The sequence below is a fragment of the Neofelis nebulosa genome, chromosome 2 (assembly GCF_028018385.1).
Source record: "Neofelis nebulosa isolate mNeoNeb1 chromosome 2, mNeoNeb1.pri, whole genome shotgun sequence".
Lineage (NCBI taxonomy): Eukaryota > Metazoa > Chordata > Mammalia > Carnivora > Felidae > Neofelis > Neofelis nebulosa.
The window spans coordinates 155,293,859-155,365,947 of record NC_080783.1 but is presented as its reverse complement, the minus strand read 5'-3'; positions in this window follow the sequence as shown (position 1 = coordinate 155,365,947).

Genomic DNA, 72,089 nt, shown 5'->3' with positions numbered 1-72,089 from the left:
TCTTGTCTTTAGAATAATGGTTCTCCATCTTCTCTCTGGATCTCCACCTCTAAAACAATAAAGTGAACCTATTCCTGCCTCAGTAAATCCCAGTATATTTCTCTTTATTTATATTATTTTTTAAAGTGTGGATTTTTTTTTTTTTTTTTTTCTATGCATAGGCAGTCTGTAAATCCAAAGATACTCGGGGCATATTGATGGCCACGTCAAGCTCCCTCTTGGAGCTTTTCTTACCTCCTGTTTTCTTTTCTTTTCTTTTTTTTTTTCCTTTAGAACAGCGTTTGGGATGTGGGTTTTTCAGCACTAAAATGTACATGGCTCTCTTATAATCAGATTTCTTGGAATGTTGAACCCTGGACAGAAATATATTTTCTAAGTCAAGCTGTTTTTCCTTCCTTCAATCTGCTCAAGTCAGATTATTTCGTTTGTAAGAATTTACTTAAGATCAGATATAATAATTAGCCAACTGACTTAAATATCCTTATTTTATATACATCCCAACCTACATAAACACATGGCCTGAGTTGCAGTATCCAACAATTTACCATGGGAGAAAGGTTGACCCTTTATAACCTGAGGTATACCATGTACTATCTCAGTGTCTATAATGTCATATTTTACCAAATGTCATTTGCAAAAACCTGCATTCTTAATTTTTGTATTACTATATATCAGTGTTTCTATTGGACCAATTTTTCTAATCCTAACAAATTTGAAACTGAGATTTATTGTGCACTTAATGTTAAACTGACAACTTTTATGTTTTTCTTTCCTGGCTAGCACATAAAATACTGTAATATTATTCCTTACAAGTGATGTCATTTAAACATGGATAGTATTTAGTAATCAAAACCCCCTTACAAGTGACAAAAAACAACTAAGTATTAACTGGATAAGGGGATGTATTGCCAACATACTAAAAACCATGTGGGAAACACTTGTTTCCAAAGACTCGAGTTATACCACTGGGGATCTTTCAAAATTCAGTTCTCAGCTCTACTTTCATTGGTTGGTTTCATTGACAGTCAATTTTTTTTTTTTAATTTGTAGTACAGATGTCCATCTTCTTCTGTCTTTATTACCTAACCTAAAAGATATGAATCTCTTTGGCTTGCTTTAGGTCATGGACCCCTCACTGTGTCCCTCCTCTGCATACATACAATTAGATGAAATATATTGGATGGCCAGATCTGATATATGGTTCCCATCTATGTTGCTGGACGATGATATATATCTCATTCAAACCCTTCGGCTGAAATCAGGAGGGATCTACCAAAAGTAAATAGCAAGGATAGACAATTGTCTAGTATTGACTACACTATTTTTTTTTCTCAAAAATAAAAAAAAATTACATTAACAGCACAAGTTTAAAAAAAGAATAACACCCAACTCCTTTTAGTGTATGAAAGTAATTAGGACAGTGATTACATTATGTCTTGTAATTACTGAATAACTGAAATGAAAAGCAATTGATTCAATTGATAAAAGCATGTTTGGCTAAGAAAAACAAATGGCTACATAAATGCATGTTACATTAGGACAGGAACAACAAAATTGACATCATAAATTTTCTTTCACAAAAGTATATTTCTTTGTGGATTAAAGTCAGTTACATTTTTTAAATACGCACCCATTCCTTCTACCACATCACTCACTCAAATCTGGGGGTATCTTGTTACAAAGACTTAATGTTGGTTTCACAACATTAGACAGGAACACCTCCTTCCCTCCGCTCCCCCCCCCCCATTTTTGGTATTGACTACGTTCCCTAACCAACTGAGATTAACTGACTAGCTTTATTAAAAATAGGTTAGCATTCACTAATGTCAGGAAAGAGTTTAAAGTAAGATAAATATACTCTTAAGCATAAAACAGTTAATTCTACATGGGAAAATGTTTGACAAAGTGCAGCATAGTATTTAAGCATTTTAAACAGTGTAAAAATACAGATTAGGAAATTGCTTTTGAAGTGTCTTATAATGGTCGAATTAGTTCAGGAAGAGCACTCTGCTATTAGCTGCAGTGGTTTTTGACCTCAATAGTCTGTTCTTTTAATAAAGAACCATGTAGGTCAATGTTAAAATGAATTTAAGGCATAGGGTTTCACAAATATATAACTTATGCTAGTGGTTTTCAACCCTGTTGCATATTTGAATCTCCTGGGCTCAAGCCCAACACAGGGGGATTTCTATTCAAGTAGTCTGGGGTATTTAAAGCTTCTCTGGTAATTCTAACACTCAGACAGAGTTAAATACACCGATTTTGGTGAACATGCTTAAGAAATTCACATTTGCTAACGGCAATGCATCATCTTAAGATTAGAGAGGGTAGAACTTCTGAGTAAATGAGCAATGTGTTTATTACCCATGTGCAAACTTATTTTATATGACTTTCATTAAAACACACAAGAAGATTTTCTGGTAATACATTGCTGAATGGTTATATCATTATTTTCATAATCAAATTATTTTTAGTTGGAAATACCACTTTCTTTCCAAAGGAAAAGGAACTTGAATTCAAAGACTTCAATAAATCAGTCCCCTTTAAATTTACTGAGAACTGGGTAGCTATGGTTTATAGACATTAATTTAAAAATCAGAGATACAGTGGGAATCTGAAATTAATTGCTTTGCTTTGGGGATCACTGAGAAAAAAAGTTCTAATACATTCAGTACTTAGAAAAGACTAAGAGAGAAGTAGCATGTGAGATTAATGAAATATACATAAAGGTGAACCCAAAGATTATTTGAAATAAAAAGAGAGACTTATCTATATAGATACAAAATGTATCAGATGATAACAGGAGAAAATTGTGAGCAATGTTAGCCAGTATATCTTAAAATGTAGACAAACTGGAGAAATTCTTAGTAAAATGTAGATCATTCAACTTACTAAAGTAAGTCAAAATTTGAATAGTCTGAAACTATTGCAAGAATTAAATTCATAATTATAAATATATTCCCAGACACCAAAGCCAGTTAAGCAAAACAAAACCAATAAATCCCCACTAGTCTCAGTTCATTTAAAAGGCAGACAAAAGAAAATGTTCATGAAAATGGAAAATTTATAGGCCAATCTCACTTATGAGCTTGGATGCAAAAATTAAAAACATTAAGATATAGAATCACCAATGTATAAAAATAGGTATATATAATGGTGAAGGTGGGTTTACACCAGAAATGCTACTATAATTTAAGATTAGATAATCTATAAAGGTTATTCATTACGTTAGGACACTAACAACGAAAAATATTATAGTAATAGATTCAACAATAAAGAAAGCATTCAATAAGATCATCCGTATATGTTTTAAAAAACACTGCTATGGCACTCTAAGTTCATCTCCAAAACCTGAAGAGATGACTTCAACAAAAATGTATATGAAAATAATGTAACTATTACTACTTCTTTTGAAATGGTATTGGAGGTCATGGTCAGAAAAATAAGACAAATAATAAAAACACAAAATATCAAGCTTTTTTTTAAGGAAAAACTTATCTACATTAAATTTCAAAATAATTTATATAAATTACTAGACTTATTTGAGACTATATTGACATGGCTGAGTAAAATGCCAAAACCCAAGGACAACTGTGTTTATACACACTGATAAAAACGAGTAATTTTAATTCAGGAAAAGATGGCAGTTGCTAAAGCAATAAGAAATAATATAAAGACCCAGTAGTAAACACAAATGTGCTTTACTTTCACGGAGAAAATTATAAAACTCTACAGTAAGAGGTTAAGACAGACATTAATGGAGAGATATACCACACTCGTGGATAAAATATCATGATCATGAAGATGTCAATTCACATACTCAATGCCCAACTAAACAAAATCCCGTGTGTGTGTGTGTGCGTGTGTGTGTGTGTGTGTGTGTGTGTGCACAAAGTCATAAGTCATCAAGAAGCTCCTGATGAAAAAATCCAGTGGTTTAATATGAATTATAGTATTATAGATTATTATAGAGTTATTTTAAGGCAGCAGGAAACCATATTAGATAACTAAGTATCAAGCAATGAAATAATAATAAAAATCTTTTTAAAAATTTATGCATATGCATAAATTTGGCATATAAGAGATGCATCATTGAAGATTACTGGACTGATGAGCTAATGAATTACGTTTTCTGGAACAACTGGTTATCTTTATGGAAGGAAAATGGATCCTTACTTAGCACTCATGTAAAAATAATTTCATGGTGATAAAAGATGCTAAAAATAAAAACCTGAAATCCTTAGAATAAAGAAGCATAATGTATTTTCATGTTATCAAAGAAGTGTTTTCAAAACAAGGTAAAAAATTCTTTCCCTAACCCTATCTCGAACCCTAATCCTAGATGTGAGGGAGAAAAAGAAAAAAAAAGGTAGAAGTGGTATACATATAGAATGGAATATTATTCAGCCATTAAAAGAATGAAATCTTGCCATTTGCAACAACATGGATGGAGCTAGAGTGTATTATGCTAAGTGAAATAAGCCAGTTGGAGAAACACATATACATATGATTTCACTCATCTGTGGAATTTAAGAAGTAATACTAATGGGTAAAGGGATTAAAATATGTTGAGCACCGGGTGTTGTATGAAAGTGTTAAATCATACATTGTAAAAATGAAACTAATGCTACACTGTATGATAACTGGAATAAAAGTAAAACCTTAAAAACAATTCTGCAAACCATAAGAGAAGGAGATGATGAGTTCAACTCTATTGAAAAAAAAAAAAAAAAAAAACCTCCAATGAATCAAAAGACATTGTAAAAAGGACAAAAAGACAAGCTATACACTGGATATAATATTGGCCACACATTTAACCAAGAAATGATAAGCATAGAGATCTATCATAATTCAAATTAAAGAAGAAAAAAAGCCAACAACAATTTAAAAAAAAATCCTCCACCAAGAGAGACAATGAATCCAATTCTAAAATGGAATTTATAAGAAGTTCATAGAATAGGAAGTACAAATATCTTATAAAATTAGAAAAATACGTACAACTACCATTTAAATTATGGAAAAGCAAATTAAATTCACAATGAGACAATATTTTACACTCACTACATTGGCAAAATTTTTGAAAAATCAGACAATTCCAGGTGTTTTGAAAAATTGGAACAATGGGAGCTCATTTAAGTGTTAGTAAAACTGGGAATTGGTGTAAGCATTTTAGAAAAATATGCAGGATTATCTGATAAGCTTGAAGATTTACAATACATGACCCAGTAATTCTTTTCCTTCACGTATAGTCTATACCAGTGTTTTTGCAACTGATGTGCATCAGATTCACCCACACAGATTGCTTAGACTGCTGGGTCCCACTGCCACCCAGAATTTCTAATTTTGCAGGTATGTAGTAGGGATGCAGAATTTGCATATCTAACAAGTTCCAAGATGATGTTGCTGGTTAGGCAGGATAACACATTTTGAGAACCAAGACTATAAAATACATTTGTATTTGTACAAATAGAGTCATACACAAAACTGGAAACACATTTCCACCAGAAGAGTGGGTATAGAAAATACACCAGAATACAGTACTGTAGTGATTGTGTTAGATGAATGGATGAATCTCTGAGCTAAAACAGCAAGTAGCAGAGGAGTATATATAATATATGTACAGGGGCACCTGGGTGGCTCAGTCAGTTAAGCTCCAACTTCATCTCAGGTCATGATCTCACAGTTCGTGGGTTTGAGCACCCACCCGCCCCGACCCCCCCCCCCACCCCCGCCCCATCAGGCTCTGTGCTGACAGCTCAAAGCCTGGGTTCTGCTTCAGATTCTGTCTCCCTCTCTCTCTCTGCCCCTCCCCCACTCATGCTCTGTGTGTGTGTCTCTCTCTCTCAAAAATAAACATTAAAAAAGTATAATATATGTATAAAATATATACACAAAAATGAATTTGTATAGATATCAAAGCATGCAAAACACATACAGACCTGTTGGTAAAACTATACATAAAACCAAGGGGAAGTTACATATTAAATTAAGAATAGTGATTATTTCTCCTGGGGAATGGGGGATATAAATGAAACTGAGCATACAGTAGTTTAAATGTATGTTTTAGGTTGGATAGCATGGAAATGAGCTATTCCTTTTTTTTTTTTTTTGTAATTCTTTTCAATTCACTTGCATTTTGAACTCCAATGTACTAAGTATTCATTAATAAGAAAAAACAATCCCTAATTGCTATTAACCTTAATTCAGGCTGCTAATCTCTACTTTCATTGTCCTTCATAACTGCTTTTTTTTTTCTTTTAAGACTGTCTACTTAGTGAAATTTCCTAAAACAATTTCTAGAGAGAGAGGTTTTTTTTCTTATCTCATAAACCTCCAAAGAGTCTGAGCTTTTCAGTCTTTAGGTCTACATTTCTTTGTGGAATGATCACAAATTCTTACTGCCAGCTAGACAGGCCATTTCTCTGTGACCTGCCTTGAAAACTACTCTTTCAACCAGATACTTCCAATATCCTGCTTCCTCAGCCATGAATAATTTTATAGAAATCCAAAGCCTTAATATTTTGAACTGGGATTCAAAGTTATCTAGTCTAACCATATACTTTTTGTGTGGATTTGTCTTGTAGTGACATCAGAAGATGTCATAATTGAATCATATTGAATCTCATATTGAATCATATTATTGTAGAAAATTCAATAATTAATAAAAACCATTTAAAATATATGTAATTTCAAAACCAAAAGTAAAAGTACACTATTTGGAGAAAAAAAAAAACATCCTTCATTATGGATCCCAGACTTCTATAACCTAAATACAACTTCTGGATAAAACTTTGGAAGTACACAGAGTAAGTCTGAACTAAAAATTATGTCAAAGTCTTTCAAGTATTTAAAATAGTTTTTACTTTCCTGTTAAGTATCCTTCCCTCTAATCTAGGTATTGCCACATCCTTTTTGTGTTAATTATTTCATCTTTGGACATACTCAAATTTATCAATACATCTCTCAACTTATGAAAGTCCCACCTATCATTATTATAAAATGAAATCTTAATTAATATATCCAATAATTTTAATTCATTTTAGTGAAAATATAACATTGTTAATGTGTGTTCAGGTTACCTGAAGTTCATGTCCATTAGTCTTTTGATAAAGCTTCCCAATAATTCTCTTTGTTTACATCTAAGCTTGATTCACAATGTATCTAAAAGCTTTTTTTTTAACATTAAGATTTAAGTTAACTTTTATTTCATCAGGTTTCTTTTATTAATCTACTATGTTAAGATACTTTTGAGATATTAGATACAATATATATCATTTTCCCCCAAACTTTCTATAACCCACACATATTACTAACTTATTTTCTGAATCCTCACCCAAAATGCTGAAAAAAGAATTTGAATTAGGATCAAGAATAAAACCTTAAACTCTTTCTTTCACATCAATATTGACCCCTTAATTAACATTTTTCTGATAAATTTATTTAAGAAATTACCATGAGTAAAATAGTTAAGTACAAATTTCATCATGTTATTCAGTAATTTGAAAGATTTTAAGCGCAGTGCATCTCTAAAGCCTTTTCACTTATCAATCTAGACATCCTAACAAAAATGTAAAAGAAGATAGTTTGATATGTCCACTTTTCATTTCAGAGAACATTTAATGACGTCTCTTAAATATTTATTTTTTAATGTCCACAAAACACTTGTAAGCCAATCTGTATAAGACCAGTAGCAACTTCATGTGTTTTTGGTGTCCAGAATCCCTCTCTTTCTATGGGATGGTTATTTGATTTCTGTATTAATTGAGTTGATACCTCTTTCATCATTTTTCTGGTAACAGAATCTTATTTTTTTTTTCACAATGGAATCCATAGTATGTGTTTTGAGAGGAATTTTCCAAGTCTCCCTTGTGACTAGCTAGTCTAACTAGCTCTTAGAATAGGCACACCACAAAAGCTGGATCAATGCTAGGACTTTAAAAAATGAAACCATTCTGTTTCTTTTGAGGTTCCTGAGATAAAAGCATGCATCTTTATTGGGGTGAGTAATTTGAGAGTGATGGAGGTTATCTTTTTCAGGAGGTGGAACTGTACTGTAGAAAGAAGATTATATTCAGAGATAAGCAGAACTGAGAGATACAGAAAGAGGTCTCTGATAACATTGCTTATGTCCCAGAATCTCTCAAATCAGCTGTATACTAATGTTTCCTTGTGATATGAAGCAACCAATTCTGAAAGTCTGAGTATGATATTATGTTCTTGAATTTATCCAAAACTTTTGGGTGCCTATAGCAACAGGTGGAGGGAGTCCTTATAAATAATAATATCACTGCTTTGGAAAATCAAGGGATTTGGCTATTCCTTTGCTTTATAGGCAAGTCTTCTGATTTCTAAATACCTCTTGTGTTTCTATGCTGGCTCAAAGGAGAAAGTGAAGAGTTGAGTAATGCCCTTACATAAGTCAACATTTTACTCATTTTGCATTTATTACTGTGCAATTCTCTCTTTCCTGCTTTCTGCTTTCCTATGCATTCACAAGAATTTGCGTATGAATTTTAGGCATATGTGCCAATAGTTTACTTTGAATTCCCTAATTTTTAAGGGAAATTTATCTAAAGTAGTTTTCAAAATACTATTTGCATTTTTAAAATAAACTATAGTAATATTCATGTAAAAACAATTACACACCAGCATATTTTTCTCTCCTACTATATAACAGCATTCAAATAAAATTGGCTTATTAGTTGTCACATGATCTGTAACCTGAAAACATACTTTAAGTCTGATTATTATTATAAACTTAGTTTCATAAAGCCTGTCAAACATTTGAAAGAACTGGTTTGAATAGGGCAGAACTTGCCTTCTTATTATTCTTTTATGTTTTTTAACTTGTATTCATGGAAAATTAATTTCTAAACTTTCACATTTGCTCTGCTAAATATTTAATATTATCAATTACAAGGATTTGGTTTTTATATATGGTCCTTTGATGTGTCTTTCTCCTATAAACACTGAGAAAACTCACTGCAGTTTGAAAGGCATAAGGTCTCCCTTTAGACTTTCTTCGATTAAGGCTGTTTTCTAAAGTATCCAAGACCTTTATTTAAAAAAAAAATGGACTTCTAGGCATTCTAAGTGAGAAAACCATTTGGAAAATGAACCAATGAACTATTGCAATTTAGAGGGTGTCATCAGTCTGTGACAGTGACACCGGGAGAGGTACAAAGTTCCCACATCCATCTCAATGGACTAATTATGGTCACTTAAGTGTCAGTGTTGTTAACTTGTTTCGCTGCAATGAAAAGAGCTCACTACTGTGCTTTTCTAGGGCAGTTGAACACCCACCCTAGCAGGAGATGGCATTCATTTGAAATAATGTGCAATAGGGAGAGCTTTTACGAACTAGATGTGCAGAAACTTGAATATTATTTTGATTAATTGGTTAATTGAGGTGCTGCTACTACTGTCCTTAAAATTAGAATTAAAGTAATGGTGGCCGTGTTGTCAGCTAAAAAGTGGCAGGACTCCAGCCGTGAAGTTTATAGGATTTTGTATTTTTTCTATAAAGTATCATCCACCGGCAGGGAAGACAGTTTACCTTAATAAGGTAATAAATATTTTTGCACATCTCTGTGTCTTACAGTACTACCTGATGTGAAAACCCAAAGAAGATCCAAATAAAGTAACAAGCAATGATGAATCCTTACTCCCTTTCAAAGGATATTTGCAAGTTTCATGTTTTAAATTGTGTTCATTACCATCTTCTCTAGGCTGATGTTAAGCCTTGGAGTACACACACTAAAGTGCCACCAGTAATTAGGGCAAAGAGACATTCTGAAACTAGCAGAAAATACTGAACTGCTCTTAATCAGTTGAACATTTCTATCTCAGTGCAAATACATCAAGGACCATCATCATCTGGGATATATGTCCTAATATGTTACATGTTGTAATTAAAACATGTCTCTTTACAAAATATGTATATTGTATACTATAACATATCACATTTATGGGATATGTTGTGATTAAACATATACTATATGTTGTCATTAAAAGAGAACACGACAACTTTAATTTGTTGATATGATGTGATTATTTTTAAACTTAAAAAGAAAAAGAAAGAAAGCTTTGTCACAAAACAAATTTCATTTTGATTTCAGGTTGACACGTTCCACCTACCAAAACCTTAAAATCAAACTATATGTTTACATTACCATAGAACAAAGCAAAACACTGTATACATCATATTTGGAAATGTGCATCCTATGTGCGAACCTCCCACTATAATTTTGTGCAAAATAGGATTACTTCTTTCAAAAGCATACTCAGTAAGGTGTTATGCTCTAATATCCTGTTAAACAAAGCACTTTATTCCCAATAATTATTTTTAAAGCAATTTTAATTAAATAAAGGAGAAGTCTGGGACCATAAAACAATCTTTGCTTTGTTACTCTAAATTACTGCCTCTGAGTTTCTAATTTAAAAATAGATTAGAAATATATGAATTCAATAGACTGCCTTTTTAATCATTCATCATTCATGAGTATAATGAAACAAATGTCTGTAATTATAATCAGTTAGGCCTTTAAAATCCTAAATCTTGACATCAAAAGAACAACACTTCAAGGAGAGTCTTTTATACAAAAAAAAGTTTCTTTTTGGCTATTTATTCTAGGCATGTTAAGGCTACTGGATTAGTTTTCTTTTCCAAATTTCAATACAGAGAATAGGCAGGAGATTGATGGCTTTTAGAGCTACACTCAGCAATTAATACAACTACTGTCAAAAAATCAATTGATCATAAGTCTGTGAATAAAATCTAAGAAATGTACTCATAGTAATATGGTAAATCTAAAAATTATGTGGAGACATATTCATATATAATATGCACTGTTTAGATACATATGCATATATAATGCCATTCTAAAGTTAAGCAGTAGAATGATAAACGCAAAATCCAGAATAGAGGAGAAATAAAGTTATTGGACAGGAGTAAATAAGGAGTTTCAATGGCTTTGGCAATGAATTATTTCTTAACTGGGGTAGTAAGTTCACTGATAGTGACATCTTATTTTATTTTTATATGTGTCAAATACTTTATATCAGAATGTAATTATAAAATAACTTGATTGGTGGGCTTAATTACTGTCAAATATTATACCTTTAAAAATCTTATAATTTCAAAGGCTAAAAGCAATTACATTTTATTTTTCTCACACCTGTGTCTGCTAATTCTAAACTATTCTCAATGTAGTTGGTAGAATCACAAAAGAACAGGTCAAAACAAGCAAGTTCAGTTCAAGTCTGCTTATTTCACATCTACTCACACTCCTTTGACTAAAGACAATTTCTATGTTAAACTGAAGTCGATGTGACTGTGTTATAAATCTTGCCTATTGTAGAGGCAGGCACTGCAAAACCACTTGACAAAGGACATGGATGTGTAATTTAATTATAGGGAGGGGGTGAAGGATTGGTAAAGATAATCCATCTGCTACACTATAAAAGAAAAGCCTGGGGGCGCCTGGGTGGCGCAGTCGGTTAAGCGTCCGACTTCAGCCAGGTCACGATCTCGCGGTCCGTGAGTTCGAGCCCCGCGTCAGGCTCTGGGCTGATGGCTCGGAGCCTGGAGCCTGTTTCCGATTCTGTGTCTCCCTCTCTCTCTGCCCCTCCCCCGTTCATGCTCTGTCTCTCTCTGTCCCAAAAATAAATAAAAAACGTTGAAAAAAAAAAAAAAAAAAAAAAAAAAGAAAAGCCTGGTGAGTTAAAAGACAAAGACTAGAAGTTATCAGGAAAGTTCCAGAAGTTATCAGGAAAGAACAAAAAGGGTGGCAGCATTAAGAGAAGAGTTCTGAAACAAGATTCAGATGATTCCATTATAACTTTAACTAACAGGGACATATGTCAGAATAATAAAAATAAAGTCAATAATTTAAAAACTGTAAGTTTTGCATATATAAATATATATGTGTATATATATATATACATATATATGTGTGTATATATATATATATATATATATACACATCAGCTTTAATATATATATCAGTTTTATAATTTAGGGGAAGTAATATAAGAAAAAGCATATAAACAATAACATACATAACAAATAACATGTATATTTCCTGTTTGTAATTAATTATATATTTGTTCAGGTTGCTTATGTCTTCATGATTAAATCACTGTGGATTTTCTGTTTCTAGTAATTTATACATTTCTTCTAGATGATTCAATTTGTTGGTATATAATTGCTCATAGTAGTCTCTTAGGATTCTTTTTATTTCTGGGACACAGATATAATCTCTCCCCTCACTTGTTCTGAGTCTTGTCTCCTTTTTCTTAGGCTACCTAAGGGTTTGTCTATTTTGTTTATCTTGTCAATAAACCAAGTCCTAGTTTTGTTGATGTTTTCTGTTACCTATTTCATTTATTTCTGCTCTAATTTTAACACTGCCTTCCTTCTTCAATACTTGTACTTCTACTTTGGGCTTATGTTGTTCTAGTTCCTTGAGGTATAAAGGTTGCTGATATGAGATCTTTCTTATAGGTGCTTCCTACTATAAACTTTTCTCTTAGTCCTATTTTTTCTGTATCTCATATGTTTTGGCATATTGTGTTTTCATTTTTATTTGACTCAAGATACTTTCTAATTTCTTTTCTGAGTTTCTCTTTGACCCTATCGTTGTTCAAGAGTGTGTTGTTTAATTTCCACATATTTGCAAATTTTTCACTTTTCCTTATCCATTGAATTCTAGTTTCACTCTATTTTGGTTGAAAAAGATACTTGATATGATTTCAATCTTTTTTAAATTTATTAAGACTTGTCTTGTGGCCTACCTTGTGATCTATTTTGGAGAATGTTTCTTGTAATTAACACTCTTAGTGTAAGCAAACACAAGAATATCTAAATGCAGGTCTGCTATATGTCAATTATAGTAGTTAGACAATAATCACCTGATTAAAACTAAAGATTGAGATAAAAAAGAACTAGTGAAGAGATGGACAGAAATTAATGAAATTTAAAACAATTTCAAAATATGGGAAATAATCAACATAATAAGTCAGAATACACTAGAAAGGGAGATCAATATAATTACGAAAAATAGTACAATTGGCTAACGCACAAGACAAGCACTTTTGAAACACTGTTGTCTTCAGAACACTAAATAGGAATAACATGGTAAATCAAAGATAAGATTCAGGCTTGTTTTTTTGTTTTTTTTTCCTTCACAGCCTCAACTGGAAATAGTATGCTTTATACTTTGATTTTAGTTTTGCCACTTATTAGGTTATTAACTACAGCAACAAGTTAGCTAATTAATCTCTCTGTGGCCTAATTTCTCATCTGCAAAATGGTATACATGTGTGTGTACATGCACATTTAACAAAGAGAGTGAGATAGTGACGGGGATGGGGGTAGGGAGAGAGTGAGAAAGATAATGGGGTTTGGTTTAATACCCCAAAGCATTTACAACTAAGCAAACATAGGTGCATAACAAATGTTGGCTCTTAGTTGCTTAATCCAGTGGAAGAAATATCAATCCTCTAACCAGATGAATGTGTTTGAGCCTCAGATCACCTAGGTGTAAGGTGTTGGCTTTGGCAAGCCTGTGAGACTTCTTTCATAATCCATAAAAGAGTAATGTCATTACCTACACTAGAGTTGTTTTAATGAGATAATGTGTGTGGGAGTGCTTAAAAAGAAATTATAATTCATAATCAAATTTATTCATCTTTAATCCTTCTTTAAGAATTATTTCTGACCTTTGTATGAAAATGAAATAAAACAGTTCTTGTAATGAGTCTTCATTTTTTGGAGGGGATATGAACATTGACATTATAAAAACTAATACTAGACAAGAAAAATAAATTAGTCAGGTAGATAAATTCTTTTGTATGATTTGTTACATTACAATTCACCATGTCATTTCCTTCTACTTAGAAAAATTACTTCAAAATAAAAATATGACATTAGAACAAAAACTGAATTATTAAAAAGAATAAAACAAGATTAATGCATAGTGCCATTGGTGACACAATTTGCTGAAACGTTAACTGTAATAATATCAAATGGATTGATTTGTAGTCCATAATCCAGTTATATAAGTAACAATCCATATCTTTGGAAATCGAGTTTTGTTTGCAAATAAAATAAGACTTAGGAAATAAAAATTTGATGATGTTGTACAAATTAGGTTAAACGTTTCATATACTTTAAAAAATATAAAAGGATTAGAAAAACAATTTGTTTATATGGCACAACTTCAGAATACAAGACATACAATGCTCTGGAGACTAGGGATTGGATTTCTTCAATATTAAAAATGTCACTAAAGAAATCTTAACCAGAGATTTCAGTTTTTTAAGAAGTGAAATAAAAATAAGACGTTTGATCTTGTTGCATAGGAACATATTTTAGTTTTACATGGAAATTGAATATATAAGTTTAGAAGTGGTGAATTTTTTAGGGAGGTACAAAGGTACACCAACATTGCAACTCTCCATTATTCTCTGGGGAACTCCATTTACTTTTGAACCATCTCAACAAATTCAACTGTGGATGTCTTCAAATAATATGAAATATTCCGGGTATATTAAGTAGAAATCAGAATAAAAACTGTTTTTCTTTTATTGTACTGTATATTTTAATGATTTTGAATGTGTGACTGGAGTTTTCACTTATATTACTAGACAAGGTAAGTCTATAATACCTTAAGACAGTTAAGTATTTTATATTCCAAGTTCTGCACATTTAGTAAAACTTATTATACTAACCATATTGACTCAGTTTAAATGATGAAATCTGTGATAGAATGCACCCTGCTTGTTTATATCTAGGTTAGAGTTTATCACCTTGTAACCTGAAATTTATTTTAACCTGAAAACTAATAGCAAAAACACTGTGATCGATTTATCTTACTCCTGATGAATGATGGCTACGTTGTTCTTGAGTCATAGAAACAAGTCAGCTGATTATTCAAAGGCACAAAAGAATTTAAGGATAATTCAGTTCTTTGTTCTATTAGAAACAGATTATTATGATAATTTTGTATAGTCTGTTAAATATCATTTCAAAGGACTTAAAAATAAAATATCTGTATTTATGAAAAGAAACTGAAGCACAAATTTACAAAAAAAAAAACCAAAAAAACCAAAAACCCATATTCCCCAGTAAATGAGCCATAGCTTTGCTTTCAAGGTCAGTGATTATTCTATCTCATTATGATTTTGTTTGGGTCAAGCAGTGTAGGTCTCCTTTATAGGTTATCCTCTCCATTCTTCACTTAAAAAAAAAAATCAACACCAACCACACAAACCAAACAAACCAAATCCCCTAGTAATTCTTATTTGATCAAATAAGAATTGATCAAATCCATTATTTGGATCTCATGTATATAGTTTCTGGTAGTTGTTGCATTTATAAATATGTATAAACATGTCTGATTTGTGTTTTTTATATCTACTCATAAACCAGCAGTCTTTCAATTCACATTATTTAAATAATTTTCTTTATTCAGCTTTATACTGTCGGCCCTGGTCATAGTCTCTGCTTAGACAATTGGTTGCCCTAAAGAGAAAGTAACAGTATGATCTGGAAGAGACATTTTGTGAAGTCATTATTAGCTATAAATTATTGTGTAGAAACTAACTTCTTAGATTACCCATCAAGCCAGAATTGGATACTGAATAATGTTCAGAGCCAAGTAGAACTGAATTTGTAGCCCAAATATGGCAAATGCCAGCTCTGTGGTTTGGCTGTTTGTCTTAATTTCAACGTCTATAATAGGGGAGAAAATTGTACCTATCTTTCAGGATTATTTTAAGGATTGGTAATAAAATATGTAAACTGATATGTTTGATGCTCAGTAAATGGCAACTTTAATTAAATGTTGAGTTAGAATTTCCTTGTTTCCGGGAGTCCAAGAGAGATCCTAGATATATTTAGGGAAAAGGTAATACAATGAGCCTAGGTGAAAACAAGATGGAGGGAGGGACTTCTAAAAGTCTTCTTTCCAAGGAGGATACTGAGTGAGACAGGCAGGAGACAAACACAGCCACGTGCAAATGCACACACACACACACACACACACACACAGAGAGTATAAAGTGTTATCATAGTCAGGTCCAGAATGAAGATGCCCAAGTCATTTGTGTGAAATTTCCTTTGCACATGACCGTCTGAGTACCTGCCAAACTTCACAAAGTCAAAGATTTTACCAATCTCAACTGTGGATTCCAAAGTCTGTCTAACCACAAAGCAAAATACATACATACATACATACATACATACAAACAGAAACAAACAAACAAAAAACAAATAAGCAAACACAAAGTAGAAGCAATAACAAGCTGATGAAAATAAAAGTGCTTATAGCTAGTGACCTTTTTGCTGAATGAGTTATGTAGCAAAACACTGAGTTTCAAGAAGATTTAAAGGATGTGTTTCTTTTTTATGTTTATTCTAGTAGGCACATGTTTTCATATTGCACAACCTTAACATTCAATTTCATTACTACATTACAAATTTGCTCCTATAAAGTTATCATATAAAAACTGCACAGTTTAGCCAAGTAATACAGAATGACTATTCAAGTTGAGATAAGAACACTTCATAGGTAGCTTCATAAATGACCTTTAATTATTTGGGAATCTATAACCAAACTTTTTTTTCCCCCACTACGTAGAGTCATTATCTTACCTCACACTAAAAATGCAGAAAATAGATTACTAAACTGTTCATAATATATCTCAATAATTCTGTTTAAAATATGCTTTTCTACTAAAATTTAATGTAGTCAATTAGAGATAATTTTAAAAGTATTTTTAAGTTCACTTATTTATTTTAAGAGAGAGAGAGTGAGACAGACCGCATAAGTGGGGGGAGGTACAGAGAGGGGGCGGGCAGAGAGTCCCCTAACAAGTTCCACACTGTCAGCGGGGAGCCCAATGCTGGGCTCAAACCTATGAATCATGAGATCATGACCTGAGCCAAAATCAAGTCTGACGTTTAACCGACGGAGCCACCCAGGCACCCCATTAGTGATAATTTTTAGATGTGTGATAGTTAATATGCACAGTAAGCCACTATGGAATTATTAATTTTCTTTAGAAATATGAATATTAAAAACAAATTTAACATATATATGCATTAATTTATATGAATATATACATATTCAGCATACACTTGAAATTAATAACCTAAGAATTTGGGTCATCAAGACAAGTTTGGAATAAGAAAATATGCCCCTGGTCAGTAACAAGAGATTTTCTTGAATTTATTCTGCCCAGAATATTTAATAGTATGTTGTATGCTGATAGTACAGCAACATGCACTCATAAAATACCTAATGTGATAAGATACACGGGATAAGAAAAATGAGCACAGATTAATAGTTGCCAAGAATAGTCAAAATGTGGTTTTTATCTTTTACATTTTATAACAATCAAAAATAATATTTGAAGTAAATTAAATAACAGCTTTTTATTAAGAACAAAACAAACAAAGGGGTGCCTGCGTGGTTCAGTCAGTTGAGAGTCAAGACCCTTGGTTTTGGCTCAGGTTGTGACTTCATTGTTTTTGAGTTCAAGCCCTGAATCAGGTTCCATGCTGAAAACACGGATCCTGCTTGGGATTCTCTCTCTCTCTCTGTTTCCCTCTCTCTCTCTCTCAAAATAAATAAATAAACTTAAAAAATACTTATTAAAAAAAGAGCAAAACAAACAAATGTCAAAATATGACCAAAAGAAAAGAGAAACAAAAATAAAAGAACAGATGATTATCAGTGTACTTTAAAATGGTGAATATGAATTTATACCCAGATTTTTAATCTTATAAATTCATGAGTTAAGAATTACACATTGTGTGATACCTAGCTTTTACAATTATGAGAGTTTTTTTTCACAATCAGCTCTATTATTATGCTTTTTAATTATAAAATATGGAACACTTTTTTTAAACACCTATTAGAATTTCCAGAAATATTTGATTATCCAGCAATAGAAATAGGAAAATAAATATATTAGTTGGATCAGTGCAAAGGAACCATAAATTAATAAATCAAGAACTCCATAAATATTTGACTATCTAAAACCTAGCCACTCCATATATACCATAGTTATTCTAAAGAAATATACTCTATGTGTATTTCAATCTCATTGTTGGTAAAATCAGTTATTTTATTATACTTCTTGTGCAAGTTTTTAACATTGTAGGAAGTCATATATACCATTTATCACAGCTCCCAGTAATATTAATTTCTCTAGAAATATTTTGATAATCATTTTTTATGGTTAATGTAAGCCCATTTGTAAGTTGGAAAAACACCTTCTTACCCATGCATTGGATATAAAATATAGAGATTTTCAGGCAAAGTAAATGCATGTATATAAAATCATGCAAAAGTTAAAGATAACTTTTACCTCAGTTAAAAATAAATAGAAGCATTCCCTTTTGAAGTCCCTTTATATTTTAAATTACTTGTTTATTTATACAATTATATAAGATATTGAATGGGTATAGATATAGGGAGTTGTGTAGAAATACTGTAAGTTAATGTTTATTAGCAATGGTTGATACTTCTTGAATACATAAGATATAGTTTTCATTGGGCTTGATCTTTGTATCTGTAATGTACAGAGGATTTTAGAGCAACTTCTCTCTATCTTGTGAACACAAAATGGAAATCTTAAATGATTTCAGCAAAACACCATTGAGAGATAAACTCAATGCAGCCATATTTTCATGTTCAAAAGTATGGAGAAGACATACTTCAAGCCTATCATGCTGCATCCAATGTTTACTACTAGCTTATTCCCATCAGCATGCAAACGCCTCCTAATTTTGACCATCTTAAATACATTAAATCCCATAAACATACCTGCTCTTGACCTCTCTCTCTTTTTTTCCTCTTATGGCTAAACTCCATGATAATCATATTTATTGTATTTGAGTCACATTGATTACAAGTTGCAGTTAGTGTATGTACTACTACAAAAGTAAAAATGCTAATTAAGCTATGATCAAAGCTTTCATATCACTTAGAATTTTTATTTTATGTATATTGAAAGAGCTTTTTAGTTTTTATGTACCAGTCTGAAATTTTAAACAACTGTGACAAAGCTTATGAATAAGCAGGCAGTGACAACCGCATCAGAATAGTTGCCTAGGTAGTAATAAGTATAAAATGTTATTAATTTTAAAATATACCCTAAATTCAGAGATTTAAAATGTGAAATAATATGTACCTTAGAACTGATGAAGTGTAGCAGGTGTCTATATTCTGGGTTTAGGCATTGTCTTCCCGATCTCTCTTAAACCTTCTCTAATTAGGCTTTCATCTATCTCTACTTGAAAATCTTGTTAACTTCACCAGTGATCTTGTGATAAAAATCCAATGGGAAATTTTTGGTTCTCTTTATTCCTGTTCTATCAGCAGTATTTGACACATAAGATGCCTTCTTTTGGCTTTTGGCATTCACTTGATGTCTTCAACCTCTCTTATTGCTACTAATTTCTTTGCTAGCTCCTTTCTCTCCACCTTTAAATATTGGAGCACTCCGAGATCAGTTCCTGGACCTCTTCTCTCATCTGCACTCACTCTTCTGGGGATATAACACTGCTGGGGCTTTAAAGAACTAGCTCCAACTGACAATTCCTACGTTTTTACTTTTCATTCAGACCTCTCCTCCAGAATTCCAGGATATCCACGTATGCACTTGGCACATCCATCTACATGTCTTCATGACATTTCAAAGTTAACTTGATAACTTCTCTAAATTCAACTTCTCTTTATTTAGTCTTATGTCAGGAAATATCTCTCTCATCCTTCCAGTAGCAGAAACCATCAAAGCCTTCATTTCACACTTCACTTCTCTCTTCTATACTCTCCGCTTAATGTGTGAGAAATCCTTATTGGACCTACTTAAAAATAGAGTCATTGTCTGACCATTTCTCATCATCTCCACCACTACCACCCTCCTCAAGCTGTGATCTTTGGTCACCTCAATTCTCATGCTAGCCACTAGCTGTTGTGCTTGTTGACATTCTTATCCCTTTAGAGTCTACTATTAACAAAATCCAGAATCATCTTTTGGAAACGAAGTCATAATCATGCTGTTCCTCATCTCAAAGCCCTCCAATGGCTTTCTACCCCATTCAGCATAAAACACTACAGGGGCCTCCAAGGCCCTTACAATCCTACCGTCACCACCATGCTATTCCTGCCTGTTTGTCTTCACCACTTTTCTTGATGTGCTTGTGTAGATTTCCTTGATCTGCTTTAAACACAGCATGTGAGCTCTGGCCTCAGGGCAGATGCATTTGGGGTTCTTCCCGTCTGCAACATTTCTGCCCCAGGAATCTGTATGGCTGTGTTTTTTTTTTTTTTTTTTTTTTTTTATCTTCTTTAAGTATTTATTCAAAGCCCACCTACTCAGTGAAGACCTCTGGGACCAGGCAAACCACCACCAAGATAGACTCTTCTGATACTTCTAACCTGCCTTATTTTTCTCCATCAAATTTATCAGTGTCTCATGAACAAGGTATGCTATTTTATTTTACATGTATCTCTTCTCATTGGATTGATCTTTTTATTTCCCTAGCCCTTTATTTATTGTATTTTATTTATTTATTTATGTATTTTATTTATTTATTTTTTATTTCCCTAGCCCTTTATTTATTGTATTTTACATCTATCTCTTCTCATTGGACAGATCTTTTTATTTCCCTAGCCCTTTATTTATTGTATCATCCCAGCACCAAAATTAATGCTTACATATTGCAGAAGCTCCATAAACATTCTTCAATAAATGAATGAAATATTTTAGTTCAATGTTAGAAATCTTAAAAAAGATAGTCTTGTTATTTATGTTTTTTAAATGTTTATTTATTTAGTTTGAGAGAGAAAGAGACAGCATGCACAGGGAGAGGAGGGGAAGAGAAAAAAAGGGAGAGAACGAATCCCAAGCAGGCTCCACACTGTCAGCACAGAGCCATCCTAGAGCTCAATCTCACATATGTGAGATCATGACCTGAGCCTAAATCAAATGTCAGACACTTAACCGACTGAGCCTCTCAGGTGTCACAAGTAGTCTTATTATTTAAAAAATAATAGAGAGCAATGACCCCAGGAAAGGGAAGAGAGAGGAAGTAGAAATGTGTCTATTAATCTGGAAGCATATATTTAACCTAAACCTCATGTTCAGACTAATTGGAATCGGCATTTGAAATCATAACCACCATATTTGAGGTTCATCAATCAATAGTGATGATAATTATCACCCCATTTTCTTTACTTGAGTACATCAATATGGTATGCAGTATTAGCAAACCAGCAGATTAGGATAAAAATATTTCCCCTAACTAATTATTGGTAGATTGCTATTACCTGGCATGACAGAATGCTAAATCATCCCAATAAATCAACACTCAATCTCATTGCTTCTGATACACTATGATTCAGATTATATTGAAAAGATACGCATTTGTTACTTCCTGTAGTGTGGTTTTAATACCATAAAGCATTCAAGTACCAAATGAAGTTAATTTTTAAAAGGTAACAATCAATTTAAAGTATATATTCAGAAGACAAAAGCAATTGGAATATCTCTGTTTCATATGTAATAAAACCAAAGTAATGAGAGTAAAACGGAAAATGAGTCCTATTCGTATTTACCAGCACCATCGCACATTATACTTTTTTTTTTTTCTGTTGGATTACTTAAGTGCTCTCACTCTGAATTTTTGGTGTTTCTATAATTACATTTTAGATAATTTTTAACTGTTTCATCAAAAGTAATTTGAGAAACAAATGCCCAAAAATGTATTTGACTTTATGTTCCATGAAATTTTAATCACAAAAAAATGCTGACTATGACAAGAATAATACATTATTTTTCTAAAACTTTAAATAAAAAAATGTTAAGATTGTGGAACTCCTTTGCTGAAGAGCATCGAGCTTCAGGCATACTTTTCCCTTGATCTCTACTAAGAATACAGTTAGATAGAAAGGCAAAGAAAGATACTTGAAACTAATTGTCGATATAATTTTCCTTAAATGTCCCTTATCATCACATATTACTCTCTTAATAATAACAATAATTAATAATAATAACAATAAAACTAGAAAATTAGCTTCCAGGTATCTACTACGAACTAGATGCTGTATGGACATTTATCTCAAACACTCCAACAAATAATAGTGAGGTGGCCCTCAAAGGGTTATATTATATTGTATATAGAATATTTTGCCTTCAAGGATCTACTATTATCCTCATTTTATAAGTGAAGAAACTGAGTCTCAGAATGAATGGCAAATTGCCTCATTATCTCCAGTTCCTTAATGTTTTCTGCATCCATGAACTTTGTCTTGTGGTAGTTTCTTTGAACAAAGTGGTGAAGTATATATATATATATATATATATATATATATATATATATAAAATTATTCGTGGGTGACTTGTTTTGGAAAACAGAATGTGTGAAATTTTGAGTCTAGGCTTTATAAAGGACTGGTGTGTTTCTACTTCTTGCACCATTGCCATTGCAAAATAAAGTACACATCTTAGTTTGCCTGCTAGTTCACAATTAATAAGAAAAAAAAAATGTGTCAGAGCTGCCCCAGCTGATACACAGACCTGCAGTGGGAAAAAGAGATGCCTAGCTATTACAGCTTGAAACAGGGATTTTCAGCTAAAGTCAGTCTAAATCAGATGAACTCTAGCTGGCCTGAAAATACATGAATTAACAATAGATGACTGTAGTTTTGAGGCGTGGCATTTGGAGCAAATTTGTCAAGAAAGAATAGCAAACCAATACGGTTTGCTACCAAGGTGGTTAATATCTGCTCGAAGTTTCACAGCTATTATGTCGTGGAACCAGGTTCTAAACCTAAGATGAACTTAATATATATTGTTTCAATTTTTTGAGCATTATGACTCTTCTCTTATTGCCAACACTTCCAACCATCAAGAGTTAGTAATGACAAACATGAATCTACTTTAGGACCATAATCCAAGCCAAATCAATGCTCAACAGGGTGATCATACGTTTATGTCTTCCTGACACAGATCCAGTTTTCTTCTCTTTTATCCTATCATAATTATTAATAGTGCCTCTTTGTACTCTGAAAAGTTCCATTTATTATATGTTTATCCTAGTGAACACTAATAAATCTAGTGACAAGTCACTGCATGTTGTCTTCATCCTGAGAGAGAAAGAGAAAGATCTGGTGGGAGAACAAAACTATGATTGATATCAAGGATCAACAAGAGGTGGACTAGAGACAATGTGACCCTCAACATCATCTTTCTATCAACTGTGATGGGAAATTAAACTAAGGGAAGATGATCAGTTTTATACTTATCGATTTTGAGGTACCCAAGGGGTCGGGTTATTCATATAAGGATATTTTAATTGGGGATATTTTAATTTTCCTGTAGGTTTTAGTAGAAGGAGGACCCATCTGAGAATCTAGAGTGTGAAGTAAGATTGAATTTCAGCGTTAGATTAATAAACCATATCATTTGGACCCTTCAGTTAGTCTTTATAAATCTTCATATTCCTCCATAAAAGTGGGAAGACAATACTACACTATCCAACTCATATGACAATTAAATGATACAGTGCTTATGGAAGTGTTATACAGTCGGTAATGTTAATTTTAGTTTTAAACACTATCTTATTGGAGTGATAAGAGCCATTGAAGTTTACTATTACAATTTATAATAATATATTTAATTCTGGTTATAGTTTGTATCACATAACCCCTTCTACTAAGGGCTATTTTAAAACTGGACAGCTTTCTTTAAAAATTGGAGAGCATTAGAGAACAACCAAGATAATCAGGACCTGAGAGGTTATTATCCTTTTTTTTTTTTTAATTTTTTTTTTCAACATTTTTTATTTATTTTTGGGACAGAGAGAGACAGAGCATGAACGGGGGAGGGGCAGAGAGAGAGGGAGACACAGAATCGGAAACAGGCTCCAGGCTCCGAGCCATCGGCCCAGAGCCCGACGCGGGGCTCGAACTCACGGACCGCGAGATCGTGACCTGGCTGAAGTCGGACACTTAACCGACTGCGCCACCCAGGCGCCCCGAGGTTATTATCCTTAAAAGGAAAGGAATACACAGAGGTGAGTCCAACTCTCTCTACCATTTTTCCAATTGGACAAATCTCTGTTTCCCAACTTGAAATACAGAAGCCATGCAAAAAGTGAAAGCTTACAGATTTTAGCAGCCTCACTGTGAATTCCTAAACTAGATGGTGGCCTGAGGCAAAGAAACAAAACAGAAAGTAACTGTTGAGGAGAATAAATGAACAAACAAAAACAAACAAAAAACTAAGCAGGCTCTTACAAAGGTTCCCAAATTGAAGGAAAGAGAAATTGGAATTCCCGGATTATTTTAGAAAGAAGCTCTGGTAAAAGCATCAGGTTTTTTTATTGTGACCCTTGACAGGTAATGATCTGGGAGTAACACCAAGCCAGACAAACAAACAACCTTCAGAAGTCTTACAATTCTACCATTTTTGTCCCTTTGACCAAGTCAACCTGACCTGCTTTTTTTTTTCCATATATATATATATATATATATATATATATATATATATAGTGGTAAAATACACATAACATAAAATTTACCATCTTAGCCACTTTTCAGTGTGCAGTTCAGTAATATTAAATGCATTCATACTGGTGGGCAGCTATCACCTCCATCCATCTCCATAACTCTTTTTATCTTATAAAACTGAAACTCTGCATCTATTTAACAATAACTCCCCACTCAACTTGATTTGGTTTGATTCACATTAAGGGACAAAAGAAGTTGAATCATGTCTGGCAGTAGATAATACTTTTCTCATCCTCTATAATATTACATACAAATTCTCAGCATTTAACTTACAAAATAAATAAGGCATACCACTTTGGAAAAATATTTTAGCAATACTCACTAAATTTCATATGTGCAATCCTATGGACAATAAATATCCAACAAAATTGTTTACATATGTGAGCCAGAATACATGTTCATAGATATTCAGAGTGGAATCATTAAAGCAGCCTCAACCAAACTGTAAACAACCCAAAAAATCATTAACAAAAGAATGGGTAAATAATTCTTACACATTCATATAATGGAATACTACAATGCAATGAAAATGAATGAGCTTTTTCTATATGCAACATGGATGAAACTCACAGACCTAACTCTAAGCAGCAGAAGGTAGACACAAAAGAATAGTTACTGGGTGACTCCAGTCCCATACTGCTCAGAAACAGACAAGGGTGATCTATGATAATAGAATCCAGACAGTGGAGCCACTGGGAGATTAAAGAGGGAGTACGAGGGAGGCATCTGAAATTATGTTCATGTTCTATTTCTTGCCAGGGTAGTGGTCCACAAATATTTTTACTTGGCATGTTTATCAAGCTGTATGTTAAAGATTTATAAATTTTTCTTTGTATGTGTTATGCTTCAAAAAATGATAGAAATATGCATAGGACAGCATTTTCACTCACCCATTTGATCTACTAGATATTATTGCATAAAAACCATCTGATATTTGCACATTAGATAAATGAAATGGAATGATGCATTTAAACACCTACAAGATGGACTTTATTGTAAAGGAGAATAAATGCTTCATAAATTCTTCATAGGAATTCAGGCATTTTTTTTTGTTGTTTATTTTTAGCATTCCCCCCATTTTTCACCTTTTATTTATGACTGAACCATAACGTATCATTACTTCTCTGTTTCAAATAATTTGAAACATCCAGGGCCACCTAGCTGGCTTAGTTGGTTAAGCATCTGACTCTCGATTTCAGTCCAGGTCAGTGTCTCCCGATCCATGAGATAGATCCCTGCATCCTTCTCCGTGCTGGCTGTGGAGCCTGCTTAAGATTCCCCCCCCCATCTCTTTTTCTTTCCTTCTCACACCCCTTTCGCCGCCCCCCCCCACATTTGAGCTCTCTCTCTCTCAAAAAAAATCCACACGGTGTTTACTCTGCGCTAGACGCCATTTTAAGCACTTTATCTATTATTTATTTATATTATTTGATTCAATCCTTATAGCAAATATTACGCATTAACATATATTTTAACAACATAATATATGTGTGTATATATAGTAATAGTATGTATGTGTATATATATTATGTAATATATATGTATCCATATATATTACATATATTTATATCTATATTAATATATTTGTCTCTCTAGATAATTGCCAACAGCACAATTGTAAACATTTGTAAAACCAATGATAATGAACTACGCATTTAGCCCTCAGGTAAAAGGTGATCGTGATTTGCAAATATTCTTGCATTTCTTTTAGATTATCCTTTAGATCCTAATTTAAATGTTTATTTTTGTAAAATCAGTTTATCTCTGTCAAATGACTCTCTTTAATATCACTAACATTATAGCAATTTAAATTATTTTTTATTATTTTTTAATGTTGATTTATTTATTTATTTATTTATTTATTTATTTAAAAAAATTTTTTTAAGTTTATTTTTCACAGAGAGAGAGAGAGAGAGAACGTGAACGGGGGAGGGTCAGAGAGAGGAGACACAGAATCCAAAGCAGGCTCCAGGCTCTGGCCCTCAGCACAGAGCCCGACATGGGGCTCAAACTCACAGACTGCGAGATCATGACCTGAGCGAAAGTCGGACACTCAACCAACTGAGCCACCCAGGTGCCCCAATGTTGATTTATTTTTAAAGGAGAGAGAGACAGAGCGTGAGTGGGGGAGGGGCAGAGAGAGAGAGGGAGACACAGGATCGGAAGCAGGCTCCAGGCTCTGAGCTGTCAGTACAGAGCCCGACGTGGGGCTCGAACTCACGGACTGTGAGATCATGACTTGAGCCGAAGTCGGACGCTTAACCGACTGAGCCACCCAGGCTCCCCACAATTTAAATTATTTTTATACTTTTATTTTATATACATATTTACTTATTTGTGTAATGTCCATCTCTTCCAAAAGGGCTGGGGCCTTAGTTGCCTTATTCAAGTCTGTACACCTAGAGTCGAGAATAGTTTTTTTGTTTTGGTTTGGTTTTGGTTTGGTTTTTGCATAAAGATGGTATTCAGAGTATTTATTGAATGAATTAATTGATTGGAAAAACATATAAAAAATAAACTTAGGTCAGCCTTTCTCCACAAGACATAGGAATTCTAAACATAACAATAAGACTATGACAGATTAAATTTCTCAAAATAAAGCTTTATGAGTGCCTTCAAGAAATACATACTTTAGATAATAGAGTAAGGAGATTGTCTAAATATGGTGGCATGAGTTCAGCTACATATTCTTCAGTCTTGATTTCAGTCTATCTTTTACTGAGTCACAGTAGCTCCTCGGGACGACGATCAGCCGCATTCAAAATATGCTTTGGGCTCTTGACAAGGCAATTTGGTGGGACTTCCTCTCTTTTCCCCTTTTGTTGGGCAAAGGCCTAGCAGGAACGTTGGGACACTCGAGTAGAACATAAAAGAGGGAAAACACAGAAAGGCATTGTTCCAAAGATACAGGAATAAGGAGGGTCTTGGCATAAGGTTTATAGGACCCTGTCTAATATTCCTAGTAGTGATGGCACAAATGGAGTCGAAATGTTGACTGACCTGCCTCCCTGAAGCTGGGAGACCTACGCATTTATAGAAAGATATATATGTAAAAATTCTAAGCATTAAGAAATAAATGATTCATCTTGACAAAAAAAACCATTTAACACAAATGGCAACACGTTAATATCTTTAATATAGACAATTATCTTATATATTGTCCAAGGAAAGACAACTTCTACAATAGAAAAATGAACATGATTTGTTGAGTGAAGTGTAGGTAATTTACTGAAGAGCAGACCCAGAAGCGCGTAAAATTTAAGTAATTGTTCAAATTTGACAGTATTCAAGAAAATGTAAAATAACATAAATGATATGTCATTTTATGCTAATCTGAATGGCTAAAAATAATTAAGTCATTGTGGGTGTAATGTGGGTTTTACAGGTTTTGGGTGGAAAACAGTCCTTAAGCCAACTTTAGTGTTAAAATAAAAATTAATTCTTAAGTCAAAATCCCATTCCAGGGATTGGAAGATATTCAGTCTTCAGATATGGGCATGTGAACACAAATGATTGCACATGAAATGATTTTTTGTAGAAGCATTGTTTGAAATCATAAACACTAAAAGTGAGTATGCTTATTATCAGAAAAAATAATAAATATTGGTACAATTTCATAGAATATTATAATTCCATAAGAAATAATCCAGTGAAGAAATAGGCAAAAGACATGAATAGACACTTCCCCAAAGAAGACATCCAGATGGCCAACCGACACATGAAAAAATGCTCAACATCACTCATCATCAGGGAAATGCAAATCAAAACCACAATGAGGTACCACCTCACATCTGTCAGAATGGCTAACATGAACAACTCAGGCAACAACAGATGTTGGCGAGGATCAGAAAAAGAGGAACCCTTTTGCACTACTGGTACGAATGAAAACTGGTGCAGCCACCCTGGAAAACAGTACGAAGTTTCTTCCAAAAATTAAAGTAGAACTACCCTACGACCCAGAAAGTGCACTACTATGTTCTCCATCTCAGTCTGGACATTGCTATCATTTTGTCCTTGCTTTTGCTTTTCTTCTTGAGATTTCGTATTTAATCATTAATAAATATTCTACATATCCTATGTTCAATATATATTCATAACCCGACCACTTTTCATATTTCCACTGCTACCAGACTTATAGAGTCAATAGTATGAAATATCGATTAAATAGTTATTTCTGCTCTTCCACACACACTTCAGCTCTGTCTGTAACACAATGGATGGAGTTGTCAGATGTGTCTTTCTCTGTTTAATTTCCTCTCCAGGCCTCCCATCTGAATAAGTGCAAAAGCCAAAATCCTTGTATTGGTTTATATCTTGTGTCCCTCTATCTTTCCCCCTTTCCTGATTTATTTTTAGCCATGGCATTTTTATTACCATAAACCTATCTCACATTTTTCCTTTTGGTTTTTGTTAGTGTCTGCTTTCCATTCTAGAATGGAGCTTAAAGAGGATGGCATTTTTGTACATTTTGTCCTCTGATTAAACCATGTCGGACATATGTTTGGATATTACTAAGTATTTGTGGAGAATAAACAAAGGAATAATATGATCTAATATATGCATCATCATAAAAATCTATGTTTGTGTATAAATAAACACTAAAAGTAAAATAAAAATGAATGTCTATATAGAATCTTCTATAATTTCAATATGCTTAAAAATAAAATATATTGATCTAAGGAAGGTATGTTGTAATAATTATTTTATAGAAATATAAGAAAATAGACTAATTTGGCACTTCTGAGAGATTTTGAGCCATATGAAACATTATTTTTATCTGAAGTTTTAAAAGGTTTATGGAGCTTTCAAGTTTTAAAAAGGCTATATATAAAATAATTTTAGGATATTTTTACTACTTTAAAGTTTGCATTCAAATGTCCATCAGCTTATTCTCCATGTTCTTCATTCCTAGTAAAGTTAACCAAGGCTGATTTTGCCGATTAGGAAAGTTTTAAGTAATCATCATGAACTTAACTAATAATAAAAACTTCATTTTTATGGATTTTAAACTATAGTCTGAAACATTACCATAAACACACTTTTTAAAATTATGTTTTGGAAGCATTTCTACGTGAAACATAATTTTTTGGTTTACTTTTCAAATAGAAAGTACTAAAATTTTTGATTTAAACTGATCAATAAGTAATAGGAATATTACATAGGGCTTTCACTTCTTAAACTGACACTCAGAATTCTTTATGATTTGTAATAAGTATGAGAACAAAAAAGAGGATTAAACATTGATTCCCAATAAATTGAAAGGATTAGTGTTTTCTTTGGCCTAGAAACTTGCTGAGAAACTCAAGATAGACTGGCAGATTTTAAAATGGTAATTGATATCTTAAAAACACAAAATGTTATAAGTTTAAAAATGAAGGCTTGTAGATGAAAAAAAAAGACAAAATAGCTCCTCTTTAATACCATCTTTCAAATAGCTGAATAAGTAATGCACATTTTTTAAATGAGAATTGCTGATGTAGTGACAATATGGTTTCTACTGAAATGAACTATTTACTTACTCAATTCAAGATAGAACTTGATTCATTGCAAAGCATTTTGAGGCTTTTTCAGAATGGAAAACTATGGCAGCTGTAAGAATTTTATCTATATACAAATGCATAATTTAGGAAAAAATCACCTATGTGCACAGGGTTTTACTTTCTTTTCTTGGTATTATTAAGTCATGTTAAATATGGGCTTGATATAGAATTACTTGCACTACCAAATCATAGTCAATTCTACAAGTCACTTAGTAAATTAATGGATTCTTATAGTGAGGTCTGCTTAATAAACGAGCATTACCTCATGGCTTTATTTACTTGTAGGCAAACTGATGAGAAACTATCACAAAATTTCTGGTCATTAAGAATGGGAATTTTCAAGAAAAAAACATGACCTGATAGATTTTCAGAAGGCCTTGTTTTGAATCCCAGCTTCATCATTCCACACGTGCATGGTTTTGAACAAATCATTTATCATGCCTGAGTATCAGGTTTCCCTTCTGAATTAATAAGAATAACCATGTCTAATTTAAAAAGTCTTGGGACATTTCATGTCAAAACTCAACATGAAAAGCAGATTGTTTATGGTAATGGGTATTATAATAAAGGACGATACTTAGAAATGTGTAAGACCGTTGAGTAAATTATTCATGAAGTAAAGACGCAAATTGTTCAGAGTAATGGTCCATCTGTCCTTGGTTTACACGGTGATGGGTATCATTGATAATTTAAAGAATATTTTTAGAGATTTAGGAGAAACGATTATTTTTTGATTTTGGTTTTTTTTTTTCCTTTTGGTTTAGAACCCTAAGGCTATGTCTAGACTATGTCCAGCACTCAGATGGAGACTGGAAAAACTATATGTGTATCTTTCCTCCTAGTTTGGGGCATTTTAAGGATTCCACAAATTTCAGTTGCTTCTTCAACTAGTGCCAGTCAACCATTTCAAGTGAATTTTTCACTCAGACTGGTTGATTTTCTGGCCCATTAGGACAGCTGATTCAATTCAACTGAGTTTATATAGCTTAATCCCCCATGCATGCTGATTGTCCTACCAAGTGGCAGCAGGCCACAGTCACAGGTAATCTTTCATAGAACTCTCTCATCTCCATTTGATATTTCTTTGCTTTTAATATGAGATTGGGGGTGAGATTGCTTTGGGGCCTGCAGTCCTTGGATCGCATCATTGATTCAGATGCTGAAAATGATAGCTGGGAAACCAACAGATTTAATTTTTTGCTTTTCATAAAGGCATATCTCTGTTAATGGAGAGCTGGTCCAAGTTCCAGTGGTAGATTCCATTTCCAGGAATTTAAGTTATGGGCTGCATGTTTTGGATTTTTTTAAAGTTATGTTTAAAGAAAATACTGAGTTTAAGAAGACATTAGAGGCCTAAAAGGTCAAGAGACCTATATGTGGATAAATAAGTTTAGTGATCTACTGTTTCTAAGTATGTCCAGTAACAAAATCTGATTAGGGAACTACTATCTCCAGGATATCTATTATCTTTGTATGTTTTTCTAGACCATAGTAAAGTGTTTGCATTTTATTCTAAGGGCAATAAGAAATCATAAGCAGGAGAGTTACATAACCTTAATTACACTTTTAGAAGATTATCGGGCTACTGTGTGAAGGATGATTTGTAAAGAGACAAGAATGGAAACAGAAGGTTAGTTAACCCACTATTGCACGGAAGCAGGTAAGAGAGGAAGGGGTTTTGACTGAGACTGGGAGCAACAGAAAAGGTGAAAATACTTACATTCTACATATAGCTTGGGAGAAGAAGCTGAAAGATGACATTAATAGATTTGTTGCAGAGGGTCAAGAACAAAGAAAAATTATGTTTGAGTGGTCAGTTTTTTGAGATGTATAGAAAAAAGCAAAATCAATAAGAGATGGAAAAGACGACCAGAAGCAGATTTGGGGATAAAGGAATAAACATTCTCTTCAGAACATGTTAATTTTAGAACAATTTATACTTGGGACAACCAAGTGGAGATGTTGCTGCTGGTTGCATATATAAGTCTGCATTTCAAGGAAGAGTCTAGGCTTCAGTTTTCTAACTGCAAGTTAAGTATTATAAGCCACGAGTTTGGATAAAAATTACAGAGGGGAGTGGGGATGGTATGGCTGAATTCAATTCCTTCTATTTGAAGTGGTATAGGATGGTTTCTTTTTGTCTGCTTGAACCGACTGGTAAAAATAATATATATAATACTTATAAATACACACTTTACATATTGCATGTATATTTTGTATAAAATCTTGATCATTATATATTTTAACATATATATTTTATCTATACTCACAACAAATCACCCTGTTCATGTAGTTGTCCATGTTAATGAAGGATGGTTTTACTCCAAGTTTTATATAAATGGTTATCAGATATACTGGAATCAGAGCCTTCAGGCATATTTTTGTCCTCTCATTGATTTTTAAAGTTATTCTCTCTTTTATTGCTGTGATTTTCATGTTACTTATGATGTTTTAATGGTGATACAGAAGCTCTGCACTACTGCCTTATACTTTTTAGATATTTCCCCTAGCATTCTTGATAAAACTGTATTACCCTGTTCTGAGCTTCTTTCCTTAAGGAAACTTTTACATTATTTCCCTCCCATCTAAACTGGAGCTTACTTTTTTTCTTCTCCTCATAGCTTGTTCCCTCTGAGTTTATAAAACTTTACTACCTGGATAATCTTCTTTTCCCAGCCTGTTTCCTGTGATCTGGTTCACATTTATCTTAGCCCTACTGCAACTAATGTTTGCTTCATATTTATGGCTAACTCAACCTTGCCTCTCTCTTCAGATTAACACTGAGACATATTATCAAATTTCTACACCTCAAGCACTTGTTTCAAGTTTGACAAGCTTTGCTAAGAGAACTTTAAAACAGGGGTATGTTCTTTTTTTGTTTGTAAACTTTTAAGAAAAAAAAAAATTTTTACCTATGGCTGTTAACCAAACATTATTGCATTTATTACTATGAATGGAGTAGTGAATAATCTCTTCCAGGGTAGAATTAGAACCTATTATTAGACACTACAGGAAGATAATTCCAGCATAAGAACAGAAGTGTTGAAAGATAGACTGAACTGTCTTTATAAGTAATGAGTTTTGCAACCCTGCAGTATGGGACAAGATCAGTAGGAATACTGTTTGATGTATGTATTGTAAAGGAAAACTGACTATCAGGAAACAGGCAGCATTATGATTAAGACCAAAGTTTTGAGAGAGAGAGACAGATAGACAGAAGTACTTATATTTAAGTCCAAGTCAAGAAATTTTATAGCTATGTGATCTTGAGCTAGATACTTGACATCTCTAGGCTTCAAATTCTCCTACTGAAAAATGAAGTTAATGACCTTTGTGGGCATTTTGAGGCTTGAATGAAATTCAATGAGCAGCTGTAAAATAATTATCACAATGACTACACATAGTTAGCTCTGAAAAAAAAGTAGCTATTATTATTATTAATGGATCAAATTGGTTGATTTCATAGACCCTTCCAATTATGAAGGTCTGTGATTACATAATTCTATTAGAACAGCAAGTTCCTCCAGACTTGAAATTATATTTTAGGACATGGAAGAAATAAATGCAGAGATTATTTAACCATTAGAAAAAGAATTATGAGGGATGTTAATGGCTCTCTCTGTGATTTATGTAAAGAGGCAACACTTTACCTATATGAATATCTAGATTTAGACCTCTTTATGTGGATATAAACACCCATGATAGTTTTACATATTAATGTGTAAAACCAAGGTGGAAGAAACAAAATTTCATGATGTTATACCTTAGATTTATCAAATAAATATGAGGAATTTGGGGATATAGGTTAAATACAGAGTATTATCAAAAAGCAAATGATAAAAATTAGTAGAGTTAACACTATTTAATTTACTTGTCTTCAACATAATGCAATACACTAAGAATTCAACAAACTCTGTATGGTTGATCTTCATAACTACATTAGACATGCATGCCGTCCTCATTTTTACATATGAAGAAACTGAGGTTTTAGAAAGTTAAGCAAGTTTCCAACATGAAAAGCTTTAACAAATGGATGTGTTCAAATAAATTCAGGTCTCAGCTTTCAATGTCTAGCCTTGATCTTAATGCCTTTATACTTGTATACAAAAGTGTTGGCTCCATTTCAGTAGAGTATTTTATAGATAAAAGGTTAATAATTTAAGGCACTGAAAAGTCATTATCATTATACAGTTTAGAATTTAGTGCTGTCTCTGACTTTCAGATTATACCTTCCAGCTTACCTCGCAGGAGTTTGATATGGGGGAGCCTGGGTGGCTCAGTCAGTTAAGCATCTGACTCTAGATTTCAGCTCAGGTTATGATCTCACAGTTTGTGAGTTTGAGTCCTGCATCAGGCTCTATGCTGGCAGTGTAGAGCCTGCTTGGGATTCTCTCTCTCCCTCTCTCTGCCCCTCACCAGGCTGCTCTCTCTCTCTCTCTAAGTAAATAAAGAAAAACAGAATTTTTTTTAAATTTTTTTTTTAACGTTTATTTATTTTTGAGACAGAGAGAGACAGAGCATGAATGGGGGAGGGTCAGAGAGAGGGAGACACAGAATCTGAAATAGGCTCCGGGCTCTGAGCTGTCAGCACAGGGGCCCGATGCGGGGCTCGAACTCAGGACCGCGAGATCGTGACCTGAGCCGAAGTCGGCGTTCAACTGACTGAGCCACCCAGGCGCCCCAAGAAAAACAGAATTTAAAAAAAAGTTTGATGTGAACAAAGGGTACAATGCGTGAGACCTGCTACTGATGATTTTTCACAATTGGTCTTTCTCAGACAACATTGCTCCCCGCACCCAACAACTCCCTTCCATCACACACACACTTAACCCTGCTCATTTTCCCTTGTAAATGTTCTAGATGGGCTATAGGATGAAGATACTTGAGATGCACAGAAATGCCAAACCAAATACAAGTATGCCTGTAAATTGTCTCTTTATAATTATTTTTTTAGGAAGCTTTTTGTTTCAGAATAGTTTTAGAGTTACAGAAAGGTTGCAAAGAGACTTCTATGTCTCACACCCAGCTCCTCCTCCTATCATCTTATGTTAGTTTGGGCAATTGTCCTAACCAATTAACCAAGAGTAATAAATTGTTATCAACTAAGTTTCATACTTTGTTCAGTTTTTACTTAATGTCATCTTTCCGTTTCAGATACCATCCAGGATACCACATTCAATCTAGCCATCATATTGCCTTAACCCCTAAACTCTAACAGTTTGTCATGCTTTCCTTGTTTTCAATGACCTGGACTATTTTGAAAAATATGGGCAAATCTTTTGTAGGTTGTTCCTCATCTGGGGTTTGTATTTCTCATGATTACCCTGAGTTATGGGTTTTAGTGGGAAAGGCCACAGAGGTAAAATGCCAGTTTTATCATATCACATGAAGGGTTCAGCGGCCAATGTTAGTGTTATCACTATTGACCTTGACCAAATCACCTAGCTGCGGTAGTATCTGCAAAGTTTCTCTACAATAAAATTATTCTTTTTTCCTTCTTTCCATAATGTGCTCTTAGGAAGGAAGTCACTATGTGCATGCCAGCCCATATGTAAGGGGTTCTTTGGAATGGAAGAATTGTCTATTCTTTCCAGTACCTCGAGTTTTCACAGCCAAATTTTATAGAAGATATGTATTTTTACCACATTTTGGCCCATGAATGTATGGTGACATTCATACCCCCAGATCTTACAGCATTTTAAACAAAAGGATGTGTGAGGTAAGTCTCAAATTGCGTTAAAAATGTAATTGGTAAATGTCATGATTGCTTGGACATGTTATGAAAACTGCTTAGAATCCACAGAGTCATGCTCTGTGAGCTATTCTGTCAGCATGTGCTTTTCTGGAACACATTTCCATAATGCCTTTAATATTTAGCTCTTGATGTTACCTGGTTTTGTACAACTAATTAAAAATATTTGGAAACAGTTGGAAAATGTAGTAGAGAATGAAGCAAAATGAGTGAGACAAGCCATTATAATGGGAAAAAAAAGATATCCCAGTATAAAAGTCAATCATGTGTTAAGAACCATAATATTTTTGATAATCAATAATTGGTTGTTTTAAGCATCTCGGTTTCCAATGATTATTTATTTACATATATAGTATTTTATGACACATTTCTTTCATATCTAGATTCATGATTGGCATAAACATTATTTTTTAAGGAAAGCTGACTTCCTATTAGCATATTTTCACAGAACATTTAATTCTCATTGAATGGATTACCAAAGTAAGTGGTCTGTGTATTGGGTATAATGTCAGTCTCTAGCGGTCTTCTAAAAGAGAATATATAGCCGTGTGTAAACAGTACTCTGGTAAATACCAAAAGGAGTTATTTCCAAAGTTGTTAATGAGGGGATTCTTTCTGACATGTGAAGCAAATACTGGTCTCTCACCCTAGACATGCTGATTTTTAAAGTCAACCTGGGGTACAGCGTTCCCAGGATGAATATTATTCAAGTTTAGAAAACTTTAGTAATTACCACCAAACTGTGCCCTAGGCTAACACCAGACAAAGGGCCTAAGAAATATACATCCTCAACCATCATTCCTCAGCAAAAGTAGGTCATTACAGACACTTTGGGGGAGTCGAACAATGAACTTTGAAAACATGGCCATTGATATTGTTTTAATTAACATGTGTGACTTTTAGTGGTTTCATATGAAACCAGTCTTTCCAAACTGAGTTTTATAAGAAAATAACCATAGTAGTAAGGCCTTGCATCGTATGAGTCAGTCTACTGATGTACGCAGTTCTTCAAATCTGCCACACCTGATTTCTGTTTTCTTCTCAGACTGCTTTCCCTGACCTGAATACCCTTTTCCCTCTCTTAACCAAGAAACTCTATCAGCTCTTGTCTCAAAAATGATTTTCTCTGTGGAGTAGGTTTGACTTGTCCATTTACTATGCCCAAACTCTGGAAATATTGTATCACTGGACTTATAAACTTGCACCTATTTCAAATGCTCTGCTTATATTTCTCTTTATGATATGTAAGGAAAGTTTATTTTGCATATTTAGTAACCTCTATACTTCCTGGAACAAAGTATATGCTTAATACATATCTACTAAATCAATGGACCATAACAATAATGCTAACACAATTTTTACATTATACTTATTTATATTTTAATTGATGTTTTTTGCCATGATCCCTCTAACTAGCTGGACAATACCTACATCAGCAACTTTATGCTTGATTACATTTACATTCCTGCAGAGTTATTTTTATAAATATAAATTCATATGGAGGGGCGCCTGGGTGGCTCAGTTGGTTAAGCACCTGACCTCGACTCAGGTCATGATTTCGCAGTTCGTGAGTCTGAGCCTGGCCTCAGGCTCTGTACTAACAGCTCAGAGCCTGAAGCCTGCTTCAGATTCTTTCTCCCTCTCTCTCTACCCCTCCCCTACTCTCTCTCTCTCTCCCTCTCTCAAAAATAAACATGAAATTTTTTTTTAATCCATATGGAATGACACTTCAAATAGTTCCATTAAAATAAATAGCATAATGACCAATTGTCACATTATTTTTCCAGTCACTTACGAATTACATTATTAAATTAAGAAAAGCAAATCTTCCCTGAGCCTCTTAAATAATTTCTTTAAACTGTGGAGCAAAAGGAGTGATATACACTGTGACATCTGAACCTGGTGTAGCTAGTAGAGCTGCAAATGTTATTCATAGTCATATAAATATCTAATCCCTGTGAATCTTGCCAAGCTATTTGCCTCAATGATTTACTTCAATAGTGAATTACGGATTGATTCTGAATCATATTAAAGGTATTTCTGTTAAAATGTAGATTTTAGTTCCCCCAATGTCATCTTATCCTCATATTTTAGTACTTATTGAAAAGAAATGTTCCAAAGAAGATTTTTGCTGAGGCACTCATTATTTTTTGAGCCCATTAAAGCTGTGTCTTGCTGCTATTGTATTCTTAAACAAACACACAATCTCTTTGTCCACTTTTAATTTAACAATTGAACATATTGCCAGTCATTCGTTAGTATTTTCTGATAAAGTACCTGCGATAAATATAGCCAAGTATGAGAATTCCATTGATTTATGTGATTTCATGTTAATCATTTTCATATCATTCCACATGCTCAAATTAATACCTACAAGTGTCCTATTGGCTACTTTAAATGCTCTTGCACATTGCGCAGCTTTCTCATTGAACTATCCATAATGACTTCTAAATGCTTTCCCTAAGAGGTTCAGGCTATTTCAGAAGCCATCAGTGTGCATGGAAAGTTTAAATTATGTTCCCCAATATGCATTACCTTGCACTTATCTGCACTAAATTTAATCTGTCATCACATTGCCCAATCACCCAGTTTAATTAGATCCTTCTGGATTTCCTCATAATCCTGCGTGTTTTTCCACTAACCTAAATAATTTTTGGTGATCAGCAGAAATTTCACACCTCACTGTCTACCGTATCCTCTGGATCACTCAGAGTTGAACTGCCCTTCGCCTACTAACAGCATCTTCAGCACCCTGCTATGAAGTTGCTTCCTCTGGAGAAATACACACTCTTCATTTCAAATAGCTTAATCCATATTTCTCTGTAAAAAAATTCTACCAGTTTTATGTGAGCTGTCAATACATTTTTAGTGAATTTCAAATGTAAAAGGTCTTTCTGCAAGTATATATTGAATTTTTTTATCATTTTAGAATATTGTGTAAGTGCTGCATTGGGAGAAGATACAGAATTAATAGAAGAGTAAACGAGTTCTAAGGCTTCTCCCAAATGTCAGAATATCACATGTTTACAGCAATGCTGGAAGGAGATGAGAAAATTAAGACTCACTGAGTCGTTAGCAATCGTTGATGCCATATATGCTTGGCATTGCCCTCTGCACTTCATGTGGACAAACTCAAACACTGAGAACAGCTTTAATTATCACAGGATTTCAAATACGGAAACTGAAGTTCAGAGATGACAATTCAAGTGCAAAGTCATAAATATTCCCACTGGACCATAAAGTCTCCCAAGTGGTTTATAATACAGTCACTAAATTAATTTATCATTTGTGCTCTCTTATTTTCTTTAACTCTTTTGGAGAAGTTTTTAGACTCCTTACATATAAGCAAAAGAGTGCATTTAATTTTATGATTTGTCTTGTGGCATTATACTGGGCTTTTCTGGGTATTTATTTTTAGGAAGTGTTTGCTGATGAATTTATATTTATATGTTCCATAAATTGTTTATCAAATCATTCCCTATATTAACAGATACTATGTTTTTGAAGTGAATGTCCTTTTAAACTTATGTGGTATGAGGGGTGCCTGGGTGGCTCAGTCGGTTACGCATCTGACTTCAGCTCAGGTCATGATCTCAGGGTTCGTAAGCTTGAGCCCCTCATTGGGCTCTGCATCAATACCATGGAGCCTGTTTGGGATTCTCTGTCTCTCCCCCGCTCATGCTTACTTTCTCTCTCTCTCAAAATAAATAAATACACTTTAAAGAATTAAATAAACTTAGGTGGCATTAAAATAATACATTTAGTATTAACCAATATTTATATAGTGTATGATTAATCAAGAATCTTGGTGGGGTGAAAATCAAACTTGAATTATCTAGCGGTAGAAACATTTTTATTGTCTTAGTCAAATAACAAGGAAGGTTATTAATGTAGAGGAAAGTTTAATTTAACTGATTAAGTCACCCAGGCGCCCCCTCCTTCCATCTTTTGACTCAACTCTCCCCCACATCTTTTCATGTCCAGGTACCACATGGTAGCAAACTGATTGCCTGGAGCTCTAAGCTTCATGGTTTAAGCCTGGTGGTAGAAAGCTGGATATCTTTTCTTTCAACAACCTGCACAAAAGAGTCATTGTAAACTATTTTCTCTGATTGGGTCATGTGCCCAAACCTCAACAGTGTCCTTTTTTAACCCCCAGCTTTATTGATATATAATTAATATATAACATTATGTAAGTTTAAGGTGTACAATGTGATGATTTGGAACATGTATATATTGTGAAATTATTACCACAATAAGGTCAGTTAACATAGTCAACACTTCACATAGTTATCATTTGTGTGTGTGTGTGTGTGTGTGTGTGTGCGCAGTGAGAACATTCAAGATCTACTCTTTACCACCTTTCATGTATGCAATACAGTATTGTTAACTATGGTCATATGTAATCTGAGCCAGGCCTAAATTATACCTTCATTTTGAATGCTACAATTAGAATCAACTATAACATGAGAACACAGACCAAAAATGGAGGAAATGGGCATGTTTGCCCTGAACAATTATAAACCGTCTTTCTAACTACCATCACTGGCCCTGAAAAGTGTAGGAATATTATAATAAATGTATCTCTTTAGTCTATACTTTGTCCAGTTTTCCCAACATTACTTGCAGAACTCTTGTATCCTACAAATTCCCTCAACTTAAAGTTTTCCCTCTGGGTTCTAACTCTTCATACCCAGTATCACTCAACTAACACATTTACATAACACTGTACCTAAATTAAACTTTCATGTATGGAAGCTCAGATGTTCAGGCACACAAAAACATTTAAGACAGGTTGTTTTCACATAAGTCAGGGAAAATTTCAGCCTCTGAATTGATAAATTACTGATTTATTCCTGCATTTTGTACACCCTGAGCCTAGATGAGAACATAGTTCTTCTTAACTCAAACCCTGTATTCTTTCCGCTAACATTTTGCCTTATCTGTTCCATATCCATATAAGCTTTTATTCTCCCATTTAGAGCAGACACTGGTCCAGCTTTTTGCTTGCTAATTACCAAGTCTGTCATAGATCAATTAACATAATTGTCCATGCCCCTACCATATGTCTACCTCAATATTTAACTACTCCTCTATTATTGAATATAAGGTAATGCCCCAATTTTTGTTCCCACAAATAACAGAGCCATGAAGGTCTTTGTACATAAATCTTTGCTCGCATCACCTTAGGAAAAATTACTTGAGAGGGAATGGCTGGTTTAAAGAGTATGAGCATTTTAAAGGTTTTTGAAACATAATGCCAAATTGCTTTTCAGGAAGGTTGTACCAATTTATGTTCCTGCCAGAAGTGAATGAAAACTGCAGTTTTAATTTGCTTTGGGGTGGGGTTGGGACTGGGAATTAATAGTATCACAGTTATACAGCACTTCAGGGGAATTTTACTCCCTCACCTCTGTGTTACTCTCATGACTACATGTTTTTTTTATGATAAGGAAAATATAAAATCAGGGGCTTCTAACTCAAAACAACAAAGAATTTTTCTGAGTCCCTCATAGATTAGCTAAAGGAAAGAGTAGAATAAAAGGCAAGATCAGATTAGATACAGAGGCGAACTAAAAAATGGGATTGTTACTTAACTGAATGCTATTACAAGCTTCTTTCCTATTTTGCCCATGACCCATCCTTTTCACTGAACAAAATGCAAATGAACGATTCCATCAAAGTAGATTGTGCATTTGCTGAGACTGGGCCTGGGCCTATAGAATGTCCACTGCCCCTAGGTTGGCTTTCTGTATCAGTGCAGGAAGTGTAGAAAAAAAAAAAAAAAAAGCAACCTCAGCTTAAAACATTCCCCCAACTCTGGGTGTACTATATATGCCATCTGAGATGCATTAGTTTAGCTTAAAAAGCTGAATTCTTAGAATCCCCTACAAGTTTATTTTAATACACCTAGGACGACCCTCACAATAAGCTCATATTTCTGAAATATTGTCTCTGGACCACCAGAGTTCTAATCAACTGGAGCGATTGGTTGCAAATTCCTAGAAACTGGGGACTGACTGAAACAGAATTTCCGAGTATGCATTCAAGAATCTGAATTTTTAATAAGTGGTGCTTCTCATACTTTAATGTACATACAAACCTCTTAGATATCTTGTTAAATGCAGATTATGACTCAATTTTTCTGAAGTGGGGCCAAAGATTCAGCATTTCTACTAGGCTTCTAAATGGGGCTAATTAATGTTCCTGAGCCATGGGTCACACATTGAGTAGTAAAATGATGGGAGTTTCAGAACCACAGTTTCAATCCATTACCTACTTTCAAGTTTCAATCCATTACCTACTTTCAACTTCAGTCACTTTATATGATAAGCCAATTAGGAGGAATTGGGTTAAAAACAGGTGATACTATAAGTTAAACTTGAGCAGACAGGCCACTAGCAAGATACCAATAAAGCATGTAGCTCCAGTTATGAAGGCCTCCAAAATTTGTATAAACTAGGACAGAAGGAAAGTATTAAGACATTTTGGTCAGTTTTATAATCTAGGTCAGGTATTAAAATTCATAAAACTTACTCAAGGTCATTTTTATACAAATTTTTAATCTTCCACATCTAATGTTATGACATATGTTAGTCTTACTGACTCTCCAATTTTCTTCTTGATGTGGACCTTTTGCCATTTATGTTTTTTTTCTTTGTTGGAGTAAATCTAAATCTAAATTTAAAATCTAAATCTAAATGGTATTATGAAGCAAATTCTAGCCCTGTTTATGGATACTACTTTGGTTCTTTTTTTTTTTTAATTTTATTATTTATTTATTTTGAGAGAGAGAAAGTGTGAGTGGGGGAGGGGCAGAAAGAGAAGAGAGAGCCAGAATCTCAAGCAGACTCCACACCATCAGTGCAGAGCCCCATGCAGGGCTTGAACCCAGGAACTGTGAACTCATGACCTGAGCAGAATGAGCCATCCAGGAGACCCTAGCTTTATTTATGTATTTATGTATGTATGTATGTATGTATGTATTTAGCAGAAATGAGGTAGTTTCCTAGACCCTTCATTTTTCACAAGAGAATGGTTACCCTACCTAAAATTGTACTGATTAATAAAGTATATCATTATATGGTCAAATGCGAGATGGGCTACATGAGCTCCAGTTACCTAAATGAAGTATGATTTCAAATTCACTGTAATTCAGTTTTTAAAAATTGGCTGAGGGAAACACGATCTTTGATGGATTTTCTGATGGATATGTTATCCATCCATTACTCTAGTAAGAATGTATTCTAAGGAATTCTTGGATGCTCTGAATAAATTGGGTTTTGAACAGATACATGTAGGAAATCTGTGCGTATATATTGCATAGCTTTTCCAGGAGGTCTATCGGCACTGAAGGGGAGCAGAATACAACCACCCCAAACTATGCCTCTTTGGCATTATTTTGAGCTGATTTTTAAAAGAAACAGCTGACACAGGAAAAGCTCTAAAAACGACAAGTTACCCTTTTGTAAGAGACATTTACATGTATGAGGAGATGTACAATCTCCATCTGTTAGGGTGTCTCCTTCTCTGTACCAGGAAGAGAAAGACTCTAAATTTCTAACATTCTTATCAGTAGAGAAGGCAATGACTTAAATTTGCCTGACAACCATACCTTTGTTTACTGTGCTTTTCCTGGTAACCTCTCATAACTGACTCCTTACCTGCAATATCTTCTTTTGTCTTTAGCTGGAGATGTTATTTAAGATGGCAGCTTGAAATCTTTTGAGAGTTATTCAGGTTTCCTAGGCATGTCCCATATATAGGTGGTATATATGTTATTAAAATTTTGTTTATTTTTCTCCTACTAATCTTTATTATTTTTATTATTACAGGTGCATCCCAGGCAAGAACATAGAGGGTAGAGGGAAAATTATTTTATCTTCCACATTAGCACATAGCACATAGCACATTAGCACATAAAGGCACTGAGAATTTAGCAATCAGCAAAATAAAGAAATTATTTCTAGATACTGTAAATATTATTCCAGGCTTTAAAAAAATTTTACCTTGGTGTTAAGTCAAATTATCCAAAATCTGGGTACTTGCTCTTAATCATATTATGTTCTGGCTAACAGGTATTGAATCCCATCAATTAACCAGGCATGATCTCAGGATTTTATTGTATTATTTCATCTACTTTCCCAAGTAAAACTAGAGAGTAAAGTTTCTTTTCCCATTTTATAGATAAAAAATGAGATTTTTAAAATCTCATGCATTAAAAATATATTTGTAAAATCAAACGTATTACTGTCATTTGTTTTTACTTGTTTAGTTGGGTGCCATCAGACTATTTTGTGTTACTATATATATTTGTAAATAGTCTATGAATGTAAATGGTAAATATTCAATGAATTACCTCATGTCTCTCTACCCACTATACGGGCCACAGGCAGGATGCCCCAAGATAAGCCACTTCGGTATGAAGATTATTGTGAGTTAAAAAGTGATAAAAACCCAACAGTTTCAGTAAAACCTCTTTACTCACTCCCCTCAACTATCTAAAACTAATTCAGATAGAGAACTTGCTCTAGGAAGAGAGCTAGTATCATAGATAACTACATTGTGATATAAACTAGGTATAGTACACAGGGAGGAACCTTGCAAGTTCTGTTTGATCAAAGTCCTCTGTCCCAGTGTTTCCCAGTGACCCAGGAAATATTTGTTTACCAAATATTGACTCTTTTTCATGTTCTTGTGAATTGTGTTCCTTCCCTTTGAACTTGCAGACCCCTACCTCCTTCTCCTTATTTCAGAATGACATCTATACCTCATTTTGCCTGTCTTTGGAATTCCCATGTCTGTATAGATTCCCTGTACATATGCTATTAAATTTTATTTTCTCCTGTTAATCATTTTGATGTCAATCTGATTCTTACTCTGACTAAAAGGATCTTAAAAGGGACAGGAATATTTCCTCCCTGATACCAGTTTCCAGGAGGAGGCTTTAAATAAATCAACTCTGACTTCCATATCAGTAAGAATAATGCTTCTCCTGAATAACTATTTTTATTGTTATCTTATGAAAACAAGGCAGGACCCTGATTGTGTTTCCATTTTCCACGTTGGCTCTGGAAGAATTAGAGCTAACAAGCGAATAGTACTTCATATGCTGTTCTACAAATACTCTTGGAATATCCAGTCTTTTTGCATTGTCAGAACAATGATGAATAGAGGAAAACAGAACACTTTGGTTTGCATAAAACTGTAGTCACCAAATTATGGCTAAAGGAATAGAAGTTGCTGAAAGGCTTTCGTATTCATAGACTTTAGAATTGTAGCAGTCATAAAACTTTTTAGCTTGAGGGGCACCTGGCTGATTATGCATCTGACTTTTCTGCTCAGGTCGTGATTTCATAGTTCATGAGTTCGAGCCCCGCATCGGGCTTCATGATGACAGTGTGGAGCCTGCTTGGGATTCTCTTTGCCCCTCCTCTACTCGCTCTTTCTCTGTCTCTCTCAAGACAAATGAATACAAACTTAAAAAAAAATCTTTTTAGCCTGGGGCACCTGCGTGGCTCAGTCAGTTGAGCATCCGACTTTGGCTCAGGTCATGATCTCATTGTCTGTGAGTTTGAGCCCCGCGTCAGGCTCTGTGCTGACACCTCAGAGCCTGGAGCCTGCTTCGGATTCTGTGTCTCCCTCTCTCTCTGCCCCTCCCCTGCTCATGCTCTGTCTCTCTTTCTGTCAAAAATAAATAAAACTTAAAAAAAATTTTTTTAAATCTTTTTAGCCTGAATATTTCATAAAAGGAGACAACGGATTATTTATTTTATATAAATAAAAGACAGCAACATCACAGCAAAATCAAGTCTGTTTATATATCTTTTCTCTAAACAATATTATTTATTTTTCTGCTCTCAGACAATAATGTATGACCCCACAAATACTGTTTATTTTTCAGGCAGTGTGATATGTTCTGGATTGATGGTAGAACTCAGAAATGACAGGGTCTCTGCTCGAAAGGTGTTTACAGTGTTTTGGTGGATATAACCAAGTAAATCAACAGCAATGGGTAGTAAAAAATAGCTGAAAAATGTAACACCTTAATCACTGTCACCAGAATTCGTTTCAGGCAACTCTGGGGGGCTATTTTGTTTTGTTTTGTTTTTTCAGAAAAATAAGGAAGCTTCATGAGGTAGAAGAGAAGATAAAAACACAGCAGAAGAAACTATTGTTTGCTCATCATTGGAAGTAAATATGAATGTGGGAGGTGGGAAGAAAAGAAGTGAAGAGATGAGAAAAGAAATAGAAACATGACTAGGCTTTATTAAATAGGGAAAAGTCTGAGAGATTTTTGAGGAAACCAGTTTTGAACAATGACTTGAACTCTTTCTCTTGTTCAACTCTAAATCCCTCTGTGTCAGTTAAGACTCTTGTATAGGCATAAGCCCAAGCTAATTTTTGCAAAATAAAAGGAATATATCAGCTCACATACATGAATAGCTTAGCGATAGACTTCAAATAGGATCTGACATCGGGGAATAAGCAATGTAACTAATACCATTTTCTTCTTTCCAGTTGGTAGTGTTCCTTCCTTTGGCCTGTGTTTTTGGTTTTTGGTTTTTGGTTTTTTTCCTATTCCTTCACGGTGACAAGATGTGTGTAGCAGGAGCTGCCTCAGTGTCTCATATTCAGATCCAGTGGGGAAGAAGAACCCATTCCTTGTAGTTCTCAATGTGAAAAACTGACATGAGTGGAGCCATCTTAAAACTGAGCCAGAGTGGCCACCACAGAGAAACTGCCTTGGCTATCTGTTTGAACTGAGACAAAACCTTTGGACCGGGAAAAACGATAGTTGTTGTAATCAATTACTTCAGAAGTGACAGGGCATCCTGATCCCACGACTGATGGTGTTGGACTCTCTGAAAAGAGAATCAGGGGGCGCCTAGGTGGCTTAGTCAGTTGAGCGACCGACTTCGGCTCACGTCATGATCTCACGGTTTGTGAGTTCGAGCCCCGAGTTGGGCTCTGTGCTGACAGCTCAGAGCCTGGAGCCTGCTTCTGATTCTGTGTCTCCCTCTCTCTACCCCTCCCCCACTCATGCTCTGTCTCTCTGTCTCAGAAATAAATAAACATTAAAAAATTAAAAATTAAAAAAAAGAGAATCAGAATTCAATCAATGTATAATGCAGAGTAGTTTAGCTTGTTAAAACCTTATTTCTTTTCTCCCCATTCTTTACCTTAGAAAAACTTCATGCTTCCACATTACAAGCTGGACACTATTTGAGTTTCCACCTGAATCTGTTCTCCCTGAATCGCTATTCCTTGATCCCAAATATACACTCATTTACCTCTCATTGATTTTCAGGTTGACACCATATGTTGGCACCCACTCTGACCATCCATCTCTGAAGTTATCACTCTAATGGAGGGATTTAAATGCTTTGATATACCAAAGAAACCAAATGTAAATGAGTGCTTTAAGTTTATTTTTTAAATGAGAATACTGGTTGAAAATGTATAAAGACTGCAACATGAGGACTTCTGACCTAACTTTAGTGCTCAAATATTTACAGTGGTGATTCAGACACATTATTATATTGACGTTTATAGGAGGAAAACTACATAAAGTGGTATCTGTATAGAATCTTATTAAGAGAGTGTATTTTTTTAATTTTAGACCAGTTTTAGATTTACAGAAAAATTGTGATGACAATAAAAAGAATTCCTATATACCCTAACACCCAGTTTCCTATATCATTAACATCTTACTTTAGTATGATACATTTATCACAATTAATAAAGCAACATTATTATTAACCAAAATCCTCACTCTAGCTTTTATATATTTTTTCTGTTCCAGGATCCCACCCAGAATATATTAAGTTTAGTAACTGTCTCCTAAGGGCCTTCTTGGCTGTGACACTTTGTCAAGCTTCTTGTTTTTAATGATTTTGACAGTTTTGAGAAGTACTAGTCATTTTATTTGTTTTTTTTTTTTAATCCCAGTCTCAATTGGGATTTGTCTTATGTTTTCCTCATGAGTCGACTGGGGTTGTATGTTTTTGGCAAGAAGATCCCAAAAGTAAACTGCCCTTTTCATCATGTCTTATCAAGTGTACATACTATCAGCATAATCTGTATTTCCAAGGTAGGGTTCGGGATTTTTCTACACATTGTATACTTTGGATTATAATCTACTACTACTTTATTTTGCTGATCAAATTGTTCAGCGTTAGGCATTGGGAGCTCTATTAGTGGGTTCCTGCATTCCTTTGACATATGCCCATCATTGTGTGTGTGTGTGTGTGTGTGTGTGTGTGTGTGTAGTGTGTTTTAGCACCTATTTACCTTCTGGTTAAGAGGAGCAGAACACTTGAGCCCATAATATACTACTTTGGCATATGGATTATTTTGAGCTGAAAGCCACCAAGACCCATCAGATTCAACAAAAACTTGTACCTCTCCCTTAACTACCTAAAATAATCTAAATGGGGGAGTGGAGGCAACTGTCAGAGAGACCTATTGTCAGACATAACTTTTGTCTGAATGATCTATTTGTATGACAGGGTAAATATCTAACTACCAAACATCTGTTTTTCTTTTTTTTTTTTTTCTTTTTCACCTTCATAAATTCTTATTTAAAATTTTGGAAGTGTTTTTGGATTATCCATTCATTTGTTAATTTATCCAACAAACATTTATTGAGAACCTATAGTGTAATAAGTACATAGAAGTGTAAGAAACAGGGAAAGAGAGACAAGCAAGGATATCAATTTTCCTTTATTAAGTCTTGCTGTCCATGGTGATAGCTTTCAAACTGAACACATTATGAAACCTTTGAAAAAAACTAAACTTGTCTCTTAATACACTAATCTTTAGAAGGCATGGTGAAATTTAAGAAAGAAGGAACAAAGTCTGTTTTTCTTACTGTCTTGTGAATTGTCCCCCTCTTCTTTGAAGACTCATGCCAGTATCCCATTGCTTAGCTCAAAATGGCAGATAAGCCTCAATTGCCCAACTTGCTCCAAAAACTGTACTCTTAAAAATGGAAACATGGCGAACTTAATGTTATGTATATTCTACCACAATAAGCCAAACAGACAACAAACTAGCCATCACATTGTCCTCCATGATTTCAGGCTTATAATAAACACTCATCTGTTGAGCCCTTCACTCACAGTAAATAAATTTGTTTCAGCTAGTCTTTGGAGAGTAGCAAAAGAAAAAAAAAAAAAACTGGCAGTGCCACTGGAGAGTGTGGTAAGAGGAAGTATGCATTCTCCTGTGTGGAACAAGTACACATGAAATTCTGTTGGACAGAATGGACACCATTGAAACTACTCTTCCTGAGAGCATCTTGCTGCTGACCCTCCCAAACCATTCTGTTCAAAAGGATACCTAGTTGATGACAAGGGATTATTTGTGTCACAATGGAAGTTGAGCTATTGTGGGAGTTCCATGCTGAGGATATGCAAAAATATATATACCTTAAGACCCCTCCCTAAGTGTGCCAGGCATAGAACTTGCTTTTGGACTCAGCCTTAGAAGTAAGGAAGCAACAACCAGCAGAAATCTTGGTGATATTTTCAACATACTTTAAGTGAGACATCAATAAAGAATTTGCTACTCTCCCAATAAAATTTTGAATTGTGACTCATCTTTTCCACTATAAATCTTTATTAAAGTTCATTTTAATAAATAAAATTACTTGAAAACATGCTTAGTTGTTAAGAATATGCAGAAAATATATGGATAAATAGCCTAATTATATCCTAAATCCTTCTGTAGTTTAGGAATGTCATTTAAAAAAAAAAATTTAATGTTTATTCTTGAGAGAGAGAGAGAGAGAGAGAGAGAGAGAGAGAGAAAGGCAGAGCATGGGAGGGGGAAGGGCAGAGAGAGACGGAGCCCCAGAATCCTAAGCAGGATCCAGGCTCTGAGCTATCAGCCCAATGCAGGGCTCGAACTCACAAACCGTGAGATCATGACTTAAGCCAATGTTGGATGCGTAACTAACTGAGTCACCCCGGCTCCCTTAGGAATGTTGTTTTTAATTAGCCATTTCCAGACACGACTACACGGTGAGAATCCATGTCATAATGCCAGTTGTAGTTGGATAGGGTTAAATGTGATTTCCAACACTGGTGATTTCAACTGGAACCTTAATTTCCTTTGGTGCCATTGGTTGGTAAAGACACCGTAATGTGGTTGTGCCAAAAGGAAAGATTTAACCACTCACCTTACTCAAGGGTTTGCCAACCTTAGCTAACAAGCTCTCTGGCTTTAGGGCTAGGTGTCTTCTCGTTACCCCTGTTGGGAGAAGTTCCAACTTCCTTCCTGCCAGAGTTTTTACATATTCTTCTCTTTGGATTTTTTTCTCTTAGTTCTTAAACTTTGTTTGTTCTATTAACTTTTAATGTTTTTTTTTCAAACCCAAGACAATCATAATGTATTTAAAGAAGACTTTTCCTAGTCTCTCTAAATACGTTAGAATTTCTAATTTACAATCTTGTAGCACAATGCATTGCTTCGTCTCATCTCTTTCTCCCAGTATAACTTCACTTTTGTGTGATTTATTGACAAGTATATGTCACCACACCAGACTGTGAATTTGGGGCATGCAGAGAAAGCATCTGTTTTTTTATCATTATTGTATCCACATTGAACAGCATAGTAACTGACAATAAATATTGCTGGATGAATGAGCTCCTAGATGAATGGTTAAAATGGGACCCTGGTGAGTATCAGTGTGGAGATTAGAAACACTTACCAATCACATGCACTGTAACCAGTATGTAGTAGAATCTCCATAAATGTATACTGTTTGATAGATGTGGCTCTCTACCAATATCTGCTCTAATATCCTGTTGGAATGTGATTAAAATATTAATTGGATAGTGTTTTTTCTCACACTGTTTTATTATCATCACCTTACCAAGAAGTCTAAGTTTGGGAAAAACAAATGATTCTCTGGTACTCCAAAGTAAGTGCAAAACTGAGATGTATTGAATTAAATTAAAGGATAATGTTTGTGGTTTTCTCTCTCTTTCTCTCTCTCTCCCTTCCCCTCTTTCTTAAGTAGAAATGTTTCCTCATTTGACTCTTCTGAAGAAGACATGGGTTTTATGAAATGTTTAAGATCAATGTCATTATTCTTTCATCCTGGTTTTCATTCTTATTTTCTTGACACCCACTATAAAAGAGGTGAAATTAAAGAAAGTATGCTAAATCTGGATTCTATCTGCTTTTAGAAGTCTTGAATAGATGCAAAAAAATGTAATTTCAATGTCATGTTTTGATCTGAATGCAACATTTTACACTTTTACAGGCAGTTTAGTATAGGAACTAGTTTTTCTAAACCCGATTCTCTAACGCATAACATTTTTGGTTTAATATTCATTCACCCTAATACTAAAATATAATCAAATAAACATCATTCTTTTTACCACAAACTTTAAATAATACGAAGTATATTCATCAGATACTTTCATAGCCATAGTGAAAGTGTCTGACAGTTTTGCAAGTAAAATATAATGTTGCATATAAATTATATTACAGCTTGTTTTATTTGAAATATTCATAATATTCATTTTGTAAATACAATATTCAGTACAAGAAAATGACAATATTGTAATTGAACTTCTATAAAAAATCTTGCCTCTGAAAATTTTAGATGAAATCAATCTTGCTTGAATTTTACTGGGGGTTAGAGAGACTCATTTACTCATCCTTTTTCTTATTCTGGGAAGTGTATTATGTAAAATATTACTGTCACTTCGTGATTTCACTTTAATCAATAACCCGGGTAAAAGTACATAGCACAATTATAAACAAATATCCTTTATCTTTTACAGACTTTATCATGCTATTAGTAAGCCCACACAAATGTATGCACTCCAACATTATTAGACTGTTATATAGTTGCATCTGAAATAAATGAAGAGTTTATAACATAAACACTGTAGGAAATACTGCAACGTGTTCCCAAAATTTTGATGTAAGCTTTAATTTTGAGGAATAGGTGTTAATACATAATATGCTTTCATCATGGTTGATGGTTGTCTTTATAAATAGAATAATAGACTGATATAAATTTGGAGCAAGAAATGATCTAGGAGAAATGTGATTAAAATGTGCTAGATCATTAAGAGAGAACCAAATTAAATAGGATTTGCAATATTTTCTTCCCTTGACATTAACTACTCCTTTTGGTCCAGAAACACAACTTCTGGGTGATAAATCTATAAAAAACATCCCTATCTGATTGGCAGGTATTAATTTTTCTTGATTCAGCAAGTAGGACAATACCAGCAATATATTGCTCTTGAATTTATTTGCAGTTTTTCTAAAGGATATGTCTTAAAAATACCAAACAAGTTGGATTTTTAGAAATTAAAGTTAACTTACATTGTTAGATTTTCTTTCTTAGAAAGTTTTCAAAAATATCAGGATTCAAGATATTCTAGCATTTCATTTTTTTTTCTAAACTGTTATAACTAAAATGTCAAGATGACAAGATGAGCAAAATTGTTCCATAGAAATTTCTAAACATTTAAATTATTTTCCCAAAATAAATGGAAATTTTGAATACATCTATTTAGTTAGGAAGAATATAATATTGTGGGACTTGAAACACACAGAGAGATGATATCTATTACTGAGGCTTCTGAAAATCATTTGTGATTTCATAACATGTGAGATTTATTGCAATTCCAAACCACAAAGAATTGGATGCCAGAAGTCATGAAATAAGACAATCATGTGCAACCTGACTTGATATTATCTATACTCTTTGAGATCAATGAGTTATTACCTTCCTAGAGTGAAGTTTATTTCCTGTCCCAATCAACTTACCTGTATACATGAAAGTAAAATGGAAGACACTGGGGTATGTAATAACAAGACTAGAGATATAGATTATTTCTAAACCACCCTTTATTTGTTTATAAACATTTGAAGCTTATGACGAAGGGAAAAGAGTGTTTACAAACTGTATCCTGAATGATGCTCATACTCCAGATACTTAATACAAAGATATAAGGGATTTTTTTATGCTGTGTTATAAATCAATCCCCACTACAAGAATTGCTTTGTGTCCAGTAGGAAAAGAGGTCCTTACTCAATAAGGGAGATAAGACCTCATGATACTCAGTGAGAAGGGAGGAAGGATCTTGCAATCATAGAATAGCAAACTTGATAAAAGCTATTCAAAAGAAGTGCAGAGAACTGATATTTGAAAGAGATAAAGTTTTCTAGTAAATGCTAATGTTTTGTTATTTAATTGAGAATTTAGTTTTTCTTTCTCTGATTACTAACACATAGAATATATGTAAGTGTTGGTTTCTTCATTTATCTTCATTCTTGTTAACAGAGAACTTGAAATACACAAAGAATACAATTATCTAGAGTGTTATTTTTCTGTTATGATCTTCTTAGCATGTAGATGAAACACAAAATTAACTTACTGAAATGTGTAGTATCATAGAATGGTAAACCAGGCAAGACACTAGGGCTCATTAGTTGAAACACCTTTTTATACAGATGAGAAAATACAGTCTCTGTAACTGAAATGAATAACGCTAACAGTGCTTATGAGAGTAAATCAGTTTACCTGCAGTGAATTTGTTTTTATTTAGCTATGAAATGGAGTATTAATCACTGGATAATGTAATAAGGTTTTCAATATAAAACTAAAAATAGACATACAAGTTTAGCTCTTATTATATTATTGATATGTTAATAATTGAATTGAACACTTTTTCAAAATGGAAATTCTTGATTGATAGAAGCTCCTTTCTCTGTCTATATTGTATATTGATAGCTAATCAAATGAATGTGTTTAGAATACACTTAAAAGTAACACAATATGTAAATATTAATTCCACCTAAACAAATAACACTAAAATCCTTGATACAACATTTGTAAACCTAGTAAGCATAACCAGTGGAGAAAAATTATTAGAAATAATCAATTTATTTATTTATAGAACTCTAAGAGTGTTTTAGGAGGGAGTAGAATCATTCTATTATAGATGGTTAGGAAAACAACTCTACTGTGTCTGTTTGAGCAATAATTAATAAATTAAAAACCTGGCTATTGTTGGGCAGAAGGCTAGCCAGCTTCTAAATTTCATTCTCTGCTAATGCAACTAGACCTTAGTAATCAGTAAAACCTCCTTTCAGCCTCTCAAAATCTATTTGCCAAATTTTCTCCTGAGCCTAGAAAAAGGTTAGAAGCTTTGAGCTAAAACAGTTTATAATATACTAAAGTAGAAAAACATTAATTCATAATATAATTATAAATGAATATAACCAACTGTGTCGTGTACACACACACACACACACACACACACACACGTATATTTGAAAGTCAAGATAAGAAACAATATCTACAGCAATGAAACCATTTAACTGGTAAAGAACAGGCTTAATTTATGAGATGCAGGAAGGTTAAGTTCTGAAGAGTTGTATCAGCAGTTAATTGGGGAAGGATGGCAGGGATAGGACTTCTAAACAGAGAATTGCAAGTTTGAAGTCCAGTTGCAAGTTTGAAGTTGGAAGAGAATTTTGCACATTGAAAAATGTATTAAGATATGATGGGAAACACTGAACTGTGGGACATCAAGTTTATATTACAATAATAGGAAAATAACATACATATTTGGCTTTTCTAAACAATCAAGCTGTCATTATCCAATAAATTTGTATTGATTTGGTTGCCTAATTTTGCACCATCATTTTACTGCCTTGGTTAAATTACTTTCCATTGCTACATCACAGAATCAGATTCTAGAAAACTCAAGAATCAGATTCTAAAAAATCATTGTATCTATATGGAAACAGAGTCTGATTCCTTATATGAATATGTACATATTGTCTGCTTAGTCGAAAGTCCCTGTTTAAAACATTATAAAAGGGTTCTCTTTCCTGAAAGTAGAACACAGAAAAACTCAGGTCTGCAAGGAATAGATACGTGCATTTTCCATCTATGTTTGCAAAGTAACAATATTTTTGGCAGATGTGACAATCAGCCGAGGAAAAAAAAAGAGGACTAGTTTGCTTATATTGTACTTATTGCATCATAAATTGTGTGTTTTTTTTTTTTTTACCTTTCCTCCCTCTGTAAACTATGAATATCCAGAGGGAAAAGTATCCTCGTTAATCTCTCTGTTCCCCAAGATTTAGCAAAGCAGTTGTCAAAAGTACATAAAGAGGGGCACCTGGGTGTCTGAGTCAGTCAGGTGACTGACTTCGACTCAGGTCATGATCTCGTGGTTTGTGGGTTTGAGCCAGCATGGGCCTCTGTGCTGACAGTTCACAGCCTGGAGCCTGCTTCAGATTCTGTGTCTCCCTCTCTCTCTGCCCATCCCCCACTTATACTCTGTCTCTCTTTCTCAAAAATAAACATTAAAAAATTTATATATAAAAAAAGTAAATACAGAAAGCACGGAGTAATGTATAGAATTGTTGAATTGGGGAGCCCGGGTGGCTCAGTTGGTTAAGGGTCTGACTCTTGATTTCAACTCAGGTCATGATCTCATGGTTCTTGAGTTCCAGCCCCACATTGGGCTCTGTGTTGACAGTGCGGGGTTTGCTTGGGATTCTGTCTCTTCCTCTCTTTCTGCCCCTCCCATGCTCATGCTCAATCTCTCTCTCTTTCTCTCTCTCTCTCTCTCTCTCTCATTTTCCCTCTCTCTCTCTCAAATAAATAAACATTAAAAAAAAGAATTGTTGAATCACTATATGGTACACCTGAAACTAATATAACACTGTATGTTAACTATTCTGAAGGTACTTGTATCTAGATTCCCTTACAACTCACCAATAAAAAGACAATTATCCACAACCCCCCCGCCCCAAATAAAAGTACATATAGAGTAAAAGTGAGAGAGAGAGAGAGAGAGAGAGAGAGAGAGAGAGAGAGAGACTACAGTTTATAAATTATCTGTGTCAGAGATATGCTCATAACATTATCATGAGGTGGCTGGCAGTTGGTCAAGTGATGAGGTAACTATTACACCTAAGAGGAATAGGTATGAGAATAAACAAATTATTTCTTCCATTCCAGGAAGTATGCTATTGAGAATATCCTTGTAAGCAGACAACCCAGTCTCCTTTTTGCCCCACCAGGACAGGAATCTCACACGTTAAAAGGCGACTATTGCATATTTGGACAACTATTACATTGATCTAAACTCCCTGTGAATGTATCTTTTGCTAAGAGGTGCAGACTCTGTGCTCTTTCATAATACAGCCCTTCAAGAATTTGAAGATCATTCATGTATGTCCTGCCATTACATTGACTGGACTTATTTGTGTAATGTTTTCTCATAAGAAACAGTTTTTATATCCATTCTCATTCTTTCACCCCTGCTATATACATTCTATATTTGTTAATTACTCTCATAAAATGAAACATTTACCTAAATTAACTAAAAGTAAAAATCTGATTAAGAATAGTGAATTATAAGAGAAAGAGCCTATATGTTAAAAAAAAAGTTATAAAGAACAAAAAAAAAGTGGAAGATAACATGGTTAACACAGTCAGGTTCGTTTATTACACAAACATTTTTGCCAAGCATTTTTATATCAGGTTGGGGATTGAAAAAATGAATACAACACATTGTCTTACAATCTAAGTCTAAATGAGAAAGAAATGTAAGTAAATAATTACAATTCAATGTGATATTTGCTATAACAGAATAATGCATTCTGAAATTGTAACTTTATTTTTAAACTTATGAATGTACCCAAGCCCAGCTCTTTTCAGAGTTCCAAAATAAAGTAAGAAAGATTATCTTTTTGAATCCTTCTATTTTTGTTAGTAATTACCATGAGAAAACCTTACTGCCTATCTAAAAAACTGACCACAAGTCCTTCAACCACTTCCTAGCATAAATCTCTATAGCAACAACAACAACAACAACAAAAATTAGAAAATGGAACAGCTAGTTCTATAACAAGGTAATGGCACTTCAAAGACCATATTGCACACTCCAGACAAAAGTCTGGGTTATTTCCTTTCATCTCCTTTGCTCTTTCAAAAGAGTCAAGATTCCAGTCTCTTCAGTCTCTTCCATGCACAGCTACCTTCTTCCTCTAGGTCAATTGTTCCAAATTCATTCTAAATGAGCTTTTGGTGTGGATATGATGTATTGTGCTGACTACACCTTTTTATATGAGCTCTAAGAAAACCAGATATTTGCTCCCATCTTTAGCGAGTGGTATCTTTTTGATTAGATTTTCTGGGATTTGTGTCAGACATATATAGAGTGAATTTAATTCCATTAAATTCAAAAGAAAAAATATATTAAAGGAATCAAGAGATTTTTTTTTTCCAATAGGTTTATTGGATGTAAGTGGGAGTGGGTAAGTGAAAAGATAACCCGTTAAAACAAGCCACATTGCTTGAGGTTTTGTAACTATAATTGTATTTCACTTTGTCTTTGTCTTTCATCACATATTTTTGCCTTATACACGAATACTCCATTCCTGTGTTGATTTAAATTATTTTAATGATAAACTTTGAATCAGAGAAAGAAAGCATTGTGATGATAAAACATTTTTTGTTTTACTCTTATTTGTTTAATTTTTTAAGTTTATTTTTGAGAGAGACAGAGAGAGAGAGAGAGAGAGAGAGAGAGAGACAGAGTTTTAGTGGGGAAGGGAAGAAAGAGAGGGAGACACAGAATTCAAATCAGGCTTCAGGCTCTGAGCTGTCAGCACAGACCCCAAAGCAGGTCTCGAACTCATGAACTGCAAGATCATGACCTGAGCCGAAGTTGGATGCTTAACCAACTAAGCCACCCAGGTACCCCCTTTTTTTAATAGAGGAAGCAATTTATTCACTCAAGTAACTTTCAAAACTGAACAGCTATTTCTCAGATGTTCTGACCAATAATAAAATGAAATATCTCTTTTTTTTTTTTAAAGCAATATACTCACCCTGTCTGGGACAGATTGTTTGAAAGACATATTTCTTTTAATACATGCAGTAGAATAGTATACAGTACAATAAATCAGATTCCTGCTTTACTAACAATTAGGGAATTATCAGAAAACATAAAAATTGGGAGAATGTTACTTAAAATCTGGACCTAACCTTAGTTAAAGATTAATCCAAGAGACATATTGTGAACTAACTTTTTAGAAGTTTTCTCAGCCTAACTCCAAACATATTTTGTGTTAATATTTTCGGGATGGATACAGTCAGACATATCAATTACCTTCATCTTTGTCTGCTAAGGATAAAACTTAAGTTAGGAGTTTTAGCCTACAGGTGACTTACATAGCAATTTAAGGGAAGAAAAAACTTTTAATCAAGTTTTGAACCCATGCTTGTTTTCCCAAGGCACAATATAGACGCTATTTTTAGTTTCAGTGAAAAAGCTGGTGGTGAATTTGTAGCACTTCTTGTAACTAGCTTTATGCTTGAGAAGCCAACATTACATTCCAAAACCAGCTAAGAATTTGTCTCTGACAGCAAGATATCCAAGAGGATTTTTTTTTTTGAGAAATCCGTAATTAAACAATAACAATACCTGTAGGAAGCCAATTGCAGTTCTGTAAAATATACATCTTAACTCTGACTTCTGAGAGAACTTATTCCTTCAAGTTGTGCAAAATCCAGGCAAGGCAAGTCAGGCAAAATCTTCAATAAAGTACTTTCTTAATAGATATGTGAGTTTCCTTCAAAGACTTGGTGAAGTAATTCTTACCCAGAAGAGTTGGGGATATTCAGAAGCATGCCTTATAATTTGATTTTATTTAGAGAGCTACTTAACTTCCGTACCTGTATTTCAAACATTATCCATTGCCCTCCTGGGCTGTTTTGCTTCCCTTTACCCTCACTTATAATGCATGACTTATGCTTCTTTAACTGAGAAGGTATTAGCTATCTGACAGCATCTGCCAAACTATTGCCCTCTTCCTTTCAACATGTTTTAGTCTGTATATATGTTCTTTCAAACTTATCTGCAAGAGATATTTCTCAGATCTTTTCCCATGCCACGTTTCCAACTGTACCTCAAAGCCCAACCACACTTCCTTCAAAAGTGCAAAGTCTTCTCTTCCCTTAACCTTGACACCCTCCCTAGAAACCTTCCTATTTCTTGCTATTCTTTCATAGGCAAATGTCTTTGATTGAGAATGTGATATCTCATTTTTCTGGCTATTCCCTCTTTAATATCTCCACAATTTCATTTTTATCATTCTGCAAAAACATACTCTCAAGATATCAAAATATATCTTCTTATAAGACCCAATGGCTTTTTCTGACGGCCTGCAAGGTATTTAATATATACTCTCTTTCAAAACTAAGAAAATTCCTAGTTTTTAGTTAGGCATATGGCGACCTAGAATAAACACATGTCTCAATTCCTTTTTAATTAACATAGCACTTATTATCTCATTGGGTGTAGCCCATGGGATTTAATCAGAGCTGTCTTGACAGATTTCTAAGACATTTCTTTCAGAGGAGAGGTCATATCCCGCTTCAGCCCTTCTTCCTTGATACATCTCTATGAACATCATGGTTGGAATTCTGGCAGCCAAACTGGAGTCTGATTTGGAATCAAGAGAACGTGTCTTCACAGTTTCATGTAACCACCCTACCCTGGAAATTTTATCTTCAAACTTCTTTTACATGAGATACAAATAATAATAATTTTGCCCATCAGCTAACTGTTCTTAAAAGAGTATATCATAGCATTGATTCTTCTCCAAATAAACCTTTCTAGTCTGGCAATATTACAGATATTGTCCCGTTACGCTAATTGTTCAGTCCAGGAGACAATGAAATTCAACACCATGATGTAACAAATCTGATGCATTACCCAGCAAATGTTTGAGAATTGTCCATTTCTCCCCATCCATTCAAATAGTATCAGGTTCTTATTAACACACAAATCTACCTTTTGCTTTTCTTCTTCACAATTGTATATATGTGGCTTTTAACTGACTGAAATTTACTCTTTGCATCTTTCCAACAATGAGAACTATACACACAGTTGAAGAATCATGTGACAAGATAACTTTTTATAAGACAATTTTGTCTTGAAAGAATTTTCTTTTTCTTTTTCTTTTAGTAATCATGTCTCTTTCTGAGTGGAACTTTGAGACTTCAAATACTTCATCTTATCAGTTGCTTAATTTAAGTACAAAAGTCAATATGTTAATCTCCCATGCTCTAGAAAGGAGAATGCAGTCTAGTATGGGTGAAAAAAATAATGTCATAAAAAGAAAAAGATGGCTACAAGAAAATAAGTGGTATTGGAGGTCAGAGTAAAGAAGAGTACTATATTCATTTTGAGAAAATAGAGATTCAAAAAACATGGTATTTGTAAACTCTGAAAGATGGATTAGAGCTTTTACAAGAAGTAATAGAGACAAAGACATACAGGGGCAAAAAAGAAAAGAAAAGAAAGAAACAGAAGAAGGAAGCCGAGAAGGGAAATTTTGCTGAGCATGTTGGAAGAATAAGAAAACCCTACTTTATCCATATCATAGCTTTGTATGGGGAAGAGAGGGAAATTACATAGAAAATATCACTTTGTTGAAGGTTTTAATTCCCAATGGTGATATTTATACTTAATTGGATTTACACTCCATATAAACTTTGATGGTCTTTTAGCAGGGAGTTGTTGTAATTGGACCTTTGTTTTAACAAGTCTCGTTTATCAGTGATGGATAAGAATGTTCAGAGAGATGGAGTTCAGAGGTAAGGAAACCTCTGAGGAAGTTATATTTTTACGTAGATAGCTCTTTTTGTATAGCTAGATTGTAATATATCTTTGCGATGTACCTTCATGATGTTTTTTGTGTATACTTCAAGACATGTAGTAGTATTTAAATAAATTCTTATTGCTGAATTGAAATAATTTCAGAGCTGAAGGAGAAAAGTTATTAGAAAACAAAACAAAATAATAGTGGGATGTCAAATCCAAAATTGATTAACTTCTCATGTTTGACAGCAGGACTTGAGACATTGAGAGGTTATTTTTCTCTGCCTTCAAGAAACCAGATGCTGGCATTTATAATCAAGAAATATTTCTTATATGTGTGCTCATTTAAGCATATAGTTAATGCATCTGGGAAATGCAACATAAGAAATAGAAAAATCCATATACTTAGGAATTTACCATGGCTTAAGGGTAAGCAATACAAAGGACATATTCACTGAACTGCAAATGGGAATAATTTATAGTGCAATTGCATAGTTTCATTAAGCAAATAAAAAATGAGAGAAATATGTTGCAATGCAAGAATTAACACTGTGAACAAAGAGAAAATATGTAGAGATTTTAAATTACAAAGTTAGGTGAGTCTATTTTATTATCAGTCTTATCACCATCCAACATTCATTTGGTTTCTTTATTTTCCAGCCATTTGTTTCATACAAAATCTCTGCCCTCAAGAATCTCATTTCATGTGACTTTAACAATTCTCCTAGCTCAGAAATGTTTCCCGTTTCACCCTGCCCCAAACACTGTTAAGTTTTGGCTGATAAACAATTACATTAGATGTAACAATAAGACCATATTCCGCAGCTTACTAGGATATTTATCCTACAACATGGTCAGAAAGATCATCTTATCGTGAAAAGAAATTGCTAGTTAAAAAGGTGCGGTGCTTTTTCATCTTGCCATGTGCAACAATGTGAATGGAACTAGAAGGTATTACGCTAAGTGAAATAAGTCACTCAGTGGAAGACAGGTATCATATGTTTTCACTCATAGATGGAAGTTGAGAAACTTAACAAAAGATCATGGGGAAGGGAAAGAAAAAAAATATGTATGTATGTATGTATGTGTGTGTGTGTATATATATATATATATATATATATATATATATATATACAGTTACAAACAGAAAGGGAGGCAAACCATAAGAGATTTTTAATTTTTTTTAACGTTTATTTATTTTTGAGACAGAGAGAGACAGAGCATGAACGGAGGAGGGTCACAGAGAGGGAGACACAGAATCTGAAACAGGCTCCAGGCTCTGAGCTGTCAGCAAAGAGCCAGACGCAGGGCTCAAACTCACAGACCGCGAGATCATGACCTGAGGCGAAGTCGGCCGGCTTAACCGACTGAGCCACCCAGGCGCCCCCATAAGAGATTTTTAAATACAGAGAACAAACTGAGGGTGGAAGAGAGTGGGAGGGGCAGGGAAAATGGGTGATGGGCATTGAGGAGGGCACTTGTTGGGGTGAGCACTGGGTGTTTTATGTAAGTGATGAATCATGGGATTCTACCCCTGAAGCCAAGAGCATACCGTATACACTGTATGTTAGCTAACTTGACAATAAATTATGTAAATAAATAAATAAATAAATAATAAATATTATGTGCTAAAACTTTCAAACACAACCTTAGAATTTATTTAAAGAAGAACGTATGTTACTCATTAAACTGATATTTTCATATGTGAAAAATTAGGTTAGATCTGGTCTCAATAACATTATCTGAAAATAGAACAGGATAGTATTTTTGTGTGTATGTTTTATTTTTTTTATAAAATTTAAAATTTTAATTCCAGTACAGTTAACATTCAGTGTTATATTAGTTGCAGGTGTACCATTTAGTGATTCAAAATTTTATACATTACTCAGTGGTAATCATGATAAGTGTACTTACACTTAATCTCCTTCACCTATTTCATCCATCCCTCCACCTACCTCCTCTCTGGTAACCATCAGTTTGCTCTCTGTAGTTAAGAGTCTGTTCTTGGCTGGCCTTTATACCTCTTTTTTTCCTTGCTTGTTTCCTAAATTCCACATATGAGTGAAATCACATAGTATGTGTATTTCTCTGGCTGACTTACTTTACTCAGCATTATACTCCCTAACTCCATCCGCTGTTGCAAATGGCAAGACTTTGTTCTTTTTTTGTGGCTGAATAATATTCCATTGTATATATATAGCACATCTTCCTTATCCGTTCATCAGCTGATGGACACTTGGGCTGTTTCCATAATTTGACTATTATAGATAATGCTTCAATAAACATCAGAGTGCATGTATACCTTTGAATTAGTATTTTTTGTATTGTTTGGGTAAATACGTTGTAGCGCAATTGCTGGCTCATAGGGTAGCTCTATTTTTAAATTTTTGAGGAAACTCCATGCTGTTTTCCAGAGTGGCTGCACCAGTTGGCATTCCTACTGACAGTGCATGAGGGTCCCTTTTTCTCCACATCTTTGCCAACATCTGTTGTTTCTTGTGTTTATTTTTTTTTATTTTAGTCATTCTAACACACGATGTGATATCTCATTGTGGTTTTGACTTGCACTTCCCTGATGAAGTGATGCTGAGCATCTTTTAATATGTCTGTTGGCCATCTACATGCCTTCTTTAGAGAAATGTCTGTTCATGTCTTCTGCCCATTTTTTAATTGGATTTTTTGTTGTGGGGTTGTTGAGTATTGTATATTCTTTATATATTATTCTATATAATCCTTTATCACATATGCAACTTGCAAATATCTTCTCCTGTTCAGCAGGTTGCTTTTACTTATTTTTAAATAATTAATTAATTAATTTTGAGAGAAAGAGAGAGAGCATGAGCAAGAGAGGGGCAGAGAGAGAGGGAGAGAGAGAATCCCAAGCAGGCTCTGCACTGTCAGCCCAGAACCCTACATGGGGCTCGATCTCACAGACTATGAGATCATGACCTGAGCAAACTAAGAGTAGGACACTCAACCAACTGAGCCACGCAGGCACCCTGGCTGCCTCTATTTTTGTTGATTGTTTCCTTCTCTTTGCAGAAGTTCTTTATTTTGATGTTGTCTCAATAGTTTATAATTGCTTTATTTCCCTTGCCTCAGGAGACATATTTAGAAAAATTTTGCTATGGTCATTGCCTCTTCTAGTATTTTTATGGTTTCAGGTCTCACATTTAGGTCTTTAATCCATTTTGAGTTTATTTTTGTGCACAATGTAAGAAAACAGTCTGGTTTCTTTCTTTTGTGTGTAACTACCCAGTTTTCCCAACACCTTTTGTTGAAGAGACCTTTTCACACTGCATATTCTTTCCTCCTTTGTTGCACATTAATTTACCATGTAGCTGCGGGTTTATTTCTGAGTTTTCTGTTCTGTTCCATTGACCTATGTGTCTATTTTTGTGCCAGTATCATATTGTTTTGATTACCACAGCTTTGTAATATAACTTGAAGTCTGTAATTGTGAGACCTCCAGGTTTGTTTTCATTTTTCTTTTTTTTTTTTTAAATTTTTTTTTTCAACATTTTTAATTTATTTTTGGGACAGAGAGAGACAGAGCATGAACGAGGGAGGGGCAGAGAGAGAGGGAGACACAGAATCGGAAACAGGCTCCAGGCTCCGAGCCATCAGCCCAGAGCCTGACGCGGGGCTCGAACTCACGGACCGCGAGATCGTGACCTGGCTGAAGTCGGACGCTCAACCGACTGCGCCACCCAGGCGCCCCTGTTTTCATTTTTCAAGATTGCTTTCACCATTTGGGGTCTTTTGTGGTTCCATGGAAATTTTAGAATTGTTTATTAAAGTTCTTCGAAAAATGCTGTTGGTATTTTGATAGGGATTGCATTAAATCTGTAGATTGCTTTGTGTAGTATAGACATTTTAACATTTGCTCTTCCAGTCTGTGAGCATGGAATGTCTTTAAATTTCCTTGTGTTGTCTTCAATTTCTTGTTTTAGAAATAAAACATCAATGTTTTATAGTTTTCAGGGTACAGGTCTTTCACCTGTTTGGTTAAGTTTATTCCTAAGTATTTTATTATTTTTGGCACAATTGAAAGTGGGGTTGTCTTCTTAATTTCTCATTCTGATGCTTCATTATTAGTGTATAACAATGTAACAGATTTATGTACATTGATTTTTATCCTATGATTTCATGGAATCCGTTTATCAGTTCTAGTAGATTTTTGGTTCAATCTTTAGGGTTTTCTATACATAGTGTCATGTCATTTGCAAATAGTGAAAGTTTTAATCCTTCCTGACCAATGTGGATGGTTTTTATTTCTTTTTGTTGTCTGAATGCTGTAGCTAGGACTTCTAGTACTATGTTGAATAAAAGTGGTGAAAGTGGACATCCTTGTCTTTTTCCTGATCATAGGGGAAAAGCTCTCAGGTTCCCCCCACTGAGTTTGATGTTTGCTATGGGTTTTTCATATAAGGCCTTTATTATGTTGTGGTATGTTCCCTCTAAACCTACTTTGTTGAAGGCTTTTATCACTAATAGATGTTGTACTTTGTCAAATGCTTTTTCTGCATCTATTGAAATGATCATATGATTCTTATTCTCTTTCTTTTTTGTTTTGTTAATGTGATGTATCATGGTGACTGATTTGTGAATATTGAACCTCCCTTGCCTCTCACTTGATCATTGTGTTTTTTGTTTTTTTGGTTTTTTTTAATGTACTGTTGGGTTTGACTTGCTAGTGGTTTGCTGAGAATATTTGCATCTATGTTCAACATAGATATTGGCCTGTAGTTCTCTTTTATTGTGATGTCTTTATCTGGTTTTGGTACCAGGTAATGCTGACATCATAGGATGATTAGAAGTCTTCCTTCCTCTTCTATGTTTTGGAATTGTTTGAGAATAGGTATTAACTCTTCTTTAAATGTTTGGTAGAATTTACCTGTAAAGCTGTCTGGCCCTGGACTTTTGTTTATTGGGAGTTGTTTTGATTACTGCTTCAATTTCATTGCTGATAATCAGTCTGGTCACATTTTTATTACCCACTCTTTATGTTTTAATAGGTTATATGTTTTTTAGGAATTTAGTTTTTCCAGGTTGTCTAATTGGTTAGCATACAGTTTTTCATAATATTCTCTTACAATTATTTATATTTCTGTTGTGTTGTTTGTTATTTCTCCTCTTTCATTTGTGATTTTGTTTGAGGTCTCTCTTCGTTTTTTTGTTTGTTTGTTTTTTGTTTTGTTTTGGTTTGGTTTTGGTTTGTTTTTTGATGAGTCTGGCTAGAGGTTTATCAATTTGATTAATCTTTTCAAACAAGCAGCTCCTGGTTTCATTGATCTGTTCTATTGGGTTTTTTGTTTGGTTGCTTGGTTAGTTGGTTTGGTTTCATTTTGTTTTTTAGTTTCTTTATTAAATTTTTTAAAGAAATGTTTATTTATTTTGAGAGAGAGAGAGAGACAGACAGAGAGTGAGCTGGAGAGGGGTAGAGAGAGAAAGAGAGAGAGAATCCCAAGGAGGCTCTGCACTATTAGTGCAGAGGCAGATGCAGGGCTTGATTCATGAACCCATGCGATCATGACCTGAGCCAAAATTAAAAGTTGGATGCTTAACCAATTCAACCACCCAGGCACTCCTGTTTTTTAGTTTCTATATTATTTATTTATGCTTTAATCTTTATTATTTCCTACTTGTTTGGGGTTTTATTTGTTGTAATCTTTCTAGCTTCTTTAGGTGTAAGATTAGTTTGTTTATTTGAGATTTTTCTTTCTTCTTGAGGTAGACTTGTATTGCTATATACTTTCCTCTTAGAACAGCTTTTGCTGCATCCCAAAGATTTTGGACCATTGTATTTCATTTTCATTTCTTTCCACGTAATTTTTTATTTCTTCCTTGATTCCTTGGTTGACCCATTCATTATTTAGTAGATTTTACTTAATCTCCATGTATTTGTACTCTTTCCAGATTTTTTCTTGTGATTAATTTCTAATTTCAGAGCATGTGGTCAGAAAAGATGCATGATATGGCTTTAATAAATCTGTTTTTAATTTGTTGAAACTTGTTTTGTGGCCAAATACGTGACATATTTTGGAAAATGTTCCATGTACACTCAAAACAAGATATTAAACACTTTAGAAGAGGAAAAAAAAGTGATGAAGTTAACTCATTACCTTCAAAAATATACATTTAAATGCAACACTACTGCTATTGGGAATTTGTCTCAGTATACCTGGATCTCTATAGTAGAAAAGTCACACTAAATGTGCAGGATACCAAAATTTCATTGAAAAGTTATAACTACCACCAACATAACTGGAAATTGGTCACTGTCCTCTTGTTCTCTTCAGACTAATTTCTTTTTATATCTAATATGTGCCTCAGTTCTCTAACATTTACCCAGTTCTCTATTTCTTGAACTATCTTGTAACTATGAAGTATTTTTTCTGTAGTTACTCAAGACAACTGATTAGAAAAGCATTAAAATATCCCTTTGGTGCACCTGAATATTAGCGTATAAATTTACATAAAGATAAAAAAATGTTTTTCCCTTTACGACTTTTACCCTGAACTTACAACATCTCACAGTTTGTATATGAAATGAAATACTCAGAAAGTTAGATTCGACTTTCTTTCTTTCTTTTATTTCTTTGTTGTGTTTCTTTTGTCCTGACTTGTCCCAGTATCTATTTTTCACCTATTCCATTCCTAAATATGAAAAAAGGAATCTCATGAGGGAGAAAAGTAAACTTTCAAAATAAGTAGATAGATCTTCTATCTCTATAGACATAGACCTCTTAATCTAAATCATGGGTATAAAATTTTCTTCCAATGTGTGAAAAACTCAAAAGTTACCAATTGACTATCTATTCTTAATATTTGAGAAAGTTATATACTCTGTCAAATGATTTCATTTTTTATCATTCAAGCTATTCTCATTAGCATGCATACTAAAATATTTAGTTTACTGACTACTGTTTGTGCTCATAGTATAAATTTATTAAGATAGCATATTTCCTCTTCAGAATCACTAATCAGAAAGGTAGCAAATACTACACTCACACACACACACACACACACACACACACACACCAAGTTACAAAGACTACTGGAATTCCTTTGGAATTTTATTTCCTTGTTTCAAGCTCATATTAAGCCATGAATTCATGTCTATTAGAGATTCTGCATTGTTTTGTGAGTTGGCCTTAATATATGTCAGTAAATTGTGATGGTTTACTACAATTCTCTAGGCCAATATTGGGCCTAGAGAGATCTCATGGTACGTAAAGAAATAATGTAACACCAGTGTCATGCCATACACTTAATAAAGTAGCTTCTGATAGCATTATTAATGATTTAAACATTCTTAGAGGGTTTCATCTCTTCGAACAAATTTTTTATAATGTTTAATGCTGTTCCTATCCTGTGACTAAGCAGATAATCATGGCTATTTTTATTCAGCAAGTCACTTCTTGAATTGTTCGGTGTTGCCATGGGTATAAAAAACATCATGTAAAACACAATTCTATTCAATAAACATTTGTGCTTTTTTTCCCCTAAGAAAAACTGATTTGTAGGAAAAAAGGCAGTTAAACTAAGAAAGCTCTCAGTAGAGTGCTAGTTCCAAAATCACCATTTAGCTGTTTTATATACCCCTCTCATATTCTGGTATAAATAGTAGCTCCATTAGTGAACTTATCATTGTTCTTGCTAAAATTTCCCCTAAAAGTGATATAATCATAAGCATTTCAAAGTACTTTAGGTGGCAATCTCATGAATTTAATTCATTATCTCTAAATATCCACATAATTTTCTTATTTTGAAATCAATGCCTTTGTTGATTATGGTTATCTTTGTGTTTGCACACGTTGCCTGTGGCCAAAAGAAAATAATAAAGGATGAGCTTCACAAACAATACTCTGTACACTGAATATACAATCAACTACCCTTAGATTAGCAATTGAAGCCACAAGTTTGGCTTAGAAATGTAGCAAGGCCTGGCTTTTTCGCTAACTGTGAAAAACATCAAACCTAAGAGATTAAATTATTATTATTTTTTTTTAAATTTTTTTTAATGTTTATTTATTTTTGAGACAGAGACAGAGCATGAACGGGGGAGGGTCAGAGAGAGAGGGAGACACAGAATCTGAAACAGGCTCCAGGCTCTGAGCCGTCAGCACAGAGGCCGACGCAGGGCTTGAACTCACGGACCGTGAGATCATGACCCGAGCCGAAGTCGGACGCTTAACCGAATGAGCCACCCAGGCGCCCCTAAATTATTATTTTTTAAATCTGAAAACATAGTCACATCACCTTTGAAGCCAATATTTAGATTCAATTCAGTCTATATTAACAAATAATTACCATGTGCCCACAACATGTCTGGGGTAAATAAAAAATAGGCAATTCCTTTTTCTTATAAAGCTTACATACAATCATGGAGATAATTACATAATTATGTGTATAGTTATAGATTATGCTAATTCCTATGATAAAAAACTATACAGCATCAATTGACCTGTAATATATTGTTGGTAAGAATGTAAAATCATGCAACAATTTTGGAAAACAGCCTAGTAGTTTCTTAAAATGTAAAAGATACTTATAACATATAACTCATCAATTGTAATTTTTTCAAGAAAAATGAAAACTTATGCCCATGTGGAGATTTATACATGAATATTTCTAGCAATTTTATTAATAATATACAAAAATTAGAAACAACATAAGTGTTCCTCAGTTGGCAAATGAACAAATAAATTGTGGCATATATGTAAAATGGGACACTTCTCAGCATTAGTAAGGAACAAATCATTGACACAAGCAGTAACATGGATGGATTGTAGAAAATGTTAAAGAAGCCAGGCACAAAATAGGAAATATTTATATGAAATTCTAGAAGGGAAACTTCTAATCTATAGTGCCGTAAAGCAAACTTGTTTCCAGGGCAGAGGTAGTAGCTCTCATTAAAAAGAGGAACAGAGAGAAGTAAAGATAAACTTGAGTACAATGCCTGGTATGTTGCTGAATAGTGCCCCTCCAAAATTCATGACTATCTGGAACCTTGAAATGTAGCCTTATTTAGAAATAGTGACTTGAGAGGCATCTGGGTGGTTCAGTCCGTTAAGCATCTGACTTGGGCTCAGGTCATGATCTCAGGGTTCATGAATTTGAGCCCCACATTGGGCCCTGTGCTGATAGCTCAGAGCCTAGAGCCTGCTTCGGATTCTGTGTCTCCCTCTCTCTTTGCCCCTCCCGCCCCATCTCTTTCTCTCTGTGTCAAATACAAATAAATAAACATTAAAAAAAAGATATAGTGACTTGGGGTGTCTGGGTGGCTCAGTGGTTGAGCATCCAACTTTGGCTCATGTCACAATCTCAAGGTTCATGGGTTCGAGCCCCATGTCAGGCTTTACACTGACAGCAGCAAGACTGATTTGGATTCTCTGTCTCTGTCCCTCTTTCACCCTCCCCTGCTCATGCTCTTTCTCTCTCAAAAATAAATAAACATTTTTAAAAATTAAAGAAATAGTGTCTTTTCAGATGTAATTAGTTAAGATGAGTCATACCAGATTAGGGTGGGCCATGAACCTTATAACTGCTGTTCAAGTAAGACAGTCATGTGAAAAGACAGAGAGAAGGCTATGTGATAACAGAGTTAGACAGAGATGAAAGTGATGGTCCTACCAGCCAAGGAATGCTAAGGATTGCCACCAACAGAAACTGGAGAGACTAGGAGCAGATTCCCCCTTGAAGCTTTCAGATGAAAGCAACACGACTGACACAATTTTGAACTTCTGGCCTCCTGAATTGAGAAAGAATAAATTTCTGATGTTTTCAAACACTGGTTTTGGTAACTTGTTACAGTAGTCTTAGCAAACTAATACATCATTTTCTAACATGAATTTTCTAACATGAAACCCATAACCAGGAAGATAATATAGGGGAAGAATAATGGCACTTACAATAAAATAAAAAGTTTAATTTTAATTAAATATAATAAATGTAATTAAGAATTAGCCCTGCTTGGGGCGCTTGGGTGGCTCAGTCAGTTAAGCGTCCGACTTTGGCTCAGGTCATGATCTCACGGTTCATGATTTCAAGCCCCGCATCCAGCTCTGTGCTGACAGCTCAGAGCCTGGAGCCTGCTTCAGATTCTGTGTCTCCCTCTCTCTCTGCCCCCCCACCATCTCTCTTTCTCTCTCTCTCTCTCTCAAAATAAATAAACATTAAAAAAAAAAAAAAAGAATTAGCCCTGCTTAGATATGTCCAATACATATTTGAGTAAAACTTTAGAACACTAAAGAGAAAAATCTACAATCTTTGAGTAATCTGAAGGTTATAATCTGTTTTTTGTTAGAAAATCACAGTTGGAAACAGGAGATAATTCTCTTGAAATTAATGTATCCATCCACTGTGATAGTAATAAAATAACAAATTAAGTTTTTGTATATTTTGGGGAAATGAAAAAAAATAGGACTGAGGCCTACTTAGACAAAAATATATACATGTAGACAAGAAAATCTTGAAAACTAGGATTAATTATTAGGAAAGACTAGCACCCCCATATATTAAAATGTATTGTGAATCTTATAAATTTCAAATCAGTGAATATGAAATTGAGATGGAGTAAGGGGCTATAAATAGAACAAAATGCAGTTAATTTATGATAAAAAGGTATTTCTAATTAATGAAAATAATTCAGTAGATTTTTTTAAAAAAGATAACCCAATCTGGGGGAAAATTAAACTGAGTTGCCCATATTATTCCTAATATCAACACACATATTGGTTGATGTGATAATTATTTTCCCACAAGGATGAACATCTTTTCATTCAGTAATGTATCCTAAGCACGCAGAAGAGTATCTGCCACATATAGACAATGAATAAGTATATGTTTCACAAAAATGAAATGTGTAGAAGAAAAAATAGAAGTTATGTAACATACTCTATACAGAAGATAAAAATTTTAAATATTGGAATGAGAAGAACAGGGAAACAAATCCTCACAACTAACCAAGAAAAATGTTGAGCTAATATCTTTTTTTAAATTTTTAAAAATGTTTTTATTTATTTTTGAAGGAAAGAGAGACAGAGCATGAGTGGGGGAGGAGCAGAGAGAGAGGGAAACATAGAATTTGAAGCAGGTTCCAGGCTCTAAGCTGTTAGCACAGAGCGTGATGCGGGGCTCGAACTCACGAACTCTGAGATCATGACCTGAGCCGAAGTTGGATGCTTAACCCACTGAGCCACACAGGCGACCCAACAAAGAGCTAATATCTTTAGTTTACAATGGATTCAAGAAAAGTAGCCTGCTAAAGTAACAGACATGTTGAATAAAAACAAATTAGAGATACTCAGTCTGCATTAGAAAGTATTTCTGTCTCACTTAAAATTTAATAAATGCAATTAAAAATTAGATATTACGTTTGTTATTTATTTTTTACCAAATAGATACAGAAAATGCAAATGTTTGATAACATTTAGAGCTTGTGAAGGAATGGAGAAATATACAGTTTTTTCAACTACTATTGGTGCCAGCTATTTGAAGGAAAATTTGGCGATAGCTATGAAAATTAAAGATGCTT